This window comes from Vitis riparia, chromosome 15 (genome assembly GCF_004353265.1).
Source record: "Vitis riparia cultivar Riparia Gloire de Montpellier isolate 1030 chromosome 15, EGFV_Vit.rip_1.0, whole genome shotgun sequence".
NCBI lineage: Eukaryota > Viridiplantae > Streptophyta > Magnoliopsida > Vitales > Vitaceae > Vitis > Vitis riparia.
This window is the reverse complement of record NC_048445.1, coordinates 7,347,995-7,420,083: the sequence shown is the minus strand read 5'-3', so window position 1 is coordinate 7,420,083 and position 72,089 is coordinate 7,347,995. Positions and strand designations below refer to the sequence as shown.

The 72,089-nt window shown below is 32.6% G+C and overlaps 5 protein-coding genes and 1 long non-coding RNA gene across 9 annotated transcripts in view; 3 read left to right on the top strand and 3 right to left on the bottom strand.

The window, feature by feature from the left end:
- Positions 1 to 3,271, top strand: part of LOC117932274 (CCR4-NOT transcription complex subunit 1) — a 74,900-nt gene extending 71,629 nt beyond the window's left edge. The window contains exons 45-51 of the mRNA XM_034853446.1: positions 452 to 605; positions 707 to 898; positions 991 to 1,095; positions 1,333 to 1,467; positions 1,782 to 2,018; positions 2,607 to 2,708; positions 2,786 to 3,271. Of these exons, the coding sequence (XP_034709337.1) occupies positions 452 to 605; positions 707 to 898; positions 991 to 1,095; positions 1,333 to 1,467; positions 1,782 to 2,018; positions 2,607 to 2,708; positions 2,786 to 2,935 (1,075 nt within the window). The 3' untranslated portion in view covers positions 2,936 to 3,271. The remainder of the gene's footprint in view (positions 1 to 451; positions 606 to 706; positions 899 to 990; positions 1,096 to 1,332; positions 1,468 to 1,781; positions 2,019 to 2,606; positions 2,709 to 2,785) is intronic.
- Positions 2,928 to 5,360, bottom strand: LOC117932275. Its single transcript, XM_034853447.1, has 5 exons — positions 4,831 to 5,360; positions 4,352 to 4,469; positions 4,017 to 4,248; positions 3,855 to 3,936; positions 2,928 to 3,512 (listed from the first exon to the last, which is right to left on the bottom strand). The coding sequence occupies exons 1-5, from the start codon at positions 5,236 to 5,238 to the stop codon at positions 3,315 to 3,317; spliced, it is 1,038 nt and encodes a 345-aa protein (XP_034709338.1). The 5' UTR covers positions 5,239 to 5,360; the 3' UTR covers positions 2,928 to 3,314.
- A 1,029-nt stretch (positions 5,361 to 6,389) lies between these two features.
- On the bottom strand, positions 6,390 to 8,956 carry LOC117931663 (protein transport protein Sec61 subunit beta-like). Its single transcript, XM_034852662.1, has 2 exons — positions 8,857 to 8,956; positions 6,390 to 6,820 (listed from the first exon to the last, which is right to left on the bottom strand). The coding sequence occupies exon 2, from the start codon at positions 6,818 to 6,820 to the stop codon at positions 6,572 to 6,574; it is 249 nt and encodes an 82-aa protein (XP_034708553.1). The 5' UTR covers positions 8,857 to 8,956; the 3' UTR covers positions 6,390 to 6,571.
- A 30,760-nt stretch (positions 8,957 to 39,716) lies between these two features.
- On the top strand, positions 39,717 to 51,070 carry LOC117931711 (GDSL esterase/lipase At1g71250-like). 4 transcript variants are annotated; one of them, XM_034852742.1, is made up of 7 exons: positions 39,849 to 39,892; positions 40,769 to 41,067; positions 47,187 to 47,339; positions 47,470 to 47,597; positions 47,713 to 47,961; positions 50,265 to 50,505; positions 50,600 to 51,070. In XM_034852742.1, exons 2-7 carry the CDS (start codon positions 41,052 to 41,054, stop codon positions 50,818 to 50,820), a joined length of 1,008 nt encoding a protein of 335 aa, XP_034708633.1. In that variant the 5' UTR covers positions 39,849 to 39,892; positions 40,769 to 41,051; the 3' UTR covers positions 50,821 to 51,070. The 4 variants fall into 4 exon arrangements, with proteins under 4 accessions (XP_034708631.1, XP_034708633.1, XP_034708629.1 ...); XM_034852740.1 differs by lacking the exon at positions 40,769 to 41,067 and having other exon boundaries at positions 39,717 to 39,892; XM_034852738.1 differs by lacking the exon at positions 40,769 to 41,067 and having other exon boundaries at positions 39,856 to 39,892; positions 47,101 to 47,339.
- On the top strand, positions 42,046 to 45,412 carry LOC117931712. Its single transcript, XR_004654086.1, has 3 exons — positions 42,046 to 43,068; positions 44,650 to 44,730; positions 44,878 to 45,412. It is a non-coding gene; the product is annotated as an uncharacterized LOC117931712 (long non-coding RNA).
- A 296-nt stretch (positions 51,071 to 51,366) lies between the features above and the next one.
- Positions 51,367 to 56,938, bottom strand: LOC117931710 (F-box protein At5g51380-like). The gene is made up of 2 exons (XM_034852737.1): positions 55,643 to 56,938; positions 51,367 to 52,867 (listed from the first exon to the last, which is right to left on the bottom strand). The coding sequence occupies exons 1-2, from the start codon at positions 56,794 to 56,796 to the stop codon at positions 52,600 to 52,602; spliced, it is 1,422 nt and encodes a 473-aa protein (XP_034708628.1). The 5' UTR covers positions 56,797 to 56,938; the 3' UTR covers positions 51,367 to 52,599.
- Between the last annotated feature and the right edge of the window lie 15,151 nt (positions 56,939 to 72,089).

Genomic DNA, 72,089 nt, shown 5'->3' with positions numbered 1-72,089 from the left:
AGAGAGAGAGAGAGAGAGAGAGTTCTTAGGAGATTGCAACTAACTGAGGAGAAAATGGCTGCGAGTGACTGGGTGTTGGCCATCATCATTGGATACAAGCCCTAGATCTTAGAATGTGGAGTTTTCTTTTTCTTATTTGACAAGAAATTGAATGTAGAAAGGATAAGTTTTAGGTTTTCTTACTTTGGAGGAACTCTCTTAGTCCCTTTTCTATTCTTTTCCATCTTATAAACTCTCATGTTTAGAGAGAGAGAGAGAGAGAGAGAGAGAGAGAGAGAGAGAGAGAGTTCTTAGGAGATTGCAACTAACTGAGGAGAAAATGGCTGCGAGAAACTGGGTGTTGGCCATCATTATTGGATACAAGCCCTAGATCTTAGAAATTTTATTCATGAATAAATGCTAAAGTTGGTTCTTCTTTACCCTGTGCATAACTTGGGCAATATGCTTTCAGCTTTGCATGGCTTGAGCTGGTGAGTCACAGGAGTTTCATGCCGAAATTGCTAACAGGAAACCCTTCAAAGGGTTGGCCTCATCTTCATCGGTTGTTGGTGGACTTGTTCCAATTCATGGAGCCATTCTTGAGAAATGCCATACTAGGAGAGCCGGTTTGCCTCTTTTAATTGCAGCATCATCTTCTTGCTTGCAGCTCACTATAGGCTGAAATTATTACATTTTGTTTTCCTTTCGTGTTTTTTTGACCGTGCAGGTTCATTTTCTGTATAGAGGCACACTTAGGGTGCTGTTAGTGCTACTTCATGATTTCCCGGAGTTTCTATGTGGCTATCATTTTACCTTCTGTGATGTGATCCCTCCAAGCTGCATACAGATGCGAAACATTATCCTTAGTGCATTTCCCCGAAATATGAGGCTTCCAGATCCATCTACTCCCAATTTAAAGGTGTCCCATAATCGTAAATGATTATCCATGAGATGTTTAGTGATCAAAGCTAATCATAAAAGGAAGTCTTCCTTTTTGTTTTATGCATGCAGATAGATTTGCTGGTGGAGATCAATCAGTCCCCACTTATTCTCTCAGATGTTGATGCGTCTCTTAAGGTGAAGCAGATGAAGACCGATGTAGATGAGTATCTCAAGGTATATGGATGTTTGCCACTTACCATTCATATTTGCCTGATAAACTTGCTTAGATTCTCGTAAAACTAGATAAAAACCCTTGCAGGAGATGTGTTTCTTTCCTCATCTTCTATAACTCTCTCAGCATGATTATTATTCCTTCATTTGGAATGGAGTTTCTTTCTTCTGTTTTATTTTTTATTTCTAAATGTGATTTTTCTTTTTTCTTTCTTATTCCTGTGTTGCAAATCTATGCAGATGGGGCAACAGGGGTCGTCATTTCTCAGTGGAATGAAGCAAAGACTGCTGCTTCTGCCAATTGATGCTGCTCGCGCTGGAACCCGTTATAATATACCCTTGATCAATTCCCTTGTACTTTATGTTGGAATGCAGGTAACCTGATTTATGCATTTTTAAATGTGTACATTTCTTCTTCAGGTTTTCCCAAAGACCCTGTCATGAGCTCGCAAACAGATATGCCATGGATTTTGTAGTTGGTGGTAAACCAATTTCACTTATATATTATTAAATGCCAGAAATTGTAATCATCTTCAATAAGCATATGCGATTTTATCATATTGATTGTTGTTAACAATCCATGTTCATGAATTTTCTGAATACAGACAATATTCCTAGTTGTTAATAGATATCTAAATTATATTTAAAAATATGGTCCTTGAAGTTTGATTTTGAGGGTTGTACTGTAGGCTATGCAGCAGCTGAAAGCAAGAACACCACCTCATGTGCAGCCAATGGCCAGCAGCCCATTGGCTGGCTTCTTGGTGAGTGCTGCCTTGGATATTTTTCAGACTCTACTAGCAGAACTGGACACTGAAGGACGCTACCTCTTTCTGAATGCGGTTGCTAACCAACTACGTTATCCAAATACCCATACACACTACTTCTCCTTCATTCTTCTTTACTTGTTTGCGGAATCAAACCAGGTGAGCTTCTTTACATTTTAATGTATTATTTTCATGCTTTTGCATTTTTATGATTCTTGACCGAATAGTAGTTTTTAGTTCTTTTGGCCCATTGTTATGAGTGGACAATTTGGATTGTTGTATTTGAGGCTCAGAAGTACAATATGGTCATGAAGCTCCCTTTAATTGCCTTTTTGTTTCCTCTTCTTTTTCCTGATCTGAAACAACATTTCATTTATAGTCATATATAGTGGTGCCTGGCCTTCTACATGATGGGTAAATGACTCTGTTAAGGAGATGATAAACACCAAAATTCTCTAAATGATCAGATAATTTTCATCAATCTGATCACAGTTTTCTGATTGCTCTTTTATGAATATTTTTCCATGTTTTAGATTGGTTTTAACTCAACAGACCCCAACATTTATAGTAGAATTTCTATGTGAGGTTCACTTGCTTTCAGGTTGCAATATATGTAAAATCACACTGTTTGTGGTGTTTAAGTTTTCAAGCAGACTAGTTTTGATATATTCTAACCTATTGAGGATATGAAACCATGGAACAAAGCAGTGGTTTATTTTAGTGGCTGATCTACGTTTACCTTGGCAGGAAATCATTCCAGAGCAGATCACTAGAGTGTTGTTGGAACGCCTTATTGTCAGTCGACCTCATCCATGGGGTCTTCTGATTACCTTCATTGAGCTCATCAAGGTAACTCAGTTTTTCCACTCAGTTTCTCCATAAACAACAGGTGCTTTATAGAAGGTTGGATTTTGTTCATTTTGCAGAACCCTAGATACAATTTTTGGAACCGGACCTTCATAAGCTGTGCACCAGAGATCGAGAAGCTCTTTGAATCAGTCTCAAGATCATGTGGGGGTGCAAACCCCTTGGATGAGAGTACCGTCTCGGGTGGATTTTCTGAAAATATGCACTGAATCTTCCTTGTCCAAACTATCACTCTTCTTATTGAAATTCTTTTTCATCACTATGAGTTAGGCACACAAACTAAGAAGAATAAAAATAAAAACAACAAAAAGAAAGGAAACAAAAACACCCTACTAGTGACGTGAAACTTATGGATTCCTAATGCAAATTCATTTGGAACAAAACACTCAAATTTCATGCTTCTGCTATTATTTCGTGTCCTCGTATTAAATGGTACGAAGGATACACCTAACAAATGCATGCTAGAATGCTGCCAATTATGTAAGGTGAGTATGTCATTGAACCACAAGTTTTATTTCATGAGCTTGAAGTTAGGTTTTGCTTGATTTTGACTGAAGTTACATTAATTGCAAATGCCCTGCATTTGAACTAACATATCCTTGTCAAACTGAGGCATTTTGTACTTTTTTTGGTGGCTTCAATCTCTGCAGCTTCAATGGCTCTTGATATTTTCTTGAATATTGACTGTCTCTCTTTCACTTTCTTCTTGTTCGCCTTTTTCTGGGCTTTGCTTATTTTCTTCTGCATCTTTTCTAACGCTTTTGTCCGTCTGTTCTCCAGCTTGTCCTGTTAAAACAAAATTGAATAAGGAGAATAGTAGAATCTCAGTAACAGCAACTCGTAGAAATATGGAAACTAAAATGTTCACGAGTACAAACATTTTTCTTAAAACATTTAAGCTCAAATTTCCAGAAAAGAGGCTAATGACTGTTATTTTTATTTTTACACCGTGTAAATCCAATACCCAAGACCAAGCCTATGAGAAGTTTGAGTGTGGTATGCAGTTAATCAGTGAGCTCCAGTTTTCCTGAATTGAAGGCCACCAGATTGCTTTGGTCTGGAACACTTGGAATAAAGCTACTAAAGAAAATGGTAATCAAACAGGACCTTGGAACACTTGGGAGTTACCTCTATTTTCTTCATCTGAGTCGTGGCAATCTTGGTCTTTCTAGATTCCCACTCACGTATGGCAGCTTCTTTACCTTTCAGCCTTGAAAAACATGCATGTGAGAAAGAGAGAGAAGGCTTCTCAGGGAGAGATAGAGGGAGGGGGAAAGTGTTGTGACTCACTTCTTCATGAATTTCATTTGTGCAGCTTTTCTAGATGCATCTACTTGAGCTTCAGCCTCTTGTTTCTTGATTTCGTCTAAGAATGCATGGTAGGGTTTGGGTCGAGTCAGCATTCTGATATCGCCAGTGATTGGGCTACAACTATCAACGTGGCCCACATATATGCTGTCTCCAAGGGTTCTCTCTTCACATATTGGAAGTAATTTCATGCTGGAGTTTTCGTTTTCCATGCCTGCAATTGCAAATGTATATATATCCATGGAATGTTCAAGCACTTAGAGATTGTTATTGCTTTGCACAAATAAACATGAACAAATCGAGCGAGAGAGAGAGACCTCTAGGCTGGTGCTTCTGCAAATTGGGCTGAAAGAAACCATTGGCATGCTTCATCCATTCATCTATTTCAACAAGGGATGCTGATCGCTTACTGATATTGGATACGATGCAGGAGCTCTAAAGAATGAAATTAGAAATTCACTGAAGAAATTATTTGCTCTCTTCCTAATTATCCAACTATCGAATATGAAGCAGAGAAAACAAACATTCTACTGCATTTGGTTTTCGAGAATCATGTGAAAGAAATATTGAAAGAACTGAAAAGAATCATGCGCTAGTGGATTTCTTAGAAACCCCAATAAACCAAGAAATGGATATAAGATCTGAAATCAGCCGCATCAAAATATCAAGATATACAAATTTTCTTATTCAAGTTATCAATGGAATGCATAATAAACAAAACGCAGACAGACCCATTAATCCAAACTTCCAAATAAACAAAACCCAGAAAAAGACAGCCATTTTCTTGCCGTAATACCTTGTTTCTTTGGGTGGATAACTCCGTAGACATCCGAGAAGAGAATGCATCCGAGGAAGGAAAGAATGAGCTAGGGGTAGAGGGGCTTGGACAACTGCTGCAAACAGGTGATGGAGAATCTGGCAAGATGGCCAAGAGAGACTTCATGCTCCAAGCTTGGCTGCTATCAGAGGAGTCATATCTACAATCTGTTGCGGTGTGCGAGCTGTTGAAGGTTCTTGCAGAAGAAAGTTGTGAGTTGTCATCTTTAAATACCGAATCTGCAGGTGAGAAGATGAAGGGGTTGGTGGGGTTGCATGGTGAGAAATGAGGCCATCTTGTTGTTCCCGTCATGTTGTTATGGTTTTGTTTGAGTTGTTGAGGGTGGGTTAGGGTTCTTGGCTTCTTCTTCACTGGTAGGAATTTCATGTTCCGTTGAGAGTGTGTTAAGAGGCAAAAGAATGAGACCGCATGGACTCAATTTTTTTTTTGGTGGTTGGCGTTTTAAGGCAGTGTTTGGGAAAATTTTGTTAGAGAAGGTATGGTAATTATAATTCAAATTTCAACCATGCATTTTTCTCATTTTCCTTTGTTCTTGGTTTTGTAGAAATAGATTCATACCTAAAAGTTTGTGTTGAGCTCCCTTTATATTATTTAACTCTTTCAAGAATTTCAATTTTTACCATCCTTCAATTAAATTCTTCAAATGACACAGAGGAACATCTTTTTACCCCCAGAAAGGATGAACATCGACAATGCTAGTTTTGTGTTATGTTAGCTGACAGGTTTTTTGTAAACTAATATTTTCCCAGAGTGGAGAAGCAATTTAAAAATCTTTCAAGAAAATAAATATTATTTAATAATTTAAAGTTTTGGTGGAGGAAAGCATTAATAGGGATTGACAATAGGATGAATTTTTTTAGATACCCGTTGTGGCCCTAATAAGTTGGATTAAGAGCTAGTGTGAATTTTATTTTTTATTTTCTTAAACCATGAATGAGTTTGGATATTGGCTTGTCCTACTCTAATATATATTATTTTCTCTTTTTAATCCATATAAAATAAATAAAAAAATCTATTTATAAAATATAATATTTATTTATTTATAAAATATTTATTATTAATATAATTAATAAAAAAATTTAAAGAAGTTGATTATTCTAAAACCAACATAGTTAATTATAGGTTTTATAATGTGCACCAAATTATATTTTATTTTGTGCAATTTTCTACTTTCGCGGTGATGGTTTTAATCTAATTTTAAAACGAACATTGTGTTGTAATAAAACTTCGTTAATAGTTGTTTAAAGCCAATTTTAATTATAAAATTACAAGAACAAGAAGATCTGAAGGTTTCTAGTTGCACGTCCAATGGTGTGTATGCACTGTTTTCGTTTCATTTTAACAGTAATAATAAGTTAATAACCATAGAACGAGGCAATCGCATACCCAGTTGCAAAGAGCAAAGCCTCCCTGTGTCATTCATTTTAAAAGATGAAACAAGAAATATTTCTCATGGCTCACAACTACATTTCATCAACGAGAACAAACCCACCTGCTATTCTCGCAACCTTTCACAATTTGCAAGACAGAATATTTTTTATTTTTTTTATTTTTTATTGATAAGTAAATTTGCAAGACAGAATAATAAGCCGCCATCTAAAACAAACCAATGTTTATACTTCCATCATCTAAACCAATTGTTGATTAAAGATCCAAAATAAAGCACATTCAACAGTGCTTTCCTATTTAGTATACCATTTTAGGCCTCTTTCCGGACAAAGTAGAGCTTGCCCATGACATGAAGAATGGCAACAAAGGCTATAAAACCAATGCTCATGACAAGTACAACATTGGGAGAAATCTTGAGCCCAGGGGCATCATCTGTGTAAAACTGCAGCATGTTCCCACTGGCAACTCCAGCAGTCCCACCACTTGTTGTCCTCCTCCTCCTAAGGCTGGCAGCAGCTGCTGCACTTCCTCTTGGGGGAGCGGCTCCATTCTGAACCATCTGTTACATCCATTTGAAGTTTAGAAACAACCAGAAACAGTTTGGGAAAGATATCCATAAGAGCAAGCCTTTGGTCACTCAAGATGGGCGAGATCTAGGTGTCTTAAACCATTTGCAATTAGTTAATTTTAGCACAACAATCCTCCTATGTATAAACACATTTTATCTATGTAACTACCATGTACATGCTCTTAACCGAAGCCATGTTCTTGGGATTCAAAACATGAAAGGGAATGGATGAGTTCATATTTTATACAAGCAAATGCATTTTAGTCACTTGAATATGAATCTAAAATACAAAATGCCAATAACAGAATCAACCTATAAATGGAATGGGTTTCAAGAAACTGCATTGAAGGCAACAAGTTTTTGGGTTTCAACAGAGGATCGATCAAAGGTAGGGAGCCACTAGTAAATATAATCTCAAACCCTGATTGATCATACTTGCTACTTACTACCATAGAGCTAGTCTCAAATTGCAGGAAAATACTAGCTAGTTTTGGTTGTATAAACATTAATAAACTATATAAAGAAAAAAAATTAAGATTCCTACCTTTGGTGTAGTAAAGAAAAATTTTCCTTTCTTAAAAAAAAAAAAAAAAAAAAGGAAAAGAAAAAAAAAAAAGATTGATAAAAGAATGGGATCACATGGTAAAATAACTTGAAAAGACATTGCACTATCCTAAATTCTCTCCCTGCAACCTTTTACCCTTACTTTACGTTCCCATACACAAACTTCAGAAGAAATCTGCTTAAATGGGTAATCTTTCTATTGCTCTCATTACCAAAGGGTTCCCTTTCCAAGTGTGTGTTTGGTTCATCAGCATCTAAACTTGGGAATAAAAAAGATATTTTTGAAAGAAAATTCACAAAAAATAATAGATATAAAGATACCTGCAAAATTTTTTTTTTTTTTCTTCTGAGGTAACTTTTCTTTTCCAGGATCGGGAAAACATATCCAATATGAAGTGACCTTTTGAGTTTTTTAACCCTATGCCAGAATCAAGCAACCAAGTTTATCTGAATCCTAACAGCTATTATCCCTAGCCTGATATGGGAAAGTGTAATTATTCAAGAAACAAGGATTAAACTCTTTCCTTTTCCAAAGTCCAAGAACCAGACCCCACCAACATCAAGATCACCGGGTCACTTGTTTAAGCCATGGAACTCTAGGTAGATTGGTTACAAACAAAAAATAAAGTTTTGACAAAAAAAATAGATAAAAATTGCTAGGTACAATCTCGTTTCATTTTTCTAAGTACTTGAAAAATCTCAAAATCTAATGGAACAATGCCTCAAGGAGTTTGCCAGTACAAATCTGAACCTATTGACAATTTAATTTTGTTCCAGTTAATTTAAATATCTAATCGTGCAATCATAAAAATATAAGCTTTTTAGCCCACTTTTATGTCAACCCTTAAGGCCATGTTTGGAATTGAAACGGAAATCAATTTCATCCTCTGTTCTTTCATGTGATTGGATTGAGAATTAGGAATCAAAATTCATTGTTATGAAAATCAAATTCTACTCTCACTAGGTCTTTGATTCCTCTCTGCTACATGGCATTATGAGTCCCCTCCATTCCCATTCTTATTTACACTTGCCAAACGCAGTACAAATGTTTTGTGTTTAAGCTTGTCATATACAATAATGTTTATACATACAAAGTACCAACCAAAATTAGGAATTCAGAATCTAAGGCTCAAACTTATAATTACTTTTCTTCTTTTTTTTTTCCTTCTCTTATCCCGGAAACCAAACAGAACATGAACAAAAAGGCAATCTGATCAGGGAAAAAAAATCAGATCCAATCACAAACATCCCAAAATGCCAATCAAAACCCTGAACCATATCCAGAAAACCTAAAACACGATGAATTGAGCAAGATCAGATCTGAGAACCCGATTGAAAATCCTAGAATGAAAACCCTAAAGCAACCACAACAACCCTAGAGATCCACAGATCTGTGATTTTTACATCAGAAATCGCGACCAAAAGAAAATAGATTCTACAGAGAGAGTTGGAGAGAAACTCGCCTTCGAAGCTGAGAGAATCGCGATCGACGCAGAGTCGTCCTGAGTTTTTGACTTTGAATAATGAGCTGAAGCGTTTTCAATAGCCTTTTATTTGGATTAATTAATTAATTAATTAATTAATTAAAAGGCATGAAATGCTTCAACTTTCTTTATAAATTTCTTTAAAAACTTGGAATATTTTCGATGTATTTTATTTTTTAAAATATTGCATAAAAGTAACTTGAATTTCAGACAAGTTCTCAAAAAATCCGTTGTAAAAAAATTATCGAATATATTTTCAAGTCTATAAAATAATTTTTTATTTTTAAAAATAAAAAATTATTTTTAAAAATAGTTTCTAAACAAACAGCAATTTTTTTTTTTTTTTTTAAGGATACATCACATATAATGAAATCATATCTTAAAAATAATTCTTAAATTATATCCTACTATTTTTCACTAGTTTCAAAAATTATAATATAAAGTTTTACTAATTTTTTATTTTATTTTTGAAACTTATATTTCATATTTTTAACTAATTATAATTAAATACAACAAGAGTAAAGAATACGTTGATAGTAATTTTAGGAAGTATTTTTAGTCTTTGTAATATTGAAAATTTTTATTTTTCAAATATTAAAAATATTATAAACACTTTCTAAAATTACTGTAAAACATAATCTAATTCTAAGACAACTCTTATATCTCCTTTAAAGGCTAGGGTGCTTCATTTGAGAATCTAAATGCAAACAACCAAAAAAGCTTCTTTTTAATAACCAATAATCTTTGCAATTAGTCACATCGATTACAAACAATCTAACTGCTTGTAGAGCAATTATTACCAATTAGTTGGTATTGATTCAGATTATAACCTAGTGGTTGTCACAGTTGTAGGGACCCCTCTCCTTGATGACACGTGGCGCGCTTCTCCTATCTGGACTCCCTCAGGGAGAAGCACACGGCACTCGCAAACACCACATCCGAACGACCGCCATATCACATCCGGACGACCGCCATATCTTATCCGGATATATTGTTGTCCGGATCGTTGACCAAAGTAAGCAAGTCTTACTACGTCATTCCGACAACCTGCCACAGCCCACATTCCGCCGCCTGCAGAGCGAAAGGACAAGAATGATGGCAAATCACCTCCCCACGATCTGTGATAGCCAAGTCACCTCCAAAGATCTCTGACAACCGCCCGTAGGGTGATGATGGCCCTGCCACCACCTAGAGGCATCATGATGAGCCAAAAAGTCTCCCCACCATTAAAGAGCAGAGCTTCTGTCACTATATATATGAACCTTCACACAAGGAAGAAGGTAAGTTTGCTATACCTAGTAAAAGGCCAACTGATTTATCTCTCTAGATACATGGCTGATAAAACCATCGGAGGGTGTGTCCGGACACCATATCCGGACATCTTTTGCAGGGACTACTGAACCAGAACTCAATATTGGTTGAGATCGTGCGTCCATTTGGAAGCTACGTGGATCACAGGGACGTGAGGCCTCGACAACAGTCACATGCAATCATAACACAATGAAAAATCTGTACTCTATCAAAAGTTATCATGCAACTAGTATCGAGCAATTGAATTCTAGCTGACAAATTGATCTACAAAATGTTGTTGTCAATATTGGAGTAGCTTGTGCTCAAAAGGAAGGTTGTGGGAATTTTCAGCCAGAATTCTGGTAAAGGCAACAGACCACGACCAACTTGCTAAATTTGTGGTTGATATGGGCATATTTCTATAAACTACTACTATAAATTTGATCGAGCTTGTCAACCTTCATAAAGCAATTCCTTGGCAATTATGATTACTTCACTTGATTCAATAGAAGATCCATCATGATACTTTGATAGTAGAGCATGAAACCATGTAACCAATGATCTCGACAACCTATGCATCAAATCTAATTATGGTGGTCTTGACAAGCTTATTGGGGGTAATGGTCAAGATTTTAGGGTTAAGCATTTTGCTTATTCTTCACTACTTTCTTTCCTTAAAATAATGCTTGTCCATTTTGTCCAATCCCTACAAAAACTAGTAAACCTCTTCAATTAAGTCGCATTGATTAGTGCAGACCTTCATTTGTAAAATTCCATGCTAGTTTCCTGTACTATGTACATTTTGGAAGTGACTACACTAGTTTTACTCGTCTTTATCCCTTGAAAGCCAAATTCGATTCATAAATGTTTTTCTTCTCTTCAAGGTGGTTGTTGAAAAACAATTTGATTTACCATTAAAGTCTTACAATCTGATTAGGAAGGAACAAGCCTTTGAAAAACAACTTGATTTGCCTTCTAAAGTCATACAATCTGATTTGGGAGGAGAGTACAAGCCTTTTCTTTCTATTCTTCTCAAGCATGATTCAATTTGGACATTTTTACTCCTATATGCCTTAACAACATGGTTATGCTAAGAGAAAATACAAACCTTGGTTGAGTGTATTGACACAAGCATAGTTACCTCTCTTGGTTTTTTTTTTTTTTTTTTTTTTTTGAAGTAGAGAACATTCCATACAACAATTTTCTAATAAAAAAGTTGGGTACATTAGTATCACAAATGTTTTCACCTTCCTAGAAATTATTTAGAATCTTATCAACTATCTTTTCCTCAAAACTTTTGGTTGCACTTGTTTTTGCACTTACGTACCTATAATCCACATAAGTTTGCCTTTTAAAGTAAGAATTATACCTTCATAGGGTTTAGTGATGTCCACAAAGGTATACGAGTGCCTTGATTCATCTAAAAGAGTTTATATCACACTGTATTCCATGTTTAATGTAATTGACTTCCCTTTCTCCTTTGATTAAATTCTTAGTTATGTTATCATAATATCGAAGTGTCCAATATTTCTCTCTTGTTCCCATTACCTATACTCGTATTTTCCAGCCTCAAACATAACTCCTTCTATGTCCACTTCTTGTCAAGGCTCTTCTTTAATTGATTGTGTTACGGATAGGTTCCACTAGTTTAAAGTTCTTCACAATTTAGCATTCTTGAATCCCTCATATCCCAAAACATGGCTCTCCCATCTACAATCCCTTAAGCCACTATAGTACCCACCTCACCTCATGGTACCTCTCCAGCCATCGTTGACCTCCATATGAACTCCCTACCTAGCTCTAAGTTATCCATTTTCTCAACCGATTATTGCTCCAATTCTATCTTCTAATATCTATGCTATGCATACTCATTCTAAGTTTGCGATTTATAGACCCAATCATTCTTATCTCACCACCATTCCCTATGCTACCTTGATCGATCCAATGTGGAAGTAAGTTATAAAGTATGAATTTGAGGCTTTAACTTACAACAATATTAGTCTATGGTACCTTATTCACCTTAGATGTGAGTAATTGGGAGTAGCAGGATATTTAAAATGAATCTTAATTGTAATGGATCAATATAGGGATGACAATGAAACGAGTTTTTTTAAATACATTTCATATCTCATCTCTAATAGGACGAGTTTAAAATTAAAATAAATGGGTTGAAGGTGGAGTTTGAGATTTTTTTTTATTTTTCAACCAAGGCCAAGTTTGATATCGTCTTGTCTTGCCTCTCTATTATATTTATAATTAAAATTTAAAAATAATTTAATTTAAATTTTTTATTTTCTAATTTTTAACACATAAAATAATAAAAAATTATTTTTTAATATAATAAGTTATAAAAAAAATTATAATATTTTGTTTATATATAACATATTTATTTTTTATGTAATAAATTTTTAAAAAATTAAATGAAAAATGACAGATATAACAAAATTCCCATACTCAACTAGCCCCCGGACGGGGTTGGAAAGATGGCAACACGTAATTACATTTATGCAATGTTTTCATAATCGGATCGGTCATTGAACCAAAAAAGTTATCGATTCACGGTTCACTGGTCGAATTGCAGTTGAACCGGTGACGTCATAAATATATATTTTTTATATATTATTAAAATTTTTAAAAAATTATAATATTGTTTTTTATATTTTTCTTAATCAATTAAATATAATTTAAAATAAAATAATTAAAATTAGATTTTTTTTAATTATGAACCTTAACAAATTTAAATTAAATATATATTATCAAAGACTATCATAGTCTAATGGTAGCATGCATTGAACTCAAGCCACGGTTTTGATTTAATAAAAATTAAGATGAATTATTAATAATTAATAATTATTTATATGGAGGAATTCTCTTACTCAAGGCATCAAGAAGCCCTTTTCTGAAGTTGCCCTCCAGACGACACAATCCCTAAAAGGTAAAAAGACCCTACTTTCCTGTGCCACTCTCAATCTTTGCAGTTACTAATCTAATCATGGTTTTGATTTTTTTTTCTTTGCAACCCCTGTTTGATTCCCAAGAAAATCCATCTTCCATTTGATTTCCGAGAAAATTCATCCTCGTTTGATTTCCGAGAAAATCCATGCAAAACCCTTAAGGAAAACCAACAAAATTGCTATTTTTTTTTGCTCCCTGTGTTTTCTGGACCTGTTCTAGGGGTCTCTTTGCTTTTATGCCAATGGATTTAAATTTCACGAACCCTAACTCCACGATTTTTGAGAAATATTGCCAAATTTTTTCGATATTTCAAACACTGCCAACGACAATGAGACCAGCCGCGGGGGAGGGGGGGTTGAGTGGCCGAAGACGGGGCTTTACAGCGTTTTGGGGGAGGGCTTTCCAACGTGCAGGGGCTGCTGCCAGCGGGATGACGCTCCAGTGACCGGCTACAATGGGAACAACTGCGCGGATGCTATGAGGAAAAAAAAAAAGAAAAAAAAAATTGAGTCAAACGGTTTGGAGATAACAAACCGGTTCGTCCAGTTTGGCGGTCTGATAGTCGATTCAACCGATTCGATTCCGACTCAACCTCTTTGCGGGCCAATTGGCCGAACTAGACTGGAATGGTGACCGGTTGACTGTCGGACTGGTTGGTCTGGTCTGGTTTTTAAAACATTGGAAAAATGATAAAATTATGGTGACAATAGTATACCGTCACCGCTAACCATCCACTATTGAAAGAATAGGTTACCGGGATAAGCCTATTGCAATTAAACAGCATCAGTCCATCACTTCTATAGTGATGCTCGCTTAGTAGATTTCCATGGCCTGGGATCAATGAGATGACACCTCATCTGTCACAACCACCACCCACAAAAAAAATAAAAATAAAAATAAGATAGGAAATCATGGGCAGACGAATGAGAAAAAAAAAAAAACAATGGCAATAGCAAAGAAAACAACAAAAACTTAAGTAATATTACCCACTCTAAGATATGCATTGTTATAATTCCTTCTCCTTCTCCTTATAGTGGGCTTTTCTTTGACTCCTAAAGAACCACAAACTTCCTCCATGGAAACCCAACTACACTGTTCACACTCTACCTTCAATGTAACAAACTAATAGTTAAAATGTTATTGAAAATTTACTCTTAAATAGTACGAGATGGTCTGATCTTCATCAGGGTGAAGTTCAAGAAAGATGATGTTCACCAACTTGGCTGATACAACCAGCATACGTTTTGGCATTTTTCTTTTCTTTGTTTTACTTTTGTGAATAACAGTGGAATCATCTTTATTTATAGGAGAACGACATGAAGCCAGGCCATGCCACCCATGTGATAAGTGTGGCAAAGAAAGAGATAGAAAAGAAAGAGAGAAATTTCCATAACAATTTCATTCTTCTGTTACTCATTCTAAGTGCAGCAAAGAAAGAGATAGAAAAGAAACAGAGAAATTTCCACAACAATTTAATACTTTTGTTACTCATTTAGTAGATCTTTTCATTTATATATATATATATATATATATGTGTGTGTGTGTGTGTGTGTGTGTGTGTGTGTGTGTGTGACAGATGTAAAATATTCATTTCTAGCAAACAAACAACAACAAAAAATTTTGCACATTTTGCACATTTTGCACATTTGCACATCCAAACATAGCATTCATATATAAACATCCAAATATTCACAATAACATCCACACTTAAACATCATACAAGACATCCAAAATATCCCAAGCATCCAAAATGTCTAAAAGAACATCCAAATAACAACCATAAATGACAGATCCAAAAGGAAAAATCTCAGCCCTTAAGCACAAATTTAGCTTCGAGGTTCGTGATTGTGACATTCTCTCCATCAATCACATTCCTGTACTCTTGACCAACAAGATCAACATGGATCTCTTGGCTAGATGTCTGAAAAAAATAGAAAAACCATTAGTGACATGAGCTCAAATTCATAACAAGAAAAATGATAAAATTATGGTGACAATGGTATACCGTCACCGCTAGCCATCCACCGTTGAACGAATAGGTCACCAGGATAAGCCCATTGCAATTAAACAACATTAGTCCATCACCTCTATAGTGATGCTCGCTTAGTGGATTTCCATAGCCTGGGATCAATGAGTTGACACCTCATCTGTCACATCCATCACCTCACCCGCCAAAAAAAAAAAAAAAAAAAACAGGAAATCATGGGCAAATGAATGAGAAAAAAAAAACAGTGGCAATAGTAAAGAAAACAACAAAAGCTTAAGTAATATTACCCACTCTAAGAGATGCATTGTTGTAATTCTTTCTCCTGTTCCCTGTAGTGGGCTTTTCTTTAACTTCCAAAGAAACACAAACTTCCTCTAGGGAAACCCAACCACACTGTTCACACTCTACCTTCAATGTAACAAACAAATAGTTAAAATATTATTGAAAATTTACCCTTAAATAGTACGAGAGGGCCTGATATTCATCAGAGTGAAGTTCAAGAAAGACAATGTTCACACACTTGGCTGATACAACTAGCATACATTTTGACATTTTTCTTTTCTTTGTATTACTTTTGTGAATAAGGGTGGAATCATCTCTATTTATAGGAGAACGACATGAAGCCAGGCCATGCCTCCCATGTGATAAGTGTGGCAAAGAAAGAGATAAAAAAGAAAGAGAGAAATTTCCACAACAATTTCATGCTTTTGTTACTCATTTAGTAGATATTTTCAAATATATATATATATATATATATATATATATATATATAGATGTGATAGCTGTAAAATATTCATTTCTAGCAAACAAACATTTTGCACATCCAAACATAGCATCCATATATAAACATCCAAATATTCACAATAACATCCACACATAAACATCCTAACAAGACTTCCAAAATATCCCAAACATCCAAAATGTCTAAAAGAACATCCAAATAACAACCATAAAGAAAAGATCCAAAAGAAACAGTCTCAGCCCCTAGGCACAAATTTAGCTTCGCGATTCGTGATTGTGACCTCCTCTTCATCGATTGTGTTCCTGTACTCTCGACAAACAAGATCAACATGGATCTCTTGGCCAGATGTCTGAGAAAAATAGAAAAACCACTAATGACATGAGCTTAAATTCATAACAAGAAAAATGATAAAATTATGGTGACAATGGTATACCGTCATCGCTAGCCATCCACCGTTGAACGAATAGGTCACCGGGATAAGCCCATTGCAATTAAACGACATCAGTCCATCACCTCTATAGTGATGCTCGCTTAATGAATTTTCATGGCCTAAGATTAATGAGTTGACACCTCATCTGTTATATCCATCACTCGCAAATAAATAAAACAGGAAATCATGGGCAGACGAATGAGAAAAAAAAAAAAAAACAGTTGCAGTAGTAAAGAAAACAACAGAAGCTTAAATAATATTACCCACTCTAAGAGATGCATTGTTATAATTCCTTCTCCTGCTCCCTGTAGTGGTCTTTTCCTTGACAAACACAAACTTCATCCAAGGAAAGCCAACCACACTATTCACACTCTATCTTCAATGTAACAAACAAATACTTAAAATATTATTGAAAATTTACCCTGAAATAGTATGAGATGACCTGATTTTCATCAGGGTTAAGTTCAAGAAAGACGATATTCACCAACTTGGTTGATACAACCAGCATACGTTTTGACACTTTTCTTTTCTTTGTTTTACTTTTGTGAATAACGGTGGAATCATCTCTATTTATAGAAGAACGACATGAAGCCAGACCATGCCTCCCATGTGATAAGTGCGGCAAGGAAAGAAATAGAAAAGAAAGAGAGAAATTTCCACAACAATTTCATGCTTTTGTTACTCATTCAGTAGGTCTTTATATATATATATATATATATATATGTGTGTGTGTGTGTGTGTGTGTGTGTGTGTGTGTGTATGTGTGTGTGTGTGTGTGACAGCTGTAAAATATTCATTTCTAGCAAACAAACAACAACCAAACATTTTGCACGTTTTGCACATTTGCACGTTTTGCACATCCAAACATAGCATTCATACATAAACATCCAAATATTCACAATAACATCCACACATAAACATAGACATCAAAAATATCCCAAACATCCAAAATGTCTAAAAGAACATCCAAATAACAACAAAAAATGATAGATCCAAAATGAACAATCTCAGCCCTTGGGCACAAATTTACCTTTGAGGTTCGTGATTGTGACCTTCTCTCCATCAATCACGTTCCTGTACTTTTGACCAACAAGATCAACATGGATCTCTTGGCCAGATATTTGAAAAAAATAGAAAAACCATTAGTGACATGAACTCAAATTCATAATAAGAAAAAAGATAAAATTATGGTGACAATGGTATACCGTCACCGCTAGCCATCCACCGTTGAACGAATAGGTCACCGGGATAAGCCCATTACAATTAAACAACATCAGTTTATCACCTCTATAGTGAAGCTCGCTTAGTGGATTTCCATGGCTTGGGATCAATGAGATGACACCTCATCTGTCACATCCATCAAACGCAAAAAAATTTTTTAAAAATAAAACAGGAAATCATGGGCAGACGAATGAGAGAAAAAAAAAACATTGGCTATAGGAAAGAAAACAACAGAACCTTAAGTAATATTACATACTCTAAGAGATGCATTGTTATAATTCATTATCCTACTTCCTACAGTGGGCTTTTCTTTGACTCCTAAAGAAACATAAACTTCTTACATGAAGAAACTCAACCACACTGTTCACACTCCACCTTCAATGTAACAAACAAATAGTTAAAATATTATTGCAAATTTACCCTAAAATAGTATGAGATGGCCTGAACTTCATCAGGGTGAAGTTCAAGAAAGACGATGTTCACCAACTTGGCTGATACAACCAGCATATGTTTTGGCATTTTTCTTCTTTTTGTTTTACTTTTGTGAATAACGGTGGAATCATATCTATTTATAGGAGAACGACATGAAACCAAGTCATGCCTCCCATGTGATAAGATTGGTAAAGAAAGAGATAGAAAAGAAATGGAGAAATTTCTACAACAATTTCATACTTTTGTTACTGATTTAGTATATCTTTTCATATATATATATATATAGACGCGACAGCTGTAAAATATTCCTTACTAGCAAACAAACAACAACCAAACATTTTGCACATTTTGCACGTTTTGCACATCCAAACATAGCATCCATATATAAACATCCAAATATTCACAATAACATCCACGCATAAACATCTAACAAGACATCCAAAATATCCCAAGCATCCAAAATGTCGAAAAGAATATCCAAATAACAACCATAAAGGAAAGATCCAAAATGAACAATCTTAGCCCATGGGCACAAATTTAGCTTCGAGTTCATCCTTGTGACCTCCTCTCCATCAATCACGTTCTTGTACTCTCGACCAACAAGATCAACATGGATCTTTTGGCCAAATGTCTGGAAAAAAAAATAGAAAAATCACTACTGACATGATCTCAAATTTATAACAAGAAAAATGATAAAATTATGGTGACAATGGTATATAGTCACCACTAGCCATCCACCGTTGAACGAATAGGACACTGGGATAAGCCCATTGCAATTAAACATCATCAGTCCATCACCTCTATAGTGATGCTCGCTAAGTAGATTTCCATGGCTTGGGATCAATGAGATGACACCTCATCTATCACATCCATTAACAGCAAAAAAATTAAAAATAAAACAGGAAATCATGGGCAGACCAATGAGAAAAAAAACAAATAGTGGCAATAGCAAAGAAAACAATAGAAGCTTAAGTAATATTACCCACTCTAAGAGATGCATTGTTATAATTCTTTCTCCTGCTCCCTGTAGCGATCTTTTCTTTGACTCCCATAAAAACACAAACTTCCTCCAGGAAAAGCCACATTGTTCACACTCTACCTTAAATGTAACAAACAAATAGTTAAAATATTATTGAAAATTTACCCTGAAATAGTATGAGATGACCTTATTTTCATCAGGGTGAAGTTCAAGAAAGACGATATTCACCAACTTGGCTGATACAACCAACATACATTTTGACATTTTTCTTTTCTTTGTTTTACTTTTGTGAATAACAGTGGAATCATCTCTATTTATAAAAGAATGACATGAAGCCAGGCCATGCCTCTCATGTGATAAGCGTGGCAAAGAAAGAAATAGAAAAAAATGAGAGAAATTTCCACAACAATTTCATGCTTTTGTTACTCATTTAATATGTGTGTGTGTGTTACAGCTGTAAAATATTCATTTCTAGCAAACAAACAACAACCAAACATTTTGCACGTTTTGCACGTTTGCACGTTTTGCACATCCAAACATAGCATCCATACATAAACATCCAAATATTCACAATAACATTCAAATAACAACCATAAATGACAGATCCAAAGGAACAATCTCAGCCCCTGGGCACAAATTTACCTTTGAGGTTCGTGATTGTGACCTTCTCTCCATCAATCACGTTCCTGTACTCTTGACCAACAAGATCAACATGGATCTCTTGGCCGGATATTTGAAAAAAATAGAAAAACCATTAGTGACATGAACTCAAATTCATAACAAGAAAAAAGATAAAATTATGGTGACAATGGTATACCGTCACCACTAGCCATCCACCGTTGAACGAATAGGTCACTGAGATAAGCCCATTACAATTAAACAACATCAATTTATCACCTCTATAGTGAAGCTCGCTTAGTGGATTTCCATGGCTTGGGATCAATGAGATGACACCTCATCTGTCACATCCATCAAACGCAGAATTTTTTTTTAAAAATACAACAGGAAATCATGGGCAGACGAATGAGAGAAAAAAAAAACATTGGCTATAGGAAAGAAAACAATAGAAGCTTAAGTAATATTACATACTCTAAGAGATGCATTGTTATAATTCATTATCCTACTTCCTACAGTGGGCTTTTCTTTGACTCCTAAAGAAACATAAACTTCTTACATGAAGAAACTCAACCACACTGTTCACACTCCACCTTCAATGTAACAAACAAATAGTTAAAATATTATTGCAAATTTACCCTACAATAGTATGAGATGGCCTGAACTTCATCAGGGTGAAGTTTAAGAAAGACGATGTTCACCAACTTGGCTGATACAACCAGCATATGTTTTGGCATTTTTCTTCTCTTTGTTTTACTTTTGTGAATAACGGTGGAATCATATCTATTTATAGGAGAACGACATGAAGCCAGGTCATGCCTCCCATGTGATAAGTGCGGCAAAGAAAGAGATAGAAAAGAAATAGAGAAATTTTTACAACAATTTCATACTTTTGTTACTCATTTAGTAGATCTTTTCATATATATATATATATATATATATATATATATATAGACGTGACAGCTGTAAAATATTCCTTACTAGCAAACAAACAACAACCAAACATTTTGCACATTTTGCACGTTTTGCACATCCAAACATAGCATCCATATATAAACATCCAAATATTCACAATAACATCCACGCATAAACATCTAACAAGACATCCAAAATATCCCAAGCATCCAAAATGTCTAAAAGAATATCCAAATAACAACCATAAAGGAAAGATCCAAAATGAACAATCTTAGCCCATGGGCACAAATTTAGCTTCGAGTTCATCCTTGTGACCTCCTCTCCATCAATCACGTTCTTGTACTCTCGACCAACAAGATCAACATGGATCTTTTGGCCAAATGTCTGGAAAAAAAAATAGAAAAATCACTAGTGACATGATCTCAAATTTATAACAAGAAAAATGATAAAATTATGGTGACAATGGTATATAGTCACCACTAGCCATCCACCGTTGAACGAATAGGACACCGGGATAAGCCCATTGCAATTAAACATCATCAGTCCATCACCTCTATAGTGATGCTCGCTAAGTAGATTTCCATGGCTTGGGATCAATGAGATGACACCTCATCTATCACATCCATTAACAGCAAAAAAATTAAAAATAAAACAGGAAATCATGGGCAGACCAATGAGAAAAAAAACAAATAGTGGCAATAGCAAAGAAAACAATAGAAGCTTAAGTAATATTACCCACTCTAAGAGATGCATTGTTATAATTCTTTCTCCTGCTCTCTGTAGCGATCTTTTCCTTGACTCCCATAGAAACACAAACTTCCTCCAGGAAAAGCCACACTGTTCACACTCTACCTTAAATGTAACAAACAAATAGTTAAAATATTATTGAAAATTTACCCTGAAATAGTATGAGATGGCCTGATTTTCATCAGGGTGAAGTTCAAGAAAGACGATATTCACCAACTTGGCTGATACCACCAACATACATTTTGACATTTTTCTTTTCTTTGTTTTACTTTTGTGAATAATAGTGGAATCATCTCTATTTATAGAAGAATGACATGAAGCCAGACCATGCCTCCCATGTGATAAGCGCGACAATGAAAGAAATAGAAAAGAAAGAGAGAAATTTCCACAACAATTTCATGCTTTTGTTACTCATTTAATATGTGTGTGTGTGTGTGTGTGTGTGTGTGTGTGTGTGTGTGTGTGTGTTACAACTGTAAAATATTCATTTCTAGCAAACAAATAACAACCAAACATTTTGCACGTTTTGCACGTTTGCACGTTTTGCACATCCAAACATAGCATCCATACATAAACATCCAAATATTCACAATAACATCCACACATAAACATAGACGTCCAAAATATCCCAAACATCCAAAATGTCTAAAAGAACATTCAAATAACAACCATAAATGACAGATCCAAAAGGAACAATCTCAGCCCCTGGGCACAAATTTACCTTTGAGGTTCGTGATTGTGACCTTCTCTCCATCAATCACGTTCCTGTACTCTTGACCAACAAGATCAACATGGATCTCTTGGCCGGATATTTGAAAAAAATAGAAAAACCATTAGTGACATGAACTCAAATTCATAACAAGAAAAAAGATAAAATTATGGTGACAATGGTATACCGTCACCGCTAGCCATCCACCGTTGAACGAATAGGTCACTGAGATAAGCCCATTACAATTAAACAACATCAGTTTATCACCTCTATAGTGAAGCTCGCTTAGTGGATTTCCATGGCTTGGGATCAATGAGATGACACCTCATCTGTCACATCCATCAAACGCAGAAATTTTTTTTAAAAATACAACAGGAAATCATGGGCAGACGAATGAGAGAAAAAAAAAAACATTGGCTATAGGGAAGAAAACAATAGAAGCTTAAGTAATATTACATACTCTAAGAGATGCATTGTTATAATTCATTATCCTACTTCCTACAGTGGGCTTTTCTTTGACTCCTAAAGAAACATAAACTTCTTACATGAAGAAACTCAACCACACTGTTCACACTCCACCTTCAATGTAACAAACAAATAGTTAAAATATTATTGCAAATTTACCCTACAATAGTATGAGATGGCCTGAACTTCATCAGGGTGAAGTTTAAGAAAGACGATGTTCACCAACTTGGCTGATACAACCAGCATATGTTTTGGCATTTTCTTCTCTTTGTTTTACTTTTGTGAATAACGGTGGAATCATATCTATTTATAGGAGAACGACATGAAGCCAGGTCATGCCTCCCATGTGATAAGTGCGGCAAAGAAAGAGATAGAAAAGAAATAGAGAAATTTTACAACAATTTCATACTTTTGTTACTCATTTAGTAGATCTTTTCATATATATATATATATATATATATATATATATATAGACGTGACAGCTGTAAAATATTCCTTACTAGCAAACAAACAACAACCAAACATTTTGCACATTTTGCACGTTTTGCACATCCAAACATAGCATCCATATATAAACATCCAAATATTCACAATAACATCCACGCATAAACATTCTAACAAGACATCCAAAATATCCCAAGCATCCAAAATGTCTAAAAGAATATCCAAATAACAACCATAAAGGAAAGATCCAAAATGAACAATCTTAGCCCATGGGCACAAATTTAGCTTCGAGTTTATCCTTGTGACCTCCTCTCCATCAATCACGTTCTTGTACTCTCGACCAACAAGATCAACATGGATCTTTTGGCCAAATGTCTGGAAAAAAAAATAGAAAAATCACTACTGACATTATCTCAAATTTATAACAAGAAAAATGATAAAATTATGGTGACAATGGTATATAGTCACCACTAGCCATCCACCGTTGAACGAATAGGACACCGGGATAAGCCCATTGCAATTAAACATCATCAGTCCATCACCTCTATAGTGATGCTCGCTAAGTAGATTTCCATGGCTTAGGATCAATGAGATGACACCTCATCTATCACATCCATTAACCGCAAAAAAATTAAAAATAAAACAGGAAATCATGGGCAGACCAATGAGAAAAAAAAATAGTGGCAATAGCAAAGAAAACAATAGAAGCTTAAGTAATATTACCCACTCTAAGAGTTACATTGTTAGAATTCTTTCTCCTGCTCCCTGTAGCGATCTTTTCCTTGACTCCCATGGAAACACAAACTTCCTCTAGGAAAAGTCACACTGTTCACACTCTACCTTAAATGTAACAAACAAATAGTTAAAATATTATTGAAAATTTACCCTGAAATAGTATGAGATGGCCTGATTTTCATCAGGGTGAAGTTCAAGAAAGACGATATTCACCAACTTGGCTGATACAACCAACATACATTTTGACATTTTTCTGTTCTTTGTTTTACTTTTGTGAATAACAGTGGAATCATCTCTATTTATAGAAGAATGACATGAAGCCAGGCCATGCCTCCCATGTGATAAACGCGACAAAGAAATAAATAGAAAAGAATGAGAGAAATTTCCACAACAATTTCATGCTTTTGTTACTCATTTAATATATATGTGTGTGTGTGTGTGTGTGTGTGTGTGTTACAGCTGTAAAATATTCATTTCTAGCAAACAAACTACAACCAAACATTTTGCACGTTTTGCACGTTTGCACGTTTGCACATTTTGCACATCCAAACATAGCATCCATACATAAATATCCAAATATTCACAATAACATCCACACATAAACATAGACATCCAAAATATCCCAAACATCCAAAATGTCTAAAAGAACATCCAAATAACAACCATAAATGACAGATCCAAGAGGAACAATCTCAGCCCCTGGGCACAAATTTACCTTTGAGGTTCGTGATTGTGACCTTCTCTCCATCAATCACGTTCCTGTACTCTTGACCAACAAGATCAACATGGATCTCTTGGCTAGATATTTGAAAAAAATAGAAAAACCATTAGTGACATAAACTCAAATTTATAACAAGAAAAAAGATAAAATTATGGTGACAATGGTATACCGTCACCGCTAGCCATCCACTGTTGAACAAATAGGTCACCGAGATAAGCCCATTACTATTAAACAACATCAGTTTATCACCTCTATAGCGATGCTCGCTTAGTGGATTTCCATGGCTTGGGATCAATGAGATGACACCTCATCTGTCACATCCATCAAACGCAGAAATTTTTTTTAAAAATAAAACAGGAAATCATGGGCAGACGAATGAGAGAAAAAAAAAACTTTGGCTATAGGAAAGTAAACAACAGAATCTTAAGTAATATTACATACTCTAAGAGATGCATTGTTATAATTCCTTCTCTTACTTTCTACAGTGGGCTTTTCTTTGACTTTCAAAGAAACATAAACTTCCTACATGAAGAAATCCAACCACGCTGTTCACACTCCACCTTCAATGTAACTTACAAATAGTTAAAATATTATTGAAAATTTATCCTAAAATAGAATGAGATGGTCTGATCTTCATCAGGGTGAAGTTCAAGAAAGACGATGTTCACCAACTTGGTTGATACAACTAGCATACGTTTAGGCATTTTTCTTCTTTTTGTTTTACTTTTGTGAATAATGGTGGAATCATCTCTATTTATAGGAGAACGACATGAAGCCAGGTCATGCCTCCCATGTGATAAGATTGGTAAAGAAAGAGATAGAAAAGAAATAGAGAAATTTCTACAACAATTTCATACTTTTGTTACTCATTTAATAGATCCTTTAATATATATATATATATATATATATATATATATATATATATATATATATATATATATATATATATATATATATATAGATGTGACAACTGTAAAATATTCCTTACTAGCAAACAAACAACAACCAAACATTTCACACATTTTGCACGTTTTGCACATCCAAACATAGCATCCATATATAAACATCCAAATATTCACAATAACATCCACACATAAACATTCTAACAAGACATCCAAAATATCCCAAGCTTCCAAAATGTCTAAAAGAATATCCAAATAACAACCATAAAGGAAAAATCCAAAAGAAACAATCTTAGCCCCTTGGCACAAATTTAGCTTCGAGTTCGTCCTTGTGACCTCCTCTCCTTCAATCACGTTCTTGTACTCTCGACCAACAAGATAAACATGGATCTCTTGGCCAGATGTCTGAAAAAAAAAATAGAAAAACCACTAGTGACATGATCTCAAATTTGTAACAAGAAAAATGATAAAATTATGGTGACATTGGTATACAGTCACCACTAGCCATCCACCGTTGAATGAATAGGACACTGGGATAAACCCATTGCAATTAAACATCATCAGTCCATTACCTCTATAGTGATGCTCGCTCAGTAGATTTCCATGGCCTGGGATCAATGAGATGACACCTCATCTGTCATATCCATCAATCGCAAAAAAAAAATTAAAAATAAAACAGGAAATCATTGGCAAACAAATGAGAAAAAAAAACAGTGGCAATAGTAAAGAAAACAGAAGAAGCTTAAGTAATATTACCCACTCTAAGAGATGCATTGTTATAATTCTTTCTCCTGCTCCCTCTAGCGGTCTTTTCCTTGACTCCCATAGAAATACAAACTTCCTCCCGGAAAAGCCAACCACACTGTTCACACTCTACCTTCAATGTAACAAACAAATAGTTAAAATATTATTGAAAATTTACCCTGAAATAGTATGAGATGGCCTTATTTTCATCAGGGTGAAGTTCAAGAAAGACGATATTCACCAACTTGGCTGATACAACTAGCATACGTTTTGACATTTTTCTTTTCTTGTTTTACATTTGTGAATAACAGTGGAATCATCTCTATTTATAGAAAAACGACATGAAGCCAGGCCATGCCTCCCATGTGATAAGTGCGGCAAAGAAAGAAATAGAAAAGAAAGAGAGAAATTTCCACAACAATTTCATGTTTTTGTTACTCATTTAGTAGGTCCTTTCATTTATATATGTGTGTGTGTATGTGACAGCTGTAAAACATTCATTTCTAGCAAACAAACAACAACCAAACATTTTGCATGTTTTGCACATTTGCATGTTTTGCACATTTATACGTTTTGCACATCCAAACATAGCATTCATATATAAACATCCAAATATTCACAATAACATTCACATATAAACATCCTAACAAGACATCCAAAATATCTCAAACATCTAAAATGTCTAAAAGAACATCCAAATAACAACCATAAATGACATATCCAAAAGGAACAATCTCAGCCCCTGGGTACAATTTAGCTTCGAGGTTCGTGATTGTGACATTCTCTTCAATCATGTTCCTTTACTCTTGACCAACAAGATCAACATGGATCTCTTGGCCAGATGTTTGAAAAAAAATAGAAAAACCATTAGTGACATGAACTCAAATTCATAACAAGAAAAATGATAAAATTATGGTGACAATGGTATACCGTCACCGCTAGCCATCCACCGTTGAACGAATAGGTCACCGAGATAAGCCCATTGCAATTAAACAACATCAGCTTATCACCTCTATAGTGATGCTCGCTTAGTGGATTTCCATGGCTTGGGATCAATGAGATGACACCTCATTTGTCACATCCATCAACTGCAAAATAAATAAATAAATAAATAAAATAAAACAGGAAATCATGGGTAGACGAATGAGAGAAAAAAAAAAACATTGGCAATACCAAAGAAAACAACAGAGACTTAAGTAATATTACATACTCTAAGAGATGCATTGTTATAATTCCTTTACCTTCTTCCTACAGTGGGCTTTTATTTGACTCCCAAAGAAACATAAACTTCCTACATGAAGAAACTCAACTACACTGTTCGCACTCCACCTTCAATGTAACAAACAAATAGTTAAAATATTATTGAAAATTTACCTTGAAATAATATGAGATGGCCTAATCTTCATCAGGGTGAAGTTCAAGAAAGGCGATGTTCACCAACTTGGCTGATACAACCCGCATACGTTTTGACATTTTTCTTCTCTTTGTTTTACTTTTGTGAATAACGGTGGAATCATCTCTATTTATAGGAGAACGACATGAAGCTAGGTCATGCCTCCCATGTGATAAGATTGACAAAGAAAGAGATAGAAAAGAAATAGAGAAATTTCCACAACAATTTCATACTTTTGTTACTCATTTAGTAGATCTTTTCATATATATATATATATATATATATATATATATATATATATATATATATATATATATATATATGTGACAGCTGTAAAATATTCCTTACTAGCAAACAAACAACAACCAAACATTTTGCACATTTTACATATTTTGCACATCCAAACATAGCATCCAACAAGACATCCAAAATATCCCAAGCATCCAAAATGTCTAAAAGAATATCCAAATAACAACCATAAAGGAAAGATCCAAAATGAACAATCTTAGCCCCTGGGCACAAATTTAGCTTCGAGTTCGTGATTGTGACCTCCTCTCCATCAATCACGTTCTTGTACTCTCGACCAACAAGATCAACATGGATCTCTTGGTCAGATGTTTGAAAAAAAAAAAAAAAAACCACTAGTGACATGATCTCAAATTTATAATAAGAATAATGATAAAATTATGGTGACAATGGTATACCGTCACCACTAGCCATCCACCATTGAACGAATAGGTCACCGAGATGTGGATTTTCATGGCCTGTGATCAATGAGATGACACCTTATCTGTCAGATCCATTAACCGTAAAAAAATTAAAAATAAAACAGAAAATCATGGGCAGACGAATGAGAAAAAAAAAAGTGGCAATAGCAAAGAAAACAACAAAAACTTAAGTAATATTACCCACTCTAGGAGATGCATTGTTATAATTCCTTCTCTTGTTTCCTACAATGGGTTTTTCTTTGACTCCCAAAGAAACTAAAACTTCCTTTAGGGAAACCTAACCACACTGTTTACACTCTACCTTCAATGTAACAAACAAATAGTTAAAATATTATTGAAAATTTTCCCTTAAATAGTACGAGATGGCCTAATCTTCATCAGGGTGAAGTTCAAGAAAGACGATGTTTACCAACTTGGTTGATACAATAGGCATACGTTTTGGCATTTTTCTTCTCTTTGTTTTACTTTTATGAATATCGATGGAATCATCTCTATTTATAGGAGAACGACATGAAGCCAGACCATGCCACCCATGTGATAAGTGCGACAAAGAAAGAGATAGAAAAGAAATAGAGAAATTTCCACAACAATTTTATGTTTTTGTTACTCATTCTAAGTGTGGCAAAGAATGAGATAGAAAAGAAAGAGAGAAATTTCCGCAACAATTTCATGCTTTTGTTACTCATTTTGTAGTTTTTTTCATTTATATATATATATATATATATATATGTGTGTGTGTGTGATAGCTGTAAAATATTCATTTCTAGCAAACAAACAACAACCAAACATTTTGCACATTTTGCACATTTGCACGTTTTACACATCCAAACATAGCATCCATATATAAACATCCAAATATTCACAATAACATCCACACATAAACATCCTAACAAGACATCCAAAATGTCTAAAAGAAGATCCAAATAACAACCATAAAGGAAAGATCCAAAAGGAACAAACTCAACCCCTGGGCACAAATTTAGCTTTTAGGTTTTTGATTGTGACCTCCTCTCCATAAATCACGTTCATATACTCTCGACCAACAAGATCAACATGTATCTTTTGGCTAGATGTCTGAAAAAAATATATATATAGAAAAACCACTAGTGACATGTGCTCAAATTCATAACAAGAAAAATAATAAAAGTATGGTGACAATGGTATAGCGTCATCGCAAACCATCCACCATTGAACGACATGTCACCGGGATAAGCCCGTTGCAATTAAACAACATCAGTCCATCACCTCTACAGCTATGCTCGCTCAATGGATTTCCATGGCTTGGGATCAATGAGATAACACCTTATCTGTCACAGTCATCAAACGCAAAAAAAAATAATAAATAAAAAATAAAAAATAAATCATATGAAGACAAATGAGGAAAAAAAAAATAGTGGCAATAGCAAAGAAAACAACAAAAGCTTATGTAATATAACCCACTCTAAGAGATGCATTGTTATGATTCATTCTCCTGCTCCCTATAGTGGGCTTTTCTTTGATTCCCAAAGAAACACAAACTTCCTCTAGGAAAACCTAATCACACTGTTCACACTCTGCCTTAAATGTAACAAACGAATAGTTAAAATACAGAACAACATTAGTGTTAAATCAAAACGATACTCAAAATTTTTACCTTGAAGAAATAGTTGATGGTTGTATCATCACTACTAGCCTGAGGTTGAAGAAGGGCAATATTCCTCATCTCGGCTGATACAACCAACATAACCTTTGGCATATTTATTTCTTTGTTTTACATTTTATGAATAATAGTGGAATTGATACAATGAGGCTATTCTCCTTCTCTATTTATAGGAGAACAACAAAATGAAGCCGTGTCTCCCATTCAGCTTTAATGATAACCAGAGACTGCATTTTTAGAAGTAAGTAATTGAAGGAAATGAACTCTTACCCACCCTAATAATGAGAGAAAAAAATGGTTATCCACTATAGCAGAAAACATTGGTTTCGTCCAATGAGATCGCATGGATGAAAGAGAATGAAGACATGAAACATGGGTTGGTTGCAGAGCTAGGCCTCTCTGCTCACGCAACAGAGACACCATTTTCAATCAAAGTCAAAAGTCAGGCCTTTTCGAGGACATATCTAAATGTGGGTTGTACCTATTTTCCAACACCATAGTCAATTAGCCTTTAGCGTCTTTGTTATCTTCTATTATTCCTTAATTATGTCTGAGCTTCCAATAATTTAACAATTTTATTCGGTTTTAAACTGAAAAAATGGGTGTTTGAATTTTCTGTCTTGATTGATAATGCTCATATTGAAGGTATTTACTATTTTATTATTTCCTCAAAATGTTATTTTAATGGCCATTGTAAATTAAATTGAAATTTTAAAATCTACATGTTGGTCACATTGTTATAGATATGCTTGAAATGACTAGCTTTTATTAATTTAATAGTAAAAGTTATATAAAAAATTACATTGTTAATGTCATCAGAAAATATGCAAAATGTTATCAAACTTTTTTTTTCACTCATATTTTACACTGTCACTGTCATAAAACAACCACACATAAATATCCAAACATTTTGCACATTTTATGATGACACTAACAATGTAATTTTTAGTGTCAATGTAATTTTGCACATTTTGCACATTTTGCACATCCAAATATTCACAATAACATCCACACATAAACATCCTAACAAGACATCCAAAATATCTCAAGCATCCAAAATGTTTAAAAAAGATCCAAATAACAACCATAAAGGACATATCCAAAAGGAACAATCTCAGCCCATGGGCATAAATTTAGTTTTGAAGTTCGTGATTGTGACCCCATCTCCATCAATCACGTTCCTATACTCTTGACCAACAAGATCAACATGAATATCTTTGCCAGATGTCTACAAAAAAAAAAAAAACCACTAGTGACATGAGTTCAAATTCATAACAAGAAAAAATGATAAAATTATGGTGACAATGGTATACCGTCACCGTTAGCCATCCATCGTTGAACGAATAGGTCACTGGGATAAGCCCATTGCAATTAAACAACATTAGTTCATTATCTTTACAATGATGTTTGCCAGTGGATTTCCATAGCCTAGGATCAATGAGATGACACCTCATTTGTCTCCTTTATCAACAAAAAAATAAAAATAAAAATAAAAATAAATAAAAAATCATGGGCAGACGAATGAGGAAAAAAAAAACAGTGGCAATAGCAAAGAAAACAACAGAGCTTAAAGTAATATAACCCACTCTAAGAGATGCATTGCTATAATTCCTTCTCCTGCTTCCTATAGTGGGTTTTTCTTTGACTCCCAAAGAAACATAAACTTCCTCCATGAAGAAACCCAACCACACTGTTCAAACTTCACCTTTAATGTAACAAACAAATAGTTAAAATACAGAACAACATCAGTGTTAAATCAAAACAATACTAAAAAATTTTACGTGGAAAAAGTAGTTAAGCGTTGTATCATCACTACCAGCCCGAGGTTGCAGAAGGGCAAAATTCCTTATCTCAGCTGATACAATAAACATAACATTTGGCATATTTCTTTTCTTTTTTTAACCTTTTGTTAATAACAGTGGAATTGATACAATGAGAATATTCATCATCTCAATTTATAGGAGAATGGAAAAATGAAGCTTTGTCTCCCATTCAACTTTAATGATAACCAGAGTCTGCATTTGTAGAAGTAAGTAATTGAAGGAAAAGAATTCTTACCCACTCTAATAATGAGAGAAAACAATGGTTATCCACCATAGCAGAAAGCATTGGTTACATCCAACGAGATTGCAGGGATGAAAGGGGGAGAATGAAGGAAACAAGGGTTGGTTGCAGAGCCAGGCCTTTCTGCTCATCCAACAGAAACACCCATTTCAATCAAAGTCAAAATCAGTGCATCTCTAAGGACATATCTACGTGTATGCAATACATATCTTCTACCACCTTAGCTAGTTAGCCTTGAACATCTTTGTTATCTTCTATTATATCTTAATTATCTATGAGCTTCAAATAATTTAACAATTTTATTCCTTTTTAAATGGAAAAAATGGGTGTTTGAGTTTTCTGTCTTGATTGCTAATGCTAATATTGACAATATTTACTATTATATTATTTCCTTAAAATGTTATTTTAATACCCATTGATAAATAAATTAAAATTTTAAAATCTACATGTTGGTCACATGGTTATAGATATGTTTGCAATGACCAACTTTTATTAATTTAATAGCAAAAGAAATAAAAAAAATTACATTATTAGTGTCATTAGAAAATTTGCAAAATGTTATCGAACTTTTTTTTTTCAATCATATTTTACACTATCAATGTCATAAATATCCACACATAAACATCCAAACATCCATAGCATCCACACATAAACATCCAAATATCCATAATAGCATCCACACATAAACATCCTAACAAGACATCCAAAATATCCCAAGCATCCAAAATGTTTAAAAGAAGATCCAAATAACAACCATAAAGGATAGATCCAAAAGAAACAATATCAGTCCCTGGGAAAAAAAATTTAGCTTCCAGGTTCGTGATTGTGACCTTATCTCCACCAATCACGTTCCTGTACTCTCGACCAAGAAGATCAACATGGATCTAAATGTTTGGAAAAAAAAAACTATTAGTGACTTGAGCTCAAATTAATAACAAGAAAAATGATAAAATTATGGTGACAATGGTATACCATCACCGCTAGCCATCCACCATTGAACGAATAGGTAAAAAAGATAAATCCTTCGCTATGAATCAGCATTAGTTCCACTTCTCTATAGTGATGTTCACTCAGTGGATTTCCATAGCCTAGGATCAGAGAGATGACACCTCGTCTGTCATATCCATCTTTCGAAAAAAAAAAAAAAAACAGAAATCATGGGCAGACAAATGAGAAAAAAAAACTCAATAGCAATAGCAAAGAAAATAATAGAAACTTAAGTAATATAACCCACTCTAAGAGATTCATTGTTATAATTCCTTCTTCTGTTCCTTGTAGTGGGCTTTTCTTTATGTCTTAAAGAAACACAAACTTTCTCCAGGGAAACCCAACCACACTATTCACACTCCACTTTCAATGTAACAAACAAATGGTTAAAATACAAAACAACATTAGTGTTAAATCAAAACAATACTCAAAATTTTCACCTTGAAGAAGTAGTTGATGGTTATATCATTACCACCAGCCCGAGTTTGAAGAAAGACAATATTCCTCATCTTGACTTATACAACAAACATAACCTTTGGCATCTTTATTTTCTTTGTTTTATCTTTTGTGAATAATAGTGGAATTGATACAATGAGGTTATTCTTCATCTCTATTTATAGAAGAATAACAAAATGAAGTCATGCCTCCCATTCAGCTTTAACAATAACCAGAGTCTACATCTGTCGAAGTATGTAATAGAATGAAAAAAACTCTTACCCACCCTAATAATGAAAAAAACCAATGATTATCCACCATCAGAAAACATTGGTTGTAGAGTCAGGCCTATCTGCTCATGCAACAGAGACACCACTTTACATCACAATCAAAAGTCAGGTCTCTCTGGGAACATATCTACATTTATGTAGTACCTATCTTCCACCACCTTAGCCAGTTAGCCTTGACAATCTTTGTTATCTTCTATTATACCTTAATTATCTACGAGTTTCCAATAATTTAATAATTTTATTCTTTTTTAAACCAAAAAAATGGGTGTTTGAGTTTTCTGTTTTGATTTCTAATGCTAATATTGACAATATGTACTATTATATTATTTCTTTTAAATGTTATTCTAATGCTCATTGTAAAATAAATGGAAAATGCATATGTAGAAGTAAGTAATTAGAGGAAATGAACTCTTACCCACCTTAATAATGAGAGAAAACAATGGTTATCCACCATAGCAGAAAGCATTGGTTTCCTTCAATGAGATCACAAAGATGAAAGGGTAGGAAAAAAGGAAACAAAGGTTGGCTACAGAGCTAGGTTTCTCTGCTCACACAACAGAGACACTATTTTCAATCAAAGTCAAAAGATAGGCCTCTTTGAGGACATATCTACATGTATGCAGTACCTATCTTCTACCACCTTAGCCAGCTAGCCTTGAGCATCTTTGTTATCTTCTATTATACCTTAATTCTCTATGAGGTTCCAATAATTTAATAATTTTATTCATTTTTAAACTGAAAAAATGGGTGTTTGAGTTTTCTGTCTTGATTGCTAATGTTGATATTGACAATATTTAATATTATATTATTTCCTTAAAATGTTATTTTAATGCCTATTGTAAAATAAATTGAAATTTTAAAATCTACATGTTGGTCACATGGTTATAGATATGCTTGCAATGACCAACTTTTATTAATTTAATAGCAAAAGGTATATAAAAAAAATTACATTGTTAGTGTCATCAGAAAATTTACAAAAGGTTATCAATTTTTTTTTTTCAATCATATTTTACATTGTCAGTGTCATAAACATCCTAACAAGACATCCAAAATATCCTAAACATCCAAAATGTCTAAAAAAAAAATCCAAATAACAACCATAAAGGACAAATCCAAAAGGAACTATATCAGCCCTTGGGTATAAATTTAGCTTCTAGGTTCGTAATTGTGACCTCCTCTTCATCAATCATGTTCTTGTACTCTCGACCAACAAGATTAACATGGATCTCTTGGCCAAATGTCAGAAAAACAATTGAAAAACCATTGGTGACTTGACCTCAAATTAATAACAAAAAAAATGATAAAATTATGGTGACAATGGTATACCGTCACCACGAGCCATCACCGTTGAACGAATAGGTCACAAGGATAAGCCCTTCGCAATTAAACAACATCAGTCCCACCTCTCTACAATGATGCTCGCTCAGTGGATTTCCATGGCCTGGGATCAATGATATTACACATCGCCTGTCACATCAATCATATTGCAAAAACATAATAGAAATCATGGGCAAACGAATGAGAAAAAAAAAAAAAAAACAGTGGCAATAGCAAAGAAAACAACATAAGCTTAAGTAATACAACCCACTCTAAGATATGCATTGTTATAATTCCTTCTCTTGTTCTCTACAATGGGCCTTTCTTTGACTCCCAAAGAAACACAAACTTCCTCCGTGGAAACCTAACCACACTGTTCACACTCCATCTTCAATGTAACAAAAAAATAGTTAAAATACAGAACAACATCAGTGTTAAATCAAAACAATACTCAAAATTTTTACTTGGAAGAAGTAGTTGATGGTTGTATCATCACTACCAACCCGAGATTGAAGAAAGGAAATATTCCTAATCTTAACTGATATAACTAACATAACCTTGGCATCTTTCTTTCTTTGTTTTACCTTTTGTGAATAACAGTGGAATTGATACAATAAGGTTATTCTTTTTCTCTATTTATAGGAGAAATGCAAAATGAAGCCATGCCTCCCATTTAGCTTGAACGATAACCAGAGTCTGTATCTGTAGAAGTAAGTAATTGAAGGAAATGAACTCTTGCCCGCCCTAATAATGAGATAAAACAATGGTTATCCAGCATAGCAGAAAGCATTAGTTTAATCCAATGAGATTGCAGGGATGAAAGTGAGGAAAGAAAGGAAACAGGGGTTGGCTATAGAGCCAAGCCTCTCTGCTCACGCAATAGAGACACCATTTTCAATCAAAGTCAAAAGCCAGACCTCTTTGAGGACATATCTACATGTATGTAGTACCTATCTTCCACCACCTTAGCTAGTTAGCCTTGAGCATCTTTGTTATATTCTATTATACCTTAATTATCTCTAAGCTTCCAATAATTTAACAATTTTATTCATTTTTAAACCGAAAAAATGGGTGTTTGAGTTTTTTGTCTTGATTGTTAATGTTGATATTGACAATATTTATTATTATATTATTTTCTTAAAATGTTATTTTAATGCCCATTGTAAAATAAATTGAAAATTTTAAATCTACATGTTGGTCACATGATTATAGATATGCTTGCAATGGCCAGCTTTTATGATACTTGATTTTTGGTTCCTTATAAATCATTGGAATGAGCTTTAAATATCTAGAAAAAGGAACGTGGGCGTGCCATGCGACCTAGGACAACTATTGATCTGAACTTCTTAGGCAAGTATTCTTCTCTTCTTTGATATATTCAAATTTCTATCATAATGGTAGCTAAACAAGGTTGACCTATTATTCCCTTTGATGGGAATGGCCCTGTCTGTGATATCAAGCATTTGCACTTAAAGAGTACATTTCCGCTGTAGATTCCAAAACATCATGGATAGCATACTTTGTATGTGTAACCATCAAACTTTATCGACTGGACCATATTGTTTTATGCTTTTATTGTTAATGGTAATATTGACAATATTTATTATTACATTATTTTCTTAAAAATGTTATTTTAAATTTATTTTATTTTTAATTTTTTTGTTATGTAATATCCATTATAAAATAAATTTAAAATTTAAAATTTGGAAGTAATTTGAATACTTTTTGTGGATTTTTATGTTAGATCCTTCAAACATCCTTCAAAAGTAACCCATTTTTTGAAAAGTATGAATGTTTTCTCTAAAACCTTTATTAGAAAAATCACTTATTAAATATTTCTCCAAAAAAATTAGTATAAATGATTTTTCAACTTTTCAATAATATTTTTAAAATTTTTCCAAAGACAAAAATGTTTTTTACAATATATATATTTAAAAAAAAAAAAAACAAAATATTTTCTAAAAGCATGAGTTTGCCTGGAAATTTGTAGGAACAAATGGTAGATTGGAAGTCTATTACATGGAAATTGGAATCAAGAGTTGAGAAAAGGGTTGTAAATTATGAGGTGAAGGTTTCCAGCTGTTTTTCAATATCTATTAATCAACAATAGATGTATTAATGATTTATTAGTATGCCAAAAAAACGAATATGATTTTGAAAATTCATAATAAAATATTTAAAATGCTGATAACATTTGAAACGTGGATACGAGATGGGCTTGGGGGATTTGGGCTGGGTGGGAATGTCCAAACCTGAGCCCAAACTCAGCCCAAGTTTATAGGATTTGGGATCCAATTTGAAATAGTGCCATTTTTGGTAAATTTGCAGAAACCCTAACCCTAACCCTAGGAGTGCGGTGGCAGTGTCACTACAAATAGAAGGCGAAAGGAGTTGGAGAGATGATAAGCAGCAGGTGGCTGAGCCCCACTACCAATTATCTTCTACCTTCAAAATTTTAAAAGAAAATGAAATTTATTTGAAAATTTAAAACATGATGATTCCTTATTAATATTTTAACATGTTATCATTCTTTTTAAATTAAATAATAATAATTTTAATAATTATTATTATTAAAATTAGTATTTACTAAAATAATTTTGTTGAAATTCTAAAGTTGGTACTTGGTATGGTAACTATTTTTTAAAATAAAAAATTATTTTTTAAACATAAATTACACGCCAAAAAAAAAAAAAAAAAGCTTTCATTTTTTAAAATAATTCAGAATTGGTTTTATGTTTTTTTAAAAAATATTTTTGATAAATTTTTCAAACAAAATTTGAATTTGTACAAAAGAAAAAAAATTCTAAGTCTATATAAAGTAATAATTTTACAATTTTATAATTTTTTAATAGTATGTTTGGTTCAAGAAAGAAAAAAAAAAAATAAGAGAAATGGTAACGAAAAACAAATGTAACCCTTTTCCCTAATTTCACTAGGAGTTTTAGATAAAAAGAAAAAAAGGAAAAGGGAAATCGAATTGGGCATAGAAGCTCCAACTATATTATTTATTTTTTGTATTACTATTAATAATTTTATAATTTTACCATATGAGATTTGTGTTTTTATTGTTAATGCTATTATATAATGTCCATTTTTAAATAAACTAAATTTTATTTAAAAATTTAAAACATTATAGTTATTTATAATATTTAAAAAACTTGATCGATTATTGAATTGGAAAAAATATCAATTCAATTGACGGATGAAATCATAAATATATTATTTATATTTTATTAAAGTTTAAAATAATTTTTACAAATTAAAAATATATATAATTAAATAATAACAATATTTATTTTTTCATCTTTTAATATTAAATATGAAAATATATTGAAAATAGAAGTGTATACATATATTATTTGTTGAAATAACATATATAATTCATTTTTTATCAATCTTAACACCAATGGAAGTATAGTAGAGTGGTCTGACCATCTTACTTTGAGGCTATGGTCTGTTGCTGTTTTAAATCTCGTTTTCCTTTTAATCAGTCATTATGATCCTACGTGGAAAACACAAGGGATGACAAGGGCTTTAAAAGCCTCGTTTGCCTCAAAGCAGGCAACTGACTATTAGGCCTTCTGGTGCTGGGCTTGCTGTGCATAGTCATGCCCAGAATTGGGCTACCTTTCTCAAAAGAGAGAAGGGGGAGGAGTGGGCTACTCGTTCGATTGGCAGCTTTACTGATTTTACCTCAATTAATTTACTTGATTTTCTTTCCTTACCTTCCCATAAGGCCCTATACACAGAAAGGTGTCAGCTTGCCATCTGCAAAAAATTCCAAGAAAAAAAGAAAAGAAACAATAGATTAGTATAAGAATCTTCAAGAAATTACCAATTTCAAAAATTATAATGTCAATAAGCAATTATAATGTAAATAAGCAACAAATAAAATTTCATAAACGCATAGTAAATGGTTATAGCAATAGAAAAATCAAAGCTTACAGCAACAAACTTAGTGGGGTTGGTAACTTGGAATTTGATTCATTTATCTTTGAAAAAATCTACTAAGTTAATGTTACAAATAGAAGGAAGAAATTTCTCTATTTTAACTTGGAATTTGACTTCTTTTAACACTATTGATGCAGTTTGCTTTTCTTAATATTAATTTATTATTTGAGCAAATTTGTTATGCAACTCCTTGTGAGTGAGGAATGAAGGTTAGTGCTGATTCTTCGTAGATGTTTTTTAGGCTGCAAGAGAAATAGGGGCCCTTAAAGAAGCAAAGGACAAGCTAGAAAAGTGGGTGGAGGAACTTACATGGAGATTGCAGTCAAATAACATCAATCCCATTTTAAAAAAGAATGATAATATTTTTAAATATTAATAAATAATTATAATATTTTAAATTTTCAAATAAATTTTAATTTGTTTAGAAATGTACATTACATTAAAAAAATATAAAACTAGTGCAAAAAAGTTAATATAATAATAAATATTATAAATGCTAGCATTAACAATAAAAAATGATAAAATTATTGGAAGGTTTTTATTATTATTATTATTATTATCTCAAACTCTTAGTGAAATTAGGTAAGGAGAGGTCATGATTAAATTTAAACCTTATTTCTCTTATTTTAACTTTTTATATAACAATTAAGTAATTTCAAAAAATATATATAAAAATAATTACATTTGTTTCTTGTTCATACTATTAAAAATTATTACTTTATATAGATTTAGAATTTATTTTTCTTTTGTACAAATTCAAATTTGGTTTGACAATGTTCTCAAAAACAATTTAAAAAAAATTAAAACAATTCCGAATTATTTTTTAAAAACAAGGGAACCCTTAAACACATTTGATTATTAAAATTATTATAATTATTTAAAAAAAAAAAAAGAATGATAACATTTTAAACTATTAATACTGCTGCAAATTCATTCCTTCTGCTAGGTGGCTACCAACTTTTTTTCTCTCATTACTCACTTCTGTTGGGGTTGGTAACAATTGTTTTCTTTCATTAATTACTTCTATGGGTGGGTAAAAGTTCTAAAGGCCACACACCCCCTTCTCTCAGTCGAGGCATGAAGAAGCCCTTTTCTGAAGTTGCCCTCTGAAGTTGCCCTCCAGATGAGAGAATCCCTAAAAAGGCCATATTTTCCTCTTCCACTCTCAATCCTCGCAGGTACTAATCTAATCATGTTATTTATTTTGCAACCCCCGTTTGATTCCCAAGAAAATCCATCCCCCATTTGATTTCCGAGAAAATCCATGCAAAACCCCCAAGGAAAACCAAAAAAATTCCTTTTTTTTTGCTGCCTGTGTTTTCTGGATCTGTTCTAGGGGTCTCTTTGCTTTTATGCCACTGGATTTAAATTTCACGAACCCTAAATCCACCTCGTTTGATTTCTGAGAAAATCCATGCAAAACCCCCAAGGAAAACCAAAAAAATTCCTTTTTTTTTTTTGCTGCCTGTGTTTTCTGGATCTGTTCTAGGGGTCTCTTTGCTTTTATGCCACTGGACTTAAATTTCACGAACCCTAAATCCACGATTTTTGAGCTAGGCTGAAGAACACAACCTTTGCCTGCAAATCATGATCAGATTACCAAATAGCATCTTTTTTTTTAAAAAAAAAAGAATTGGACAGATTTGTATCTGGGCTGGACTGGTAAGGAAATATCGGGAAATTTCCCGAAAAATCGGTAAAAATACCGATAAATACCGAAATGTCTGTGAGGCTTGTTCTCTTTCGCCGCAAGGCGAACCCCTCCCATGAGAAAGAAAGGAGCCTAGCAGCCTTTTTTCTGTCCATTCCTGATTGAACTCCCGCCCTGTCATTGTATCTTGTGTCAGAATCGCTTCCGAAAAATTACCGAAATTTCGGAGAAATATTACTTCTGCTGGGGGGTGGTGGGTAACAGTAACAGTGGTTTTCTCTCATTACTTCTGCAGTCTTTCCTCTTCTTGGTCATGTTTTCTGTTTTTACTTGTGGTGCTATATTTTTCTATTATTGATTTTGTCATTTGGTCATTTTTTTACACTAGTCTTTGAACATGCAGGTATACATGGTTTTCATTTTGTCATCCTCTTCTTATAAATAGAGGAGAGGAGTAATAATCTCACCATTTGTCTCCAACTATGAACTATTTGTTTTTTGGTTTTGTAGTGTGATGGATGTGAAAGACAGGGCCATCTCACTAATCTATCTCACTAATCTTATGACAAATCTATGTTACTAATCTTAGGACAGGAGTCTACTGAATTTACATAGCTTGAGAGTGTGGAATTTACATCACTTGAGAGTGGGGATTGATGTTTGGTTGACTGCAACGGGTTACGTGGATGGTCAGTAATAACGGTATACCTATCTAACATGATTTTATTAATTTTATTTTTTTAATTTAAGTTAATCATTCTTATTTTAAGACATCTAGTTAAGAAATTTATGTTAATTTTAGCGGAGAATACAATAATGTGATTGATAGAAAAGGGATTGCAGTCACAAATTTAAAAGCTAGACACAAACTTGGTTTTTAGATCCGTGATTGCAATCTCCAGTCCATATTCTTCCAAACAAGATTAACATGAATCTCATTTTTTTTTTTAAAAAAAAATCATAGATTCAACTCAAATTAAAAAGGATAAATATGATAAAATTATGTTTGATAAAGTATAACATTATTACGAGACATCCACCATTGAATGAATATTCCATGAGGAGTATCATTGAAATCATACAACATCAATCCCCCCTTTTTACAGTGATGTTGACTCAGTGGATTCCCATGTCTTAGGATTAGTAAAGTCCTAAAAATCTTTCCTATATATATCAAATGTTATTCCCATTTTGACATTTTATTATGGAGTTTTAGCTCTGATTGGTAAAAGGATCAAAGAAATTTTCTAGTTATGCTTGGCTACAATTTTGAATTCTTAATAGGATATCAAAAAATAACAAAAGAATAAGAAATAGAAAAAAATCATGTGAAAGCGATAAAACTATTTTTAATAATTCGTTTATCAAAAAGTTATTATATTTTAAAACTATTTATTCAATATATTTTTACTAAGATGATTGATTTCATAGTAGAAGAAATAAATAATTTATATTTTTAGTGTCATAGAAAATTTGCAAAATACTATTAACCTTAATTTCATTTTTTTTTTTCATTTTTCAACTGATTATTTAATGGATAAAACTTATATTTTGATTAAAGTAATAATAAAAACAATTGTCATATTTTTATTTTTTTAAAAAATGTTAAATAAAAATTAGTTTAAAATATTTTTGAAAATAACCTTAAAAAAATAATTCTTAAATATTTTTAGCGACAAAATCTTATTTAAAAACTTAAATATAAAAATAGTTATATTCTTATTGGATCATATCGATTCAAAATAAATGATTTCCAAATTGTTTTCACTCCTCTATTCTTGATTCTGTTACGTGGGCTGTATGTACATAAATTAATCTTGATTCTGTCATGTGGGTTGTCATGTGGGTTGTATGTACATAAACGAATCTTGATTCTGTCATGTGGGGTGTATGTACATAAACTAATTGTTCATTTGTTTTTTGCCTTGGCGAATTCTTCATCTCTCATGTGGTCTCTCAAGGGAGGGAAATAAACCAATCGTACATGTGTTTTTTTTATTCTATTAATTGTTGAATAACTGTCGAGGAAATAGTGCTCCTTTTGCATTTTATTTACATCTATATATGAATATTCAAGGATAGTTAGGATTTTGTCAACAACCATCTTAAGATCAATATAAGATAATTATAGAAAAATATATCGTAACTTTAACAACCTCTAAATTCATCGTAAGATAATTATAATAAAAACAATTACAACCGAAGATAGATCAATAGAAAACAAACTACTACTACAATCATAAAGTCAAATAATAGAAATATAAAACAAACTACTACTGCAATCATATAAAGTCAAAAACTACAGGAATAAGAAATCCAACTACTGCAACCAAACTACAAACCTAACTACAATAACCCAATTAAAGAAATCAGAAACATAAAAATTGACCTTAAACTAAAGTGTCATCAACCCCAATATGACACAAATTTGGCTTTCAGTTTTGTGATTGATATATCCTCTCCATCAATTACATTCATGTATTCTCTCATACTAAGATCAACATGAATTATAAGAAATTCAACTACTACAACCCATAGTTCTGAAAGGCGCGCCTAGGCTCGGGGCGGCGCGACGCCACCCTTCGGCGCCTCGCCTGAAGGGAGGCGACGCCCCTTCACGAAGGTGCCGCTTAAGCGCGCAAGGCGCTCGCCTCCAGCAAGGCGCGAGGCGGTCGCCCGAGTCGCCTCCGACGGCCCGACCAGGTACGCGCTCCTCCTTCTCCTTTTCTTCTTCTTCTGCTTTTCTTCTTCTTCTTCTTCTTCTTCTTCTTCTTCTTCTTCTTCTTCTTCTTCAGCGGCGCCAGCCCTAATTTTTTTTTTTTTTTTTCTGGGCCCAAAACGAGGTCGTTTTGGACCCTGTTCTTTTTTTTTAAAAAAAAAACAAGCCAAAACGACGTCGTTTTGGCCTGTTCCTTCCATCCAACCCCCTTTTCTGGTCTTTCTCAACCCGAGACCACTGCCATTCTTTGCCCTAGCCTCTTCCGTGCTGGAGAAGTGAAGAAGAAGAAGAAAAAGAAGAAGAAAAATAGGGGGAAAATAGGAGAAAAATAAAGGGGAAATAGGGTGCGCCTCACTTCACTAAAGCCCGCGCCTTAGATGCGGCTTGCGCCTCAGGTTCCAGGACTACTTTGCGCCTTGGTGCGCCTTGAGCCTTTTAAAACTATGCTACAACCCAACTAAAGCAACTCAAGTAAAGAAATTAGAAACATAAAAATCGACCCTAAACCAAAGTGTCATCAACCTCAATATGACACAAATTTGGCTTTCAGGTTTGTGATTGATATTTCCTCTCCATCAATCACATCCATGTATTCTCTCATACTAAGATCAACATGAATTTCTTTGCCATAAGACAAAAAAAAAAAAAAAAAAAAAAAAAAAAAACTAGGATTAGTGAGGATAAAAATGAAAAAAATTATGTTGATAGAATTGTACCATTATTGCCAACCATCCACCGTTGAATGAATACTTTATAGGGAGTAATCCGTTGCAATTAAATAACATCAAATCTACCTTTGTGTAGTGATGTTGGCTTAGTGGAGCCCCATGTCCAGGGATTAGTGAGATCGCGTCATGTCTTTCACATCATTGACACTGCAAAACCAAGAAAAGAATGAGAAGAAAAAAAAAACAGTAGGCGAGACCAACAAAAGAAAATAATAGTAGAAAAAAAAACAGACTTATTTTGAGGTTAAAATTGATAGAGGAAGTAATCATAGAAGACAATATGAGAGATGAACTAATATAGTATACCACAATCATATTGCCCACCTTTCTGGATATGTTCAAATTATCATTTCTTCGCTTCCTATTGAATGAATACTCCATGAGGAGTATTCTTAGTGAGTTTTTCTTTGACATTTATAGAGACACAAACTTCCTTATGAAAAACCCACCCATATATAGGAAAGAGATTGATGTTGTATGATTTCAATGGAATAAGGATTAGTAAAGTCCTAAAAGCCTTTCCTATATGGGCGAGTTTCTCATAAGGAAGCCTGTGTCTCTATAAATGTCAAAGAAAAACTCATTGGGAATACTCCTCATGGAGTATTCATTCAATGGGAAGGGAAAAAAAATGACAATTTGAACTTATCCATAAAGGTGGACAATATGATTGTGGTATACTATATTAGTTCCTCTCTCTCATATTATCTTCTATGATTAATTCCTCTCTCAATTTTAACCTCAAAATAAACCTGTTTTTTTTTTCTCTGTCATTGTTTTCTTTTATTGGTTTCGTCGACTGTTTTTTTTCCTCTCATTCTTTTCTTGGTTTTGCAGTGTCAAGGATGTGAAAGACATGGTCCGATCTCGCTAATCCCTGGACATGGGGCTCCACTGAGCCAACATCACTACACAGAGGTGCATTTGATGTTATTTAATTGCAATGGATTACTCCCTGTGGAGTATTCATTCAACAGTGGATGGTTGGCAATTTTTCATTTTTATCCTTTTTAATTTGAGCTCGAGTCACTAATCCTGGTTTTTTTTTTCTTTTTCTTTTTTCAGTCTTTTGGCAAAGAAATTCATGTTGATCTTAGTATGGGAGAATACAGAGATGTGATTGATGGAGAGGAGGTATCAATCACAAAGCTGAAAGCCAAATTTGTGTCATATTGGGGTTGATGACACTTTGGTTTAAGGTCGATTTTTATGTTTCTGATTTCTTTAATTGGGTTGCAGTAGTTGGATTTCTTATAATTCATGTTGATCTTAGTACGAGAAAATATAGGGATATGGTTGATGGAGATGATATATCAATCACAAAGCTGAAAGCCAAATTTCTGTCATATTGGGGTTGATGACACTTTAGTTTAAGGTCGATTTTTATGTTTTTGATTTATTTACTTGGGTTGCTGTAGTTGGGTTTGTAGTTTGGTTGTAGTAGTTGAATTTCTTATTTCTATAGTTTTTTACTTTATGATTGCAGTAGTAGTTTGTTTTCTATTGATTTGGCTTCGGTTGTAATAGCTTTTGCTATAATTATCTTACATTGAATTTAGAGGTTGTTGAAGTTATGATATATTTTTCTATAATTATCTTATATTGATCTTAAGATGGTTGTTGGCAAAATCCTAAAATATTCATATATAGATGTAAATGAAATGCACAAGGAGCACCATTCTCTCGACAGTGATTCAACAATTAATAGAATAAAAGAAACACTTGTACGGTTGGTTTATTTCCCTTAGATATCACATGAGAGATGAAGAAATCCGTTAACGCAAAAAACAAATGAACAATTAGTTTATATACCTACAAACCACCTCACATAATCACGAATTTAACTATTTTTATATTTAAGTTTTTAAATAAGATGTTGTCACTAAAAATATTTAAGAATTATTTTTTAGGGTTATTTTCAAAAATATTATAAACTAATTTTTATTTAACAATTTTTTAAAAATAAAAATATGACAGTTTTTTTTATTTTAATCAAAATATAAGTTTTAGAACTTGTTTAAAAACATCCATTTACAAGATTAAAGGAAAAAAGCTAGAGATCAAATATGATTTTTCCTTTAATTTTATTTTTAAACATAAAAAATTTAAATTATAGTGAAAAGCAATTATCCATTAAATAATCAAATATGGTTGAAAATGAAAAAAAAAAAATGACATTAAGGATGAGAGTATTTTGCAAATTTTTTATAACACTAAAAATGTAAATTATTTATTTCTTCTACTATGAAATTAATGTAAAAATATATTGAAATAAATAGTTTTAAAATATAATATTTTTTTGGTAAAAGAATTATTAAAAATAGTTGTATTTCACTTTCATGATTTATGTACTAAAACAGCAAGACTTGAGGCTAATGGTTTTCATAAGACCCTTCGGTTGACTTCTTTGGAACGTGCGGTCCTTTCATTGAGCCCTCACTATTTGCTCAAGTGTTGTAGTCGCCCGAGGTTGGGATATCCGACATCGAGATATCAAATACAACACCTTCACGGGTGGCTCGATGAATCCCTGTTTATGCAACAGAACTGGAAGGGTTTGTCGATGTCACCAAGCCCACACGTCTCTTAGCTCAGGTAGGCCTTATATGCCCTAGAACAAGTAGCTCATGGTTGGTATGAAGGGTTGCGGAGTTGTCTTTCTTCAACTTGGTTTTTGAAATTCCCTGGTTGTCATATCCTACTCTTTATCAGAATGTAATGGGTGTTCTTCAAATAGGCCAGACATCGATCTCTTATATTGTGAATAAACTTAGTCAGTATTTACACCTGCCTACCATTGCCATTGGCAAATATGCCTCAAGCACACCTCCAGCTTTGGTCTTTTCTTTCTTTCAGCCCCTTGTATCGAATTGGTAGCAGAAAAAAAGTGTGAAAAGGACCACAAACTCCCAAATTGGAGCAGTTCTGAGTCCAAACATTCAAAAGCCTTTATGCTCCTCTCATCACAATTAATTACTAGCTCTGCTCCATTTTGACAGCTGATGGGGGATATGTATGAAAGGCCTCTCATATAGGTCCTGACCTGATAAACATGTAATACACGCAGACTGCACGCTCTGCACTTCATTTATATATCTTTACACACTTAAAAGCTGTGGAAGTTCAACTTGATCAGAGATAGAGAGCCGTACACACTGTAAAGCTTTCCACAACATTAATTAATTCAATCAGAGAGAGAGAGAGAGAGAGAGAGAGTCCATCTCTTATAAAACTAATGACAATTGCCAAGAATGAAACGTGAATGCTCAGATTTTGATAGCTGTGCAGCAAGAGGATGATGGGTCTCTTGATCAATTTGGGCTTCTTGTTTCTCTTTCTCTCCAAGTTCATGACCTCAATGGGTGCACCACCAGGTATGTTCATCTTCGGTGACTCGCTCTCCGATTCCGGCAACAACAACTTCATACCAACCCTAGCCAAGTCCAACTATCCTCCTTACGGCATCGACTTCCCTCAAGGCCCCACCGGCCGCTTCTCTAACGGCAAGCTCGCCGTCGACATGATAGGTCTCTTCTCTTACCTCCATCAAAATTCCATTCTTAATGCATAATCCCATGCATGCATGCATGCATGCATGAAATTTTCAAATAGATAAATTATGATGATAAATAATATCAATATTGTTCATATGTGCAGCTGAAATGCTGGGACTGCCTTTTGCTCCGCCGTTCACTGATCCATCGATGAGTGATCCTCAGATTTTTCAAGGTGTCAACTACGCATCAGCAGCTGCAGGAATCCTTGATGAAACCGGCAAGGAATATGTAATTTATGATTTTTTTTTTTTAATTGAAGTCTGATTTGCTAATAATGCTTATGGTAATTAAGTGATGATATGATTATAGATGTGTTTTGACGTGGGGATGAATCAATTTTCAGATGGGTCCAATACCACTGAGCAAGCAGATCGATAATTTTCGGCAGACATTACCGAGAATTTATTCGCTGTTTGGACAGAACGCGAGTGCGATGACTTCGTATCTGAACAAAGTGCTGGTGATGGTCTCAATAGGGAGCAATGACTACTTGAATAATTATCTACGTCCAGACTTATATCCAACCAGCTCTCAGTATACCCCTCTGGCCTTCAGCAACCTTCTCGTCCAGCAGATTGCTCAACAGCTAGTGGTACAATATTTCTTTCTCCTTCTCCAAAATTAATTTGCTACATACAATATTTCTCTAATTCACTCAGTCAATCCTCATTCAGTTCTTTTGAATGCCAAGAAACCTAAGGAAAAGAAACAAATAAATAAAAGACAATAAAATTAAGGTTAAATTTGATTTTTTTCTAATTTTTTTTTTAAAATTTTCAATATAATCAATATTTTTATTTTTTTATAAAATTAATTTGGGGAGTCTTTATGGAAGTGGTCAGTGGTGGTAGGACCTGATGACAATTCAAATCAATGGCTTCTGATGGGAAACCATTAATTGAGGCTTTTGGGTGTGAAGTGTGTAGTGTGTACTAGAACTGAGGATGTTGAAAATTTGGAATTAGAGGCCCATTAAATGTTGCCATTACTTCTACTTAATGGTCATCGCTTAGGTGGTTGGTGGACCATATTTGGTGGGGGTGGGAGGGGTGAGAAAGCCCACTTGTCATACTCTGACTTTTTGACTTTCTCATCTTCTTATTTTATTTTATTTTTCAGCTGATGGGCAGTCTAATTTATGGCTCTCCAGCTAATTGAGATAGTTGTCATCAGACTAGGACGTTGGGCCAATTGACTCCTTAGTACATTTTGAATATTAATACATAAAATTCGTATATTTGATGGTCTGCTATTTTAGTAATAGTTGGTACATTAATGATAAATATATATATATATATATATATATATATATATATATATATATATATATATATATATATATATATAGTATATCATAATCTTTAAAATCCTGACCAATTATAATTTTTTTCTTGGACAAAACATATGTGCTATGTTTGGTTCGGATGGAAAAAAAAATAAAGAGTAAATTTAGAACTAAAGAAAAATGAAAGCAAATAAAAAATTAATTTAAAGTTAATAAATTATTATTATATTCTACTTCAAATTCAATTCATAAAAGTTAAATAATTTAAAAATATGTAAAATTTTAATTATTTTTTATTTTTTATATTACAATTAAGACAAAATCATTTAATTTTTTTTTTTTGTTTCCTCACTACTTTCCCAACACCAAACATAACTAGCATTTAACATTTGATAAAAATTAGGGATAATTGTGTTTTGGATCTTTTTTTTTTTTTTCATAGTGAGCAAATGTCGTTTATGGAAAGATTAAAAATTCATATACTTCTTCTTAATTTTTATGTTTCGGGTATAATAAATTTATATGGATCAAAACTTAATTTTTGGACCCAATCAAGTCCAAAACACAATTGTCCCTTTGTATTTCTGGTAGATAAACTAAATGGGGGATAATTGTGTTTTGGACTTAGTTGAGTCCAAAAATTAAGTTTTAGTCCATATAAGTTTACCATTTAAGTCCAATACCCACAGGAAGCATAAAAATTAAGAAGGATATGATCTTTTCAAAAACGACCTTTGCTTACTATGGAAAAAAAAAAGAGTAAAAAAACATTAATTTAAATTTATTCCTTTTGTAAACTTCAATAAAATTTAATATAATTTAGTAATTTGAAAAAAAATACACCCTTCTCCAAAAAAAATAAAAATAAATTATTATTATTATTATTATTTAAAAATCAAACATCTTAGAAAATATATATTTTTAAAATTGTGTATATAAAAACAACTAAAAATATGTCAAAATTTTTAAAATGATATATTTTTAGAATATATATATATATATTTTTTAAAAAAAAAATTAGTTTTTAAAAATAATAAATTTTTAGAATAATTATTAAAAAAAGATTTAAGATCAAAAAGTTTGTCAAATATTGTGGTAGAAAATAGTTTTAAAAGATATATTGGTCTCTTCATATTTTACATCATTCCAATCAATTATGCAACTTATATAAATCAAAGCTTAATTTTTTGACCTAACTGGATCCAAAACACAATTGTCCCAAATACAAAAAGGATAGAAACAAAATAAACACCAAAAATCAAGGCCATGTTTGGGATTGCTTCCTAAAATAGTTTTTTTTTTAAGAATAAAAAAATATAAAAATACATCTGAAAACAAACTTCTGAGAATTATTCTAAAAACAAGTGTTTTGAAAGTGTATGTTATTAATATTTTTCAGTTATTTTCACTTAATTCTTTTAAAAAATAATCATACAAATTTTTAAACAAACTTTTGTTTTAAAGAACATCTAGTAATTGTTTTTTAAAATTATTCTCCAAAACTTTATTACAGTATTTTGTGCTACATGATTGTCTGTGAAATTGAAAAGGAGAGACTAGAGGTATAATGTTAGCACATATGGTGTGGTGGTGTTTGAAACACAAATCAGGGGTTGTACAACATGGGGATAAGACGATTCATGGTGTATGCGCTGGGGCCGCTGGGATGCACTCCAAATCAGCTGGTGGGCCAAAACTGCAATGACAGGGTGAATCAGATGGTCATGCTCTTCAACTCTGCTCTCAGATCTCTCATCATCGATCTCAACTTGCACCTCCCTGCCTCTGCCCTTTCTTATGCTGATGCTTATGGCATGGTTTCTGACATTCTCATCAACCCATCTCCTTATGGTAACTAATACCTACCCTCCATCCTCCATCTTTCTATCTTTATGACTAAGCTTCATCACCTCATCACCTTTCCGCAACGCCAAACATCTTGCAGGCTTCTCAGTTACTTCACAAGGGTGTTGTGGTGTGGAGAATGGGAGGGTGCAATGGAGCTGCATTGCTGGTACGGCACCATGCAATAACAGAAACTCGTACGTCTTCTGGGACAGCCTTCACCCAACAGAGGCATTGAACAGGATTGTGGCGCAAAGGTCCTTCATGGGTCCTCAATCTGATGTTTATCCGTTCAATATCCAGCAGCTTGTCTCCATCTAGCTTGCCCTTCCTCCCTCCCTCCCTCCTTGCCCCTAATTTCATTGATTACTTGTTTCTCATGTATAATTTAATATAGAGGCACCAAAATAAAAACCTCTGTAGCTTGTAAATTTAAGCACTGAATCGTCCACGGAGTCAGCTGGGTTTCTCCTGTCTCACTCTGTCATTTGAAGCCACGTTGTACAGCTCAATCTGCTCTGCTAAGCCTTGGACCTCTACAAAAACCCACTATAGAAAGCAATAATGACGATACGGAACTGCTGCTGATAAAGAGTCTCTAAGTGCAGGCCATCGAATTTCAACACAAGTTTACAAGTAAATACCAAATCAGAATGCAACCAAAGGTAGTCAGGTACTCCCTGTATCCCGACTCACACTGAATTAGCTCAAAACTCTTCAACAACGCCAAAAGTTTAATCTAAATTCCCCCAAGTTTTACTAGTTAGCAGATATGCGTCCCATGAGAATGGAATCATGTCACCTGCAACTCACTCTTTTGCCGCCACCAACATGTGGGCTAAAAGGACATATAGCCTTCAAGAATTCAAGAAGTGAAAATCAGATTATAAAAGGAGTGAGCAGCTATAGAAAATAAGATCCAAATCTCTCTGAAAATTCACAGCATCATATGTTGGTAGCTGGGGTAAGACTTGCTAGCCCAGCAAAATGTACTCTCTCACACAAAACAGTAACACTATCTTCCTTGTCAGAAATGCACTTTTACTGATGTTGCATGATCAACTTAATCTGCAACAAGAAAAAAAAAAATTTTCTTGGGATATTCAAGGTCATCAGTTATAATGATAAAATTTTCCTTCATGATTTCTTTTAACACAGACTAAAGATTACTACAAGAGAAAAGAACCAAGGAGCAAAAAGCAGGGAGTCTTTAATAAACAGACATTATTTTTCTTTCTTAAGAGATTGACATATTCAATAAAATATATTGACAACTCAACAATAGAGCTACCTTGTTTCTAACTCAAAGGAGCTTGACAAGATCTAATATTGTTCTCTATCTCTCTCTCTCTCTCACACACACACACACCTTTTTTTTTTTTATATATGTAGGACTTAAACATCTATCTTCCTACCTGGGAGGGCCAGTGATCATCACCAGAGCCAAATCGATGCTCAACACAATCCAAGGAAACTAGACAAATAAAGCAACAAAAGAAATTCAAACTGGTGTAATGAAAGTTGCATGGAGGCACAATTGATTTTCAATCCTCAAATTGCAGATAGCTCAGTAGTAAATGCAACACTGACCCAACTTGATTCTGTGTCCAGCTAACTATCCATAAAGTGAACAAAAAGGATATAAGATAAATTACAGAAATAAGTAACAACAACAACATGCAGAAGTACAATTTTCCCTTGATAACTCCTATTCATTCAGCACAACTACTCAATATAAATGAATTAGCATATCTAACCCCATTAAATGCAAGGAAACAGTTCCAGCATTAATATATACCCACATAGTAATTTTAGGTGGATAATCTAAAATTTCGAGGAACAGGTTACCCCTACATCAAGGGGTGACTGAGGAATGAAATGCTTAACACGATTAGATCCAATTGGCAGTATTTCTGTAGCCAAAGAAAACGTGAAGCATCCTCTATTATCAACTATGTAAACCATTAAAAAAGAGAATAATTACAGCATGTATCTATGGAGTAAGGCAATGTAGGTATTGCTAAGACCTTTTTGCAGCCAACAGAATCATCATTGTTAAACAGGAGCTTAGATTCTTGGCATCAAGCTGAAAGTTCAACCTCATGCCCTCTTGAAAAATTTACCACCTTTCTTTCCCATTCCGGTCTCTCCCAGGCTTGATGACAGAAGAGATCTGGAATCTGGTCGCCATTTCAACTCTTTCAGAACAGAAAACAAGGTGGCAAGTGCAGGAGTTACTTCGCTATCCTTTATATTGTTACATGATACTACTCTAAGCCTTTGAAGTTCCTTCCAAGAATGAACCACTGAATCTAAACCTTCCACAGTCAGCAAAGAGCATCCTTCCAAAGAGAGAGATTTTAACCTCCTAAAAGGAGAAATTTCAACCATTAAAAACTACATCAATATGGAGATCAATGTATCTGATCCAAAATAAAATAAAATTCAAATTAATATACGATCACTGTCTATTCAAACACGAAATGCGAACTTCCAAATTTGTCTCCAATTATCAAATTCTTATTTATCAACTAGCCATGCTTAAAACCACACCTGGTCAAGACATAAGCACGGGGAACAACCTAGTAAACAAATCAAGATGATCTATGATGATGAATATAAACCCCATTCTTCAGAGTCATAATGACATGATTTACAGCAAAAATAAGAATTCTCGAAAGGTAGCAGTGATGATAGAATCCAAGTCCTGAACAATCCATATAGAAATCAAAATGATCTCCAACAGCCAATCAAGCCAGTGCACATAGAGAGAACATTTCACAATTTATGTTAAGATCCAGATTGGTGCCTTTTGAAAGACAACATTTTAAGGGCCCTTGAACAACAATAACATAAAATGCACCAATTATTCCAGCACTTCTATTAGAACTTTTTCTTCCTATGGCTCCACTAATAACTTTAGCATAAGACACTTCAGCATAAATTACATTATAAAGGTACAAACAACCACAACCTTGGAACCATTATGAATGAACTTTAAACAATCACACAGGGAATTGGTTTTTCTTTTTCTTTTCCATTTTTTTTAAATATTTCAATGTCTGATGAGACCTTTCAAAAGAATATCTTTATTTTGTTTTGCTGTTTATTATCACCCAAATAAATTGATTGTCCTTCTACCATGAAAACTACTCATATCAGCCATCCAACAAGGTTTGAACATAAAGTAAATAAGAAACCCCCCTTCTCATTCAGTGGGCCTTAGTGTTTTCCCGTTTTTTATTCTTTTCTTCTTTAATGGGCTTGGTGTTACTTGGGGATTGCCTCCTTCAATCAAAAGTACCATGTTATGTTGGCACCACAGGTTTGTGGGAAAGAATACAAGGAAAGTTTGGAGTTTTGCTCCACTCTGTACCTTTTGATGCATCTGGAAGAAGTCAGAGATCTTTTGAAGAGTTAAAGTTTTGCATGGTGAAGCTTAAAGATTCATTCCCTAAGTTTTTGTATTCATTATAAGGAACTCTCTTGGGAAGGGAGTTTGTCTCTTCTTGATTTTGTTGATCAGGTAGGATTATCTTGAGGTTGCCAACACAGCTCTTGGTTGCTCATGTGCAGCTCTTTTTAGCATATTCTAGGGTTGCCTCATACTTTCTATGTACTAAGGCTCACCACTTCATTTATATCTTAATATATTATCTCTTTACCTGTGAAAATTCAAAAAAAGAAAAAAAAAAAAGAAAAAAAAGAAATGGAAGAGAGAGAGATAGATAGATAGATAGATAGATAGATAGATAGATAGATAGAGAGAGAGAGAGAGAGAGAGAGAGAGAGAGAGAGAGAGAGAGAGAGAGAGAGAGAGAGAGAGAGAGAGAGAAACCCTACTTTTTTGTTTTTTTCATTTTTCTCTCTCTCATTTGAAAATTCCAACTCCTTCAGCATCAGGAAAGATTCTGACACAAGCAAATCCAGAGTACACTGGCCAAAGATTGGTTTAAGGTGTTGTGCTAGTTTACTGAAATTCCATATAATTTGTCAATCTACTAGCTGCATTAGGAGTTGAGGCCAACACTTACAAATTACAATCAGGAAATTGGATGGATTGGGGTATTGGCGAGGTGGGGAAGAGCTGTAAGAAAGGGGGCCAAGAGAAGCATTAAAGCATATGCAGAAGAACAACAGATGTTGAGAATTTGATAATTCACAATGTGCTCTCACAAATCAGATAGTATATAGAAGTACATGTAAAGAGGTAGATAATTTCTTTATAAAGATGCTCCCAAGACATTGTATGGGATTTAGGATAATCAATAAGAGAGAAGGATCATCAAATAGTTAATTATGAAATCCAATTTTTAATACCGTTTGCTTCAAGAAACCAAGCAGCTTCATTTGGAAGGAAGATTGACAAAGGTGTGCTGATTTAAGGAGTAATGATTGGGTGTTCCTTGCAGTAATTGATTCCTTGGGGAATTGTTTATGGTTAGTTTGGGTATCTCTTTTTGGCTCTCAGAGTTAGATCAGGAGATCGTATCATTTATTGGTAGTATGCACAGTGCAGTTTCAGGCCTCAATTACTACATATTGAGGTCTGTTATTTGGGAGAAATTTGCATTAGGAGGTTACCACATGTCACCAAAGGAACAAATTTCTTTGAAAATTCTTCTTGATTCCTGAATCTAAACAATGCTATTCTCAGAAATGCCTCCATACTTGATCTCCAAACTCTGGACCACCCAAGTTTGCAATACATAGGGTGTGCCCCCCTTTTTCTAGGGGATCTAATATATTTCTGTTTGCCTATCAAGAAAATTAATCATTTTCTGTTCAATAATTTACCGCCCAGTGACATTCAAGAAGCACTTTTGTCAATGATACCCTTTTCTGTTTTTTAAATAAAATAATTGATCTTCTTTTAATCATAGTCCTATTGTCTTAGAATCCAATGCCTTAAAGTTGGGTCCCACCAGTTTTGGTTCAGGGAATTTGTGGCTGTGGTGAAATGAGAACAATGCAGACATCAAAAAGTATAATGCAAGAACCAGATGAAAAATAAAAATTTTAACAGCTATTGCAGTAATATTATAAGCAGTTTTTTGTTCTACTCATCCTACATTCGAAGAAATATACCTTGATATCAATCAAACAACAAATGAAAATTAACACCACAAAGAAAATCTCATACCTACAAATAGTCGCACTGCCAAATGTTTCATCCTCCAATCCCCAACAATCCTGTAAAACAATCTCCCTAACAGCCTCACACACTAAAAACAAAGCTCTTGTGCTCTGTTTATCCCGCATTTGGCACCACTGCAAGTGCAACGTCTCAAGTGTAGGACAAGAACCCAAATGTTGATCTGATCCTGGACTCGCATCAATACTCTTACATGACTGAAGCTTCAAAGTCTTCAAATTCCCACAAAATGACAACGCTGACAACCACCCACCATCCATCCTATGATCACATAGTGTTAATTCCTCTAGCATTTGGCAACACTGCCCGATTGCTTTGATCCCATCATAGCTCCCTTCACACCCACACAACTCAAGCTTGACTAATCTCCTACACCCCTGCGCCAAAATTGTTAACCCAATATCCGAAATTACAGAATTATATAACTCACGAACAGAACCAATCAATTTCAAGATTTGTAGGTTCTGACAACCCGAAATACCCCTCAGCGATAAATCAGTACAATAATGAAGCTCCAATTCCTGTAATGTCAAGCACTCCGTAGCCACGCTCGACAACCCTTTCTCGCTCGCACCAATCAGAACAAGTTTCCTCAAATTAGGGCAACCCTCGGCGACAATTCTGAGCCCCTCATCGATCACATCAGGCGGCAACAAATCATCTCCAGAGACAAAACCGTCACTCAGAAAACGTGAATCGAGTTGGATGGAAAGAAATTTATGGCTTAACCAAATTGCAGAATTGTTCGGCAACCGAACACAAGCGCGAACAAGGTCGATATCAGTGAGATTGGGGAATCGGCGAATAAGCCGGCCGGACTCGAGAAAATCCCAATCGACAAGTTTCACCGACTGTACCAACCGGCCATGGAGATGCATCCATCGTTTGCAGACCAAAGAAGTAGTGGTGTGGTGAGAGTATGGAAGCTTAGAGAGGATGTGGAGGAGGAGTTGGTCCGAGAGAAGAGAAAACGGGTCTGTGGTGATGGTTAGGGATTTGCGTGGAACGATGTCGTTTTCAGGTGAAAGAGATTGGAGTTGCATCTTGAAAACCACATGGCTGAATGGAGCTTGGTCGTTGAACCAGTTGACCTCAGGGCAACTCACTCTTCGCTTCGACCTCGTCTCTGCTGAATATGGCATTTAGGTTTAGGGTTAGGGTTTTGTCCTGAATCAGCTTTGCTGCGACAGCTGCTGCTACTTCGCTGCATCCCTCCTCTCCATCTATCTACTTCCTCGGGAAAATAGGTTTCCGATTGGATTTGTGGGGCGTACAATTTATCTAATGCATCTCTGGGTGGTACCCCTGAAAAAACCTAGATCCAGTGCGGACGCAATCACTGCCACCATCACAGGGAACCAACCACCATACGCCACTCTGATTCAAAAAATCTATGACTGACGACGTGGCATGATATGATTGGATGAAATAATTAAAGGTGTGGATTGCTCTGTACCCTATGTAGTTTGGATCTGGGTTCTATTCTGGAAATTGTTAATAATTGAGCTACCTTTTTTCGTAATAATAACTAGAAAGTTTATAAATTTGTCTCTTTAACGAGAATCTGATGAGCAAGTACCAAAAAAAGAAAAAAAGAAAAAAAAAAAAAAGGAGGGGCCCTTTATGGATGGGCTCTTAAAAATCTCCAAACCTCACTTTTTCCTTTATTTATTTATTATTATTATTTATTTTTTAATTTTATAGATAGGATAAGACAATGTGATTGAAAATTGAAAATTTGAAAAATATAAAATTATTTTAATTCATTGAATATGGGTGTTAGGTCCAAGCTGGTGGGCTAAAAGTTAGGTAAAAAATAATGAAGGCTACATAAAGAATGTGAAAGCAAGAAGGTGAAAGTTGAATATAGGTTCTGAACTCCGGGCATTTTGTTTTAAGGTTTTCCTTTTTCTTTTTCTTTTTAATTTTCATTTATATAAGAATGTGTTTGATAATAATTTTAAAAAATATTTTTAATTTTTTTAATACTTCAAAAATTTTATCTTTTAAGAACTTATTTGATAGTAATTCTAAAAAGTGTTTTTAATATTTTTAATACTTAAAAATTTTTATCATTCATGTTAGAAATATTAAAAACATTTTCTAAAATCACTCCCAAACGCACTTTAAGTATTAAAGATGTTAGAAACATTTCCCTTACAAACTCTAAGGTTGATTTTTGTAGCAATATTTTCTTTGAATTTGGAATAAAATTTTAAAAGAAAAAAAAAAGAGGTAATTGATAAAATTTTAAATAAAGGAAATAGATTTAGAGTTATACATGTATGAAAGAAATTGATTTGTTTATTAATTTATTGGTGATTTAGATTCACTTCCTATTTTATATTTTTAAAAATAAAAAATTATAATAATTTCTATATACAATATAATAATTCTTAGATAAAAAGTATGGAATTATTTTATTATGTCTTTTAAAATTACTTCTTAAAAGTTGGGAGAATTGTGTTTTACAATGGGCTTGAAAATTGGCCCAAGATCTAATGGAAGAGTGAAAATTAAGTTGAAGGACATTACTTTTTAAAATTTTCTAAAATGCCCTTAGCTGTCAAAAATGAAAAAAAAACACAATGGGCTTCCCAATTCTCTCTCATTTTCTATTTCCCTTTCTTTCTCTTTATTCACTTTACCTTTCTCTCACATATTAATTGGTGGGACCATGTAAATTAATTCCTAATTAAGGAAATGTCACTATTTCCACCGATTATTTTTCTCTCAAAAAAATATTGGACAATGGTTAAAAATGATTATTACTACATTTTTTAAGTAAATATTTTTTAAGGTTATAGACAATTATTTGAATATTTTCTCTATTTTATGAATAATACATAGATATTGTTTTAATATATTCTTTTGTAACATGATCATCTTTTAACTAATAGTAATAATTAATTTTTAATTGAATAATATATTATAATTTAATAATTTAAAAAATATTAAAATACCCTTTTAAATATGAAATAGATGTGGACTTGACATGGTTGAAATTATTAAAACACAATGTCATCAAGTCTAGCAAATGTATCATAATTTTCTCTTCTTCTTTTTTCCTCATACATGATTTCACAAAAAATGTAGTACCTTAATATTGTGATTAATTTTACTTTATATGGGATGTAAATGTACTAAAAAAAATTTGTTAAAACTACTCAAACGAAATATGCAATTACAAATTTTGAATGATGAAATTTAAAAATTCAAATTGTAACAATTTTTTGGTGAAGGAATGTGTGGGGGGAAAGTGTCTAATCCTTAGGTAACAAGAAAAAAAAAGGTTCAAAATTGATTGAAATCTTGCATAGAAGGTAGCCTTGTACATCCTTTGTATAGTTAGTATTTTTGTCTTACACAGTTAGTAGATTTGCCTTGTATAGTAAGTATAACACCCTTGTACAGTAGTGCAAATTTCATATACAATTCGTGGGTGACAAGAAAAATAAAGAAGTGATTCAAAATCTATTAAAATCTTTCACAAATGGTAACCTTGTACACCCTTGTGCACTTAGTACATCCTTGTACACTTAATACATTTCCTTTGTTCAGTAATACCATTGTATAATGGCGCAATATATCACTCCTAAGTAATGTGTCCACGTACGCGTGTTAAACATATTTCTAATGGTTTAGCTGAGAAAATAATGGATGAATTAGAGTTAAAAAATTTTCCTCAAACAAGGGAAAGTATTGGAATTTCTATGTGAGAGTTAAATAAAGTGCATGATATAGGCATGCAATTCATGGGTGACAAGGAAGATAAATGAGTAGTTCAAAATCGATTAAAATCTTTTACAAATGGTCATCTTTTACATCTCTTGTACATTTAGTGCATTTATCTTGTACAATTAATGAATACCTTTGTACAATGATACAAATTAAATATGATTTTAGTAGTTTGATTAAGAAAAAGAATGGAAAATTTAAATCCAATTTTTTTTTTTTGTGAACATATTATATTTTTGTGAAAAAAATATACAATTGACCAATTCATTTATATAATTGTGAACATATTATATTTTTTTATTTTATTATTAAAATAACTAATAGAAAAAATAAAAAAGAATAATCAATAAATAAAATTTAATTCTTTTTATTATTTTCATACAAATTTTTTTTTTATTAAACAAGGTATTCAAATTTTATTTTTAAAAATAATTTTCTTTTTTTAATTAAACATATTTTAAAAAAGAGACAGTATAGATAATAAAAATTATTTTTAAAAATAAAAGAAGTAAAAACTAAAAAAATATTTTAAAACCAAACTCAAACATAATCTATACAATTTTTAACTACTGTTTTCATTTAAAATGGGTAAATATACCATTCAACCCTTTTATATGAGAAAAATTCAATCTTTATTATACTATGTATTAATATAATCCATTTCTAAATACGAAAACATTTTAATTGGATATTTAAAATAAAAACTCTTCATCCATCCTCTTTATCTTTTTTTTTTCTTTTTTTTTTCAATAAATTTTCAATTAAGTCAAATTATTAAGAAAATTCCTTAATAAACAAATTTGCAATATTTCATATAACTTATTACCAAAAGTGTATGTTCCAAAAATTATTAAAATAAAGAAGGAAGAAGATTAAATTTTTTTATATTTTATAATAGTAAAAAAAATAAACTTTAAAATACTTTTTTAGTATAAAAGAAAAAAATAGTAAATATATTTATTTTAAATAGTGTTTTAATCATTAAATTATTTACTTCTAAAACATAAAAGATAATTTTTATTCATTTAAATTGATATTTTTTTCAAAAGTATTTTCCAAAATAGTTTTTAAATTATTAATATAATTTTTGTTTAGAAAATAATGCTGATTTTTCAATTGTTTTTAAAAGAGTTTAAAAAAATAATAAAAAAAGATTCAATAATGGAGAATTTTATGGAAGTAAGATATAAAAAGTGGTGGTATAAAGACAAAAATGATGAGTGCAAGTCAAAAAGGTATTTTTGTCTATTCCTATCTCATATCCTTGTAATCAATTATGGGTGTTTGAAGGATTTTTTATTAATTATCAAAGCCAAATGGGTGTAAAACCCAATTCTCCCTTAAAAGTTTTAAAATTTTAAATTATTTAAAAATTTTAAAACCTATTATCTTTTTAAGGCAAGTCTGCTAGAATTTTTGTATTTTATATATAAGTTAATATTATTTTCCATTTTTTAAAATAAAAAATAATAAGTGTATCGAAACAATATCTCAAATTTCTTATTTTGATTTAAAATAATTAAAAAGATATATTATTATGTTTTTTCTAACTATATGACCAACAATTATAAAAATAAACGAGATGTGAGTGAGATGAAAGAAAATCTAAAATTCACTCAAAAATGAATGTTTGTTAAAGATTCTAGTATTAGAAAATAATACTGATGGATGAAAGTATGGCGAAAAGAGTGAAGGGGTGTTTGTTTTGTGGCTAAATAGAAAAAGTTAAAATAACTAAACTAAACTTATTAATAACAAGTTCACTTTAGTTATGTTAGTTAATATCCATAAAGTACTTTTAACTGAATATAAAAAGTCAAATATTTTGATTTTTTCTATTCAACCAAAAAACAAACACCACTTGAGACTAACACCCAAAACCAAATATTGAGGCACCATAGTCATTTCTTTCGTCGGGCTCCAAAGCCCAAACATGACGATTTTAAACCAAAAACTATAATATAGCTTGTTGTTAAGATTGTAGACATAAAAATTTTAGTGGATTAAATTACCACTAATTTGGTCTTCAAACTTGATAAATAAATAGGGAAGTGAATAAATAAAAATAGATATCCTCTTATGAATAATTTTCCTTAAAAAAAGGAAACTAATCTCCAAATCCAAAAATGATTATATATATATATATATATATATATATATTATCTTGTTAGTAAAACCTACGGAGAAGAAAAGTTGTTAAAATCAAGGAACTAAATCCTTTGAATTAAGCAACTAAAATTCGGTAATTTGAAATTCAAATTTCCTGCTTTCACCTATAAATACGTAATTTCTTCAAAGAAAAAAACAATGAAGAAATCCATAAATAAGAAAAATTCAAAAATCAAAATTGAGAAATTGAAAAAATCCAAAAATGAAAATCATAAAGAGAAAATCCAAATACGACTTCGTACAGGAAAAGAGGTTTCACAACAAAAGAAAAAGTTTTATCAAATATCCCTACAAGTTCAGTAAACGACAAAAAAATTGCTACACACGTTTTTCGCCATTCAATGAGTTCATTTAGGAATAAGTTACTTGTGGCCCTTGATTGATCTTCAAAATCAAGAAAACATCATCGTCATTCTTCAAGTTGTGGTTAAAGCAAAAGAATCTAAGGAAAAATATTTTTTTTGTAAATAATATTATTTTTAAGATTATACCCACAATATTTTAATTTTAATAAATATTTTGTCCGCATTATTTTCCTATTGTTTTGCTAATTTCACTAGACTTTTATGAAATTTATATGTACAAATTTCTGGCACACACGGTGGGACATCTCTACCTATCGTCTCTTTCGTTAGAAGATTGATCACTATTACGTCGATGACACCCAAAAGAACTCAAGTTGTGCATGTCAACAAGGGCAATGACAAGATCGTCATTGTGCAATCAACACACGACATCGCTACGGGCCCTATAACTCGTAGCAAAGCAAAATCAACATCTTCACTCTCAACAAAACAAACAAGTGAGTCTACTTGCTTGCTAAAACTAGTAAGAACGCATGATAAGTACTAACCATTCATAATTTTGACCTCTCTAGGGGCAAAAGGTCATAGTCCTCGTACCAGGGGAAGACTCCTTTCAACACTAAAGGACTTTGGGGATAAATCTTTTTGCTCTATTACCGATGCCAACTTCAGCACTAGCTCATACTCCAGATCACCAACTAGAATGTCAAAGAAGGAAAAATACTCCAATCGTTTCAACTCTTTTACTTCTTCATTCTTGATAACTATGCCGGTAATGACAACCGACACTATATCTATAGAGGAACAATTGGCAAAGATGGCTCGTGCCATCGCCAAACTCACTAAGACGGTCAAAGAGAAGGATATGCAGATAACCTATTTTATAAACAAGGTCAAGACACAAGTACAAAATATGGGTAAGTCAAGTCAAGGACTCAACCACTTTTCGAATGTTGCATCTTCTCTTGATAATGCACCACATGCGTCTAAGACAATGCAAGTCGGGAGACAAACAACAGAATCTGCCTCAGTGGCATCATTATCTATCCACCAACTTCAGGACATGATAACTAACACCATTAAAGCGCAGTACGATGGACCATCACATAGTATGCTCATGTACTTTAAACCTTACACTAAAAGAATCGATAACCTACATATGCCTGTAGGTTATCAGCCTTCAAAGTTTTAATCATTTGATGGAAAGGGAAATAAAAAACATGTTGCCCATTTTGTGGAAACTTGTAACAATGTTGGTACAAATGGTGACTTGTTAGTCAAACAATTCATTCGTTCTCTCTAAGGAAATGTTTTCGATTGGTGTAGACCTTGCACTTGAATGTATCAATAGTTGAGACCAAATGGAGCGCGAATTCCTCAACAGTTTCTATAGCACTTGACGAACTGTAAGCATGATGGAGCTTACTAATACTAAGCAATGGAAAGATGAGTCGGTTATAGACTACATCAATCATTAGCGTTCCTTAAGTCTTGACTGCAAAATAGATTGTCCGATATATTAGCCATAGAGATGTGCATACAAGGAATGCATTAGGGTCTCATGCACATCCTTCAAGGGATACGACCTCACACCTTTGAAGAGTTAGCTGCTCGAGCACATGACATGGAGCTCAACATAGCCAACCATGGTACTAAGAAGAACCTTATCATTGACTAGCAAAAATAGAGACATGATTGAAAAACAAGTGATAAGACTTTAATAAAACCCATCTAGGAGTCAATGATAGTAAATATGACTCCTATCAAAATCTCAACAAAAGATAAAAATAATGAAGTAAAAAAGGTCAAACTAACCTAGGGAAATGATAAGCATCGATTCAAGGAATTAAAGGAAAAGAAGTATTATTTTCCTGACTCTAACGTGCCTAACATGTTGGAAGATCTGCTCCCAAAAAAGGTTATTGAGCTTCATGAGTGCAAGCGTCCAGAAGAAATGGGTCATGTTAAGAATCTGAACTATTGTCATTACCATCGAATCATCAATCACTCGATGGAGAAATGTTTCATCTTAAAATATCTCATAATGAAACTTGTAAAGCAAAGAAGAATTCATCTGGATCTAGATGAAACAATAGAGTCAAATCATGCTACAGTCACATTTGGGTCCTTCTTCTATTATATGTTCCACCTTAGACATTGGGGGGCATGTGCTGGTACTATCCAATGCGAGTCACCGAAACCAAAGCAAACATAAGTGCCATGCCAAGACACCATTCATCACTTATGTTTTGATAATAAATCAATGTCATATAATGAAGAAAGTTGGACATTAATGACACGAAGAAGACCTCACAAGAAGCAAGAATCTCATCCATGCCCAAATCTTCCTAGGAATGAACAACATAAGCAAAATATTCGTCGATATCCAAAAAAGAAAGAAGAAAAAAAACCTAAAAGAAAACAAGATATTGTATAGGTTGATGACCTCTTGGTATAAAAGCTCATCACCCCTATCACCTTAGGAGAATTCTTCCTTCCAGAGTTCTTTGATAAAGGAATGATGACATCAACTCATATGGTCTCTTATCATAAGACTTCAAAAGAAGATGGGCTAAGTGAAGATGAAGAAAATGTTTTTGATGTAAAGTCCGGCAAAACCAAGGAATAGGATGAGGTAGTAGTAAACCCACAATGCTTATCCTCGCTCTTTAGTATCCATGAAATGCTAAAATTGGATTGATCCAGACACTTAAGAATCCATCACTCATGCCAAAAAAATAAATGGGGCAAAATGATTTAAAGACAAATGTCACAATTGTACAACATGTTGTGCAACCATCACCTTCACCAGTGACGATGAAAAGAGTATTTTTGCATCAAATTTTACCACAATTGTTTTCAAACCTCAGTATTCCAGTGTTAAAGCATGAACCTAAACTGCATATTGCTCCTATCCTACAAGAGCTTAAACTGTAGTAACAAAAAAAAAAAAAATCTTTATTGGCAAACTTCTTAAACTGAGAAACAAACTCTTTGTAATAAAGAAATCAAATTTGGAAATTCTAAACTAAAATCTCTCAACTTCTCTAAATACAAGTGTTCTTTTCTTTCAGCATAAGGCATTTTCAAAAGTGAGATGCAACCCATAAGCTAAATCCAAAAATGAAGCTTCAAAAGTCAAGATCAAACTCCAAACATTCTTCAACAAGCTCATGGAAGAATATCAAGCACAAACAAAAGTATCATTCTTCCACCTTTAAAGCTAAAGAAGACAAGGTTAGGTTTTTCAAAACACTTGAGGAAATTATTGATAAGTTTACTTACGATCAAGTCATTATTGACCCTCGATTAAACTTTGCTCAAAAAACATGTGTTTACCACTCTTGGATTAAAATCAAGTTCAAGCTCAACACATTCTTCAACAAGCTTATGGAAGAATATCAAACACAATACAAAAGTGTCATCCATTCACCTTCAAGGTTGAAGAAAATCAAGACAAATTTGAAGGATTTCTTTTGTTCTCCAAAATGCTTAAAAAAGGTCTTCACAAGTTTGATTGAGAATAAGTCATCTTTGACTCTCGATTAAACTTTGTTCCAAGGACATGAATTTATCACTTTTTGATCAAACTCAAGACAAGTGATGCTTCTGGCTTGCATGAGCATAAACTGCGTACGACACAAAAAAAAAAAAAAACCGACTTAAACGACTTAGACAAAAGTTATGACATATGCTCACAAGATTAATTTTCTCTTTTAGTCTTGACAAAAGTTAGAGTGTAATTTTTATTTTTATTTTTTAAAAAAAGGTCCACTAAACTGAAAACCTGAAAAAGCAACTTATACAAAAGTGATGACATATGCTCGCAAGATTAAATATTTCTTTTAGTATTGACAAAAGTTAGAGCATAAAAAAAAAAGTGAAACTACATTTGACTCGATTTCCTTTCTTTAAAGGCTACGTAGGCAACTCGAGGAAATTACCCAAGTTCAGTCACCATAAAAAAAACAAATTAAATTATTTGAAATCAAACTCATCTATGCAAATGATGAATGTCAACAAGTGTTTGAAAAAGGTGAGTCTTTTTCTTTCTTTAGAAAAAAAAAAAAGAATATTTGGACGACATACACGTGTGATATATATATATATATATATATATATATATATATATATATATATATATATATATATATATATATATATATATATATATATATATATATATATATAAGGATAGAGAATAGAGCAATAAGGCCGCCTCATGTGACACACAATATGGGGAGTTGTCACATGCCTATATATATATATATGTGTGTGTGTGTGTGTGCGCGTGCGCGCGCGTGTTGACTTTTTTATTCCATGATGCAAATTACTATGGGACTTCGTGACCCATTACGTGGTGTGAAGTGCACATTCCTCGATGTCATCTTGAAGAAGAAAAAAAAAAACACTTCCTGGTTTGAAGAGGTGAAGAGTTTTCACAATGAATTCAAGTAGAGTTTCTTAAAATTGGGTTAGAGATCACCCAAAAATTGAAAAAACTTTCTAAAAGAATTCAAGTTGGGTCAAAGTCATCTTCGTTTCTTCAAGTTGTGGTCAAAGCGAAATAATCAAAGAAAAAATATTCTTTTATAAAGAATATTATTTTTGATATTGTAAATACAATATTTTAATTTTAATAAATATTTTGTTCGCATTATTTTCCTTTTTTTTTTTTGGCTAATTTCACAAGACTTTTACAAATTTAGTGTGTACAAAAATAACTACAAAAAAATTTAGATCTTCAATTCGAAACAAAATGAAATATTGTAAGAATAAATTTAGGTGGTGTTTGTTTTTTTAATTAATTCTAAATAGAACTTTAATATTTAATAATATTAAGTATTAGGTTGTTTGTTTTTTTTAATATTTTCTTTCTATTAAATATTAAAAAGTAAAGAAAAATCAACATATTATTTTTTCCATTTAGAAAAAAGTCAAATATTTTGGTTTTTTCTATTCAGTAAAAAGTTTATAATAAGTTATAAAAAAATAGAAAAACAAAAAACTTAAAGTCTAAAAACAAATTATTTTTAGTAGAAAAACTAAAAAAACAAACGATCTCTTAGCAATTATCCAAAACTTTTTAAGCAAAAATTTTAGAAATTAGAACTAAACCGAGTCTTAAATCATCAATTCTAAAAGGTGCTTTTAATTGAAGCACCCTTTACATTTTCATCACATCTCACTCATATTATTTGTACCTGAAAAGTTGAATAATATAAATTGGTGAGTTTAATAGCTCAATAATAATAAAAAAATAATACAATAAAAATGATCAAGTATATTATGGAATCAAATTTTCGGAGATGTCATATATTTTATAAAAATGATTAACTTTTAAGTTTATTTAGTGTAGTAGCAAAATTTACTTTATTCGAAAACTATAATAACATAAAGTTAATTTCAATTCAATTTAAAAATAAAATAATATAATGCACTTTGTATTATCAGTTCATACTCAAAAGAATAACATAATTATACATTTTACTTTAGGCTAGTGATAATTGTCCAATTATTGTGACTTAACATTGTGTTCAAATAATGGGACTTATATTGAGTGTCCGCCATTAATTGTTTCTCTTATTGGTAGACGGGGTAATTTTTTATCAATGTTATACTAAGGACAAATAACTTTAAATCAAAACGAGCAATTGATGTCATGAGGATTTTGAATAAGTCTTTTCGAGATAAAGAGAGAATGTTTATCTTCCTTTTGAGTAAATATTTTTGCATCAAATCTGACTTTATCTCTTTTTATCTAGTCTCTTTTGATTTTAAAAACTTATTTATAACCAATTAGTTTTGACCCTTTAGGTAATTCAGCTAAATCCCAATCATTATTTTTATGCATGGATTCTAATTCATCCTTCATGACATTAATTCATTAAATTTTATCCTTACTTTCATTGGTTTGTAGAAACATTACTAGATCTTCTTTGCTACCAATATCAAATTCAAGTTTTTGTAAGTAGACAATATAATCATCAATAATTGTATATGTCTTTGAGATCATCTTAAAGTTCCTAATTTACCTTGATGTGTATTTTCAATAATAATAGTGTCCTTATTAGGTGATTGATTAAGAGGAGAATCCATTTTATCATGTGACACATAATTATGTGAAAACTCAACTCCTTTTACTATACCAAGTAAACAAAAATCTACCATTTATTCTTCAAATACCACAATTTTCTAAGCAGTGTTCTCACCCTCACTACCATTTTCAAGAAACTTGATATTTCTAATATCAACAATTTGAGTAATATGGTTAGGAAAATAAATCTATAATCTATAGATCTTTCAAAAAAATTAATAAAGCAATAACTTATGGTTCTACGATTTTATTTTTTTCATGGTGTTCAATCCTTGCTTTATAAGACATCCCCAAATGTGTATATGATTCAAACTAGGCTTCCTGTTTTTCCATAATTCAAAAGGAGTTCCTTGGATAACCTTACTAAAAAACCTATTTAATATGTGCATTGCAATTTTTAATGTTTCTCCCATAAAAATAAAGGCAAATATGTATTACTTATCATTCCTAACCATATCTGTAAGTCTAAGGTTACTCATCTCACTGACACTATGCATTCTGTTGAGGTGTACCAAACAATGAATATTGTGAAATAATTCCATTTTGTTTTAGAAATCTAGCAAATGGTTTAGAATTATGACCAATCTCATCATATCTATCAAGTATTCTCTACCTCTATTAGATTTCACAACTTTCACTTTTCTATCTAACTAATTTTTAACTTCAATTTTGAAAATTTTGAAATACTACAAAACTTTAGTTTTATCTTTGAATAGATAGATATATCCATATCTTGAGAAATCGTTGACAAAGGTAATAGAATACTATTCACCACCTAGGATTTGGAAAGGGCTCCTAAATATTCCTCTGTATCACTTCTAATAATCTCAAGCTTCTAGTTGCATATTTCTTGGTATTTATATATTACTTTCTTTTAATGTAATCAATCCAAATATCAAAATTAAAAAAAAAAAAATCTAAAGTTTTTAAAACCCCATCCTTTACTAAGTCCTCAAGTTTTTGCCTAGAAATGTCAAGATTAATTTTATATAACCCATTACATAAAACCTTAAAACCAACCAAGAAGGAATTTTTGTAAAGGCAAAAAGACTGATTTCCAAAATTGAAAATATGTCCTTCCAAATCAAGTTTAGACAAAGAAATGGGGTTTCTAAAAATAGAAAAAACAAAAAAAAGTATCATGTAGGTATAACATATCTAAAGGATCCAAAACAAGTTTTCAGGTTCCAATAGCTATAACTTCATATTTTAGTTGATTCCTCATTTCTATATACTTTTTCCCCCACTTAGACTCCAAGTTATAAGGAATTCATGCATAGAATTTAAAATATGAATTATGGCACTTGAATCTAACCACCTTCTATTAGAAGGAACATGAACTAAATTGGTTTCAAAACATATAAAGGATAATAAGTTGTCACCTTTCTTTTCAAACCAATTCCTTCTCTTAATGCAATCCTCTTCATGTGTCTTTTTTTTTTTTTTACATAGAAATAACCCCTTAGACTGTTTTCCTTCTCTTTACCATATGAATCTTCAAACTTCTTATTTTTCTTTGTTGTTCATCTCCTTTTATGGGGTTGATTTATGTTATGTGATAGCATGTGAATTGTTTGCAATTATTCATGTTTAAACCCCTTTCTTCTTATGTACACAAAGCAGATAATTTATGAATAGTCTTTTTATTCTTATGTGTTTTATATGAAATTTTGTATAGACCATACTCTAAAGGAAGAGGATTCAAGATGAATTGCACTAGGAAATACTTTGAAATGCTCATTTTCAAAGCGTTGAATTGATTTACTACATTACTCATTTCCATTATTTGTTGTATGATACCACTTATTCCATTGTATCTCATAATGGTTAATTTAGACATCAACGTGCCTCTAAGTGACTTGTTTGATGCTACAAATTGTTGTTCCAAATGTAAGAAATTATTTACTCTTTATAGAAGCAGGAATTGAAGCCTCAATATTTTCAATAATTTTACTCTTTATAATCATGAGACCCATTTAATTAAAATTTTCTTATTTTTCATAAGGTGTCTTTGCATTAAACATTTTTTCATTGGAAGACATATTATCATTGGATGACTTAGGAGGTTCCTCGACTCAAATAGCCAAATCTAATTTAAGGTAGCCTAAGGCATAGGAATTTGTTCATTCCAATATGAAAATTTAGAACCGCTAAATTTTGGAATAATCCCTAACAAATGTCCAAAGAGTGAAGTTGGTGTCATTACTAAAATTAAAAACAAGCTCAATAAATCAATTATGTTATAAGCTAATAAAATAAAAAAATAATTCAAAATTTTACATAATTAATTCATCACTATATTCTAGTGAATAAACATTGTACCATTGCAATCCCACCTTTGGATCAGATTCGCAACATATATACTATTGATTTGTTAACTAAGTGAGAAAACTCACTTATAAATTAATGTAATTAATTAATATCATTCTCTATCTTTGGGTATAAGTCTAATATTAACATAGTTGCAATAAATTAATATATGTATAACTTTCTAACTATTATGAATCATAGTTGTATGTAATGATCCTAACAAATTCCTTTATTTGTAACTTTAGGTCATGTGATTTACACTCACATATTCATAACTTCATGTTATGACATGTGCAAATTTATTTATTCATGACTTGCAATTATAAAAATATAAATATATAGCTATGAAAATAAAATAATTAATTTATTCATAATGCTAGGTTATGATTTTCATATTAAGAGATTTTTTCCATAATTTCAAAAATTAGCATATAATGATATATACTAATATTGATAAGTCAAGGAAAGATACCTTAAAAATACCAATTTTCTTGTGGTGACTGGGAATGGGGAATGGAAAATTAATGTGGTTTATGATTCATCAATGTGTTAGATTATTCATCGCAAATGAAAACAATAATAAAAATTATTTCTCTTGTGTGAAATATCAAAACCCACTCTATTCAAGATCTTGAGATTCCTCTTTTTTACAAAGTAATATGATTCGCTTAATTTTATTCTCATTTGATATTTTCATGTAGTAATATTAAACTACATTATCACTATGTATGGTTCCAAGAAAATTTGAAAATAAAAAACGTGAGAGAAAGAAAATAGAGATGAAAAGAAAGAGGAAATAAAAATGATTCAAAGTCGTCAATTATTTTTATATGTTTTTTAAAATTTAGGTGGTGTTTGTTTTTTTTACTTAATTCTAAATAGAACCTTAATGCTTAATAGTATTAAATATGGAGAATTGAGTTTTACGCCCACTTGGGCTTGAAAATTGGCCCAAGGTCCTCATATCCCTTGTATTTAAACCCAAAACCTAGTGGATGAGTGAAAATTGAGTTGAATGACATTACTTTTTAAAATTTCCTGAAATGCCCTTAACTATCAAAAAGAAAAAGAAAACAATTAACTTCTCACTCTTTCTCATTCTCTTTTTCCCTCTCTCTCTCATCATTCACTTTACATTTCTCTCACATATTAATTGGTGGACATGTAAATTAATTCCTTACTAGGGAGGTGTTACTATTTCCATCAATTATTTTTCTTCCAAAAAACCATGCCTAATAAATTGAATATTAGAAATCAATGGTTAAAAATGATTATTACTACATTTTTAAAGTAAATATTTTTTAAACATCTCATAATTTTTTTTTTAAAACTTACAAAATATATAATAAATATTTTTTAAACACCTTAAAAAATATTATTATTCTTTTTTATCCAACATATATATATATATATAAGGTTATAGACAATTATTTGAATATTTTCTCTATTTTATGGACAATACATAGATATTGTCTTGATATATTATTTTGTAACATGATCATCTTTTAACTAATACTGATAATTAATTTTTAATTGAATAATGTATTATAACTTAATAATTTGAAAAATATTCAAATACCCTTTTAAATCTAAAATAGATGTGGACTTGACATGGTTTAAATTATTAAAGTACGATGTCATTAAGTCAAGCAAATGTATCATATTAAGAGATGTATATATAATTATATCATAATTTTTTTTCCTCGTACATGATATCTTTTGTATAAAGTTTTGTAGATGGAAAATAACAAAATCTTTTGTTATGTAAAGAGGTATAACAACACATTAAAATCGAAAAGAGAATATAATGGAACAC

What these genes read in the sequence shown, in the direction of transcription:
- LOC117931710 (XM_034852737.1), bottom strand. Translation starts at nt 56,796, where the DNA reads ATGCCATATTCAGCAGAGACGAGGTCGAAGCGAAGAGTGAGTTGCCCT. An exon ending in GGCAGTGCGACTATTTGTAG is followed by an intron (nt 52,868 to 55,642) that starts GTATGAGATTTT and finishes TTCTCCTTTTAG; the next exon opens with GAGGTTAAAATCTCTCTCTT.
- LOC117931663 (XM_034852662.1), bottom strand. Translation starts at nt 6,820, where the DNA reads ATGGTTCAGAATGGAGCCGCTCCCCCAAGAGGAAGTGCAGCAGCTGCT.
- LOC117931711 (XM_034852738.1), top strand. Translation starts at nt 47,108, where the DNA reads ATGATGGGTCTCTTGATCAATTTGGGCTTCTTGTTTCTCTTTCTCTCC. An exon ending in GCTCGCCGTCGACATGATAG is followed by an intron (nt 47,340 to 47,469) that starts GTCTCTTCTCTT and finishes TCATATGTGCAG; the next exon opens with CTGAAATGCTGGGACTGCCT. An exon ending in AGATTGCTCAACAGCTAGTG is followed by an intron (nt 47,962 to 50,264) that starts GTACAATATTTC and finishes AACACAAATCAG; the next exon opens with GGGTTGTACAACATGGGGAT.
- LOC117932275 (XM_034853447.1), bottom strand. Translation starts at nt 5,238, where the DNA reads ATGAAATTCCTACCAGTGAAGAAGAAGCCAAGAACCCTAACCCACCCT. An exon ending in CAAATGAAATTCATGAAGAA is followed by an intron (nt 3,937 to 4,016) that starts GTGAGTCACAAC and finishes ATGTTTTTCAAG; the next exon opens with GCTGAAAGGTAAAGAAGCTG. An exon ending in CTCAGATGAAGAAAATAGAG is followed by an intron (nt 3,513 to 3,854) that starts GTAACTCCCAAG and finishes TTGTTTTAACAG; the next exon opens with GACAAGCTGGAGAACAGACG.